Source organism: Ursus arctos, unplaced genomic scaffold, assembly GCF_023065955.2.
Source record: "Ursus arctos isolate Adak ecotype North America unplaced genomic scaffold, UrsArc2.0 scaffold_27, whole genome shotgun sequence".
Lineage (NCBI taxonomy): Eukaryota > Metazoa > Chordata > Mammalia > Carnivora > Ursidae > Ursus > Ursus arctos.
This window is the reverse complement of record NW_026622952.1, coordinates 28,551,567-28,623,655: the sequence shown is the minus strand read 5'-3', so window position 1 is coordinate 28,623,655 and position 72,089 is coordinate 28,551,567. Positions and strand designations below refer to the sequence as shown.

At 40.7% G+C, this 72,089-nt stretch overlaps 2 protein-coding genes across 4 annotated transcripts in view; both read left to right on the top strand.

Annotated features, from left to right (window-relative positions):
* Positions 1-12,234: 12,234 nt before the first annotated feature.
* On the top strand, positions 12,235-63,043 carry ASB5 (ankyrin repeat and SOCS box containing 5). 3 transcript variants are annotated; one of them, XM_026508549.4, is made up of 7 exons: positions 12,235-12,618; positions 52,979-53,058; positions 55,884-55,991; positions 56,708-56,858; positions 57,022-57,156; positions 59,368-59,559; positions 60,969-63,043. In XM_026508549.4, exons 1-7 carry the CDS (start codon positions 12,423-12,425, stop codon positions 61,094-61,096), a joined length of 990 nt encoding a protein of 329 aa, XP_026364334.2. In that variant the 5' UTR covers positions 12,235-12,422; the 3' UTR covers positions 61,097-63,043. The 3 variants fall into 3 exon arrangements, with proteins under 3 accessions (XP_026364334.2, XP_044243516.3, XP_044243517.2); XM_044387581.3 differs by lacking the exon at positions 12,235-12,618 and adding an exon at positions 41,571-41,854; XM_044387582.3 differs by lacking the exon at positions 12,235-12,618 and adding an exon at positions 48,410-48,554.
* A 5,778-nt stretch (positions 63,044-68,821) lies between these two features.
* The window catches only part of SPATA4 (spermatogenesis associated 4), a 15,849-nt gene continuing 12,581 nt past the window's right edge, over positions 68,822-72,089 (top strand). The window contains exons 1-4 of the mRNA XM_026508274.4: positions 68,822-69,039; positions 69,925-70,054; positions 70,425-70,543; positions 70,654-70,874. Of these exons, the coding sequence (XP_026364059.3) occupies positions 68,822-69,039; positions 69,925-70,054; positions 70,425-70,543; positions 70,654-70,874 (688 nt within the window). The remainder of the gene's footprint in view (positions 69,040-69,924; positions 70,055-70,424; positions 70,544-70,653; positions 70,875-72,089) is intronic.

Sequence of the window (72,089 nt, the reverse complement as noted above, 5' to 3'; positions counted from 1 at the left end):
TTACCTCTCACGCTTCGTCCTGATCCACACACCTGGATAAGGCAGATTGATCTGAATGTGGCTGTCTCCAGGACAGGAGCCCCCTCCCCCATCTGCTTCCCGGCTAATAATCAGAATAAAAGAGACACAGTTTGAGAGTTTGGGATTCTGCTCTGATCAGTCCCAGGCGTAATGCATCTTCCTTTCCCCCTAATAGCAACGAGCCTGGTTAGTACTCCTGTCTGGTGGCAGCCCAGCGAAAGGCAGGCGTTGGATATTCAAACAATCCTAGTTGAGCCACCTGGAGACATTTCATTTGTTGGGCTGGCATGATCCTAGATCATGAAGATAATAATGACCAGTTGGGGAATCTGCTTGCCACATCCCCACTACAGAGGCTAAACTTGGAGATGGAACAGGTCCCATGCCTTCTAGAAATTCCCTCATCCCTGTTGCATCTGACCCTTTTGGATAAAAAGTCTGAGGGTGAGTAGAGGAGCACTGAATACAAGGTGAAATTTCAGTTACTGGAGTGGAGCCAGACCATTGTGTGGCCCTGGAGGGGGATCCATAATCGGGGCACATGGACAGGGAACCCCTTAGACCCTGGGAGGTATGGGAAGGGAGGGACGATGATGATCTTTGCCCTCCAGATCTGCCTCCAGAGCGTTTCTCACAAATAAAAATGGCCTGTAGCTTTCCCAAACTGCTGAAGGCACTCTCAGCTTAATAGGTGGCTGGACGTGGTGCCTCCAGCCACATGGTTCTAAGCATAATTTGATCACCATCCCTGTAACCATACTGGGGAATCTACTGGAAACAGTAGGGGATGGCCTCAGCTCGTGGACCTCCCTGTCACACCTCCAATGCTTGCTGTACCTCCACTCCCGGAGCCATCACTCAGTTTTCCCTGGGGCAGTTGAAAGCTAGCAGTTGTGGTATGGACCAACTGGACAGGTTTCACTGACTATCCTTAGGCAGTCTCCTTAAAAAAAAGCGGGGGAGGGAACTAGATTTAATTAGCAAACTATACTGGAGCCCTAGGATTTGCCAGCCATTGGGAGGCCATGTTTTACGGCATCATCTACCTGTGTCCCCCTGTCCCCAAGTAGTACAGGGATCACTTGGAAAGTCCCAACAATTGTAAACAATGCTTTCTTTCTCAGGGCACCGTGAGCATCCTTGGGGTGGTACCTTTTGTGTAGAAGCCAGATATTAACTTACCTCCATCCTAAAACCAGAGTGGGTTGCACTTAAGGTGTGATTTAAAAAACACCACCAGTAGATTATGTAGTCCTCGGGTTGTAAGCAGAATAAGAAAAAGGAAGATGAGACATAGCTTTCACCACTGAAAAAAACTCATTTCAGGCCTTAGCTGCCTTGTGATGTATGCCTGACCAGCACTACTTGCCCAGAGCGAGCACATTTCTTGCAGAACTTCCTGGGATATGTTGAAATGCAGAGGAATAGACTTCAGTAGTCAATGATTTTAAGGGAACAAAAGAAAGTGAGAACAAACAGCCACATTAAGGCCAGGAGATACCTTAATCATACCAGAACAATGAATCAGTGGTAAAACTCCCACTGCTGTTTCAAAAGTAATGATTGACCTGATGCACATTCCATTGTTGAGTTTTCTTTTCAGGATTTAAACTAACCCTTTGAGCACTCAAACACCAGACCAACTGGAGCCAGAGAATCGATGATACCAACACTTGCTGATCCTCCTGACTTCGATCAACTAAGACCTGGACTCTGGCACCGTAAGATGATTTTTGCCCCAATTCCATGCTGAATCCCCATTATGCAAGCCCCTTCATGAATATGCATGCATTCTTAGCCTAAAATTTCCCTAGTTTCTTTGTTTAGGGAAACACTGCTTTGGGAAATATTCCTAGAGTATTCCTTTACTTATTGCAGGTAAAACCCTTCCTTTTCCTATTCTTTGGTGTGGTTGTATCTTTTGATCTGACACCCACCAAGAGGCAAACCCAGTTTTGGGTAACAAGATGACTGCAGAGATCTCTCCAAAATGGCGCTGCCCTTGATCACTTGGAGTTGCTCCTGAGAGAAATAGGCGACTCATTATTTATGCATATCCTGAGGGTAATTATCCCTACAATAAGAGCATTGCATTGAGAAAAGATGGTTCAAAATTTGTCCCTCATTTTAGCGATCGATAAAACTACCTTGGCACAAGAAGGCAGACACTAATGGCATATGGAACTTGGTCAGCTGGTTGGGCCCAGGAGTCTGGAGGGAATGGTTGACATCACTACTGCAAGATTTTCCTCATCCTGCTACTCGGAGTCTTGTAAATAGTAGTCTTATTTTCACATTGTATGAGACAAATTGGATGGATTTGGTCCCAGCCTCTGTCAAAGCTTCCGCTGAGTCTTCAGATTTGTCACAGTGGCTGACAGAGTGAGTTACTCATGGGAAAATCAGCCAAAGCTAAGATGGTACAGAAACGAAGGGTGAAGATGTTGGCACGCAATTCTCCAGGGGTCTCTTGAATCTGTGCTCTTCTAAGTAGAGGCACTTGCTGCTTTTTTCCCCTAGGCTATCCTCTCAAGGATGTTTGTAGAGTACATAGCCTTGGGAAATAGAGATCAATGTCTTTCTTTGGAGCAGAGAGCAGGTTTGTAAAATTTTAATGGTCTCCCTCCAGGGCAAAGTTCAGGCTGGCTTACTGTCCATTACAAAAGATTTGGACTCCTAAAGCTTGGAGTTCCTCAGCTGTGACACAAATACACTTCAAGTGGGGCATATTCCCGAGCCCCTCCATGTTGGCCCTGAAGGTCTTGGAGGCAAGAGGAATTGATGCAAACACTCGATTCTTGCTACTTTCTGTGTCATGAATGATAAAGTCCTCTGACCGGAAAGAAAATCTTTGACCCAGAGAGCTCATGTGTTCTGTCAGCAGCCAAGAAACTATGGCAGGCTAACCTACCACATTGCAAGTAGAATACTATCTTACATCCTTCCTAGTTCTTGATGGGGAGGATTGGTTGTTTTTTTTTTTTTTTAATTAGACTGCTTGAGAGTCAATGAGCTTCTCGATTTTGTGGATTGATATCTTTTATTAGTTTGGGGATATTCTCAGCTGTTATCTTTCAAATTTTACTTCTGACCATTCTCTCTTTCCTCTCTCACACCTTGATTAAATATATGTTAGATTTTCTATTTCTATTCCTCTTGTTCTTTCTTTTGCTTCTGTCATCCTGGATGGTTTGTTCTGATTTATCTTGAGATGTACAAACTTTCTCTTGGTTTTATCTAATCTCCTGGTACACCCATCCATTGAGTTATTAATTTCAGGTATTGCGTTGTTTTAGTTCCAAGACATCTATTTTTTTATATTTTGCTCTTAAATATGTGATATCCTTTTAAAAGATTCCAGTTTCTTGCTGAGAATTTGAAGTTTGGCTTCCGTCTCTTATCAGCTTAATATAATACTTGACACATAGTACGTTTCTGGAAAACTTCACTCTCCAAATACCTATGGGTCTGTCATTTGTTGTTTGTGCTGGTTTTCATTCATATTAATCCATCTTTTTGTGCTCCCTTATTTTTGAGTGAGTGCTAGATATGTGCGAAGAAAAATCTTACCTTGGTTTCGTGGACCTCAGTGTTAGCCATATTCATCTTTATCTTTGTAACATGTTTACAGAGCCCACTACCGCCTTTGGTGACATTACAGTCTAGGGCCAGGTGGGGGAGCTCACCAAAGCACACTAGATAGAGAGCTTCACCAGGCCAAGCTCTGGAGGCAGTTCCTATGGAAAAACGAAGCCCAAATGACTTGTTAGGAAAAAACTGAGGCTCGAGAATGGTGACAAAGACAAGGAAGGAATAAAAAACACTGAACGAGTGCTGAAGTTGGTGGTCAAATGAAGGCTTCTCCTGACTTTTTGATGATCTTACATTCTGGGCACCAGACAAAGAAAAGAGCAAAACAAGTTGCATAATCTCGAGAAAATCTATTGTTAAAAACCAGATAATTCATCTGTTCCAAGCCTGGACTGAGTCAGCTGATGCTGGGTTTAACATGTGAGAGCAAGGACCTCATCTCCCTTGTTCAGCATTGTTTTCCAGTGCCCAGCAGAGCCTGGATGCACCCAAGAGGTAGATGTTGAACGAAAGAGTCTTTTCTTGACTTGCAAAGCAGAGGCGGAAGTTTCAGACGTTAAGCAGTGGTGAGCTGCAGTTTACTTATTACTGGAGGGCGAGCTCGTTTTTACTATTTTAGAAAGGGCAGTGAAATCAGAGGCTCATAAGTTGAGGTGTTGCCTTTGAAGGGAAATGAAAATTCTCCTACACATGTACAAGTCCATGATAGACCTATTACCCTGTTTTACAGATAAGAGACAAGGCGCAGAGGGTTACGGAACTTGCCCAAATTTGACAGCTCATAACTAGAACAACTGGGTCTTCTAAAGAGCTCACCGAAGCACTCTTCACTGCCTTACCCAGTCTATCCTGGGATACACATAATGTCGCAGCTAGATGCTCGTCGGACTAAATGTCCAGGCTCTCCACTGGCCATACGGCTTCCTCTGTCTTCGTTCCCCTTCTTGTACAACTTCAGTTGGTTCATGGGCCAGTCTAGGGTCATAGTCATATATAACAAAATATATTTTGCCATTACCATTCTTACTATCATTGCCATCCATTACCTCTTCAGGGAAGATTTTTACATTTCCAGTACTTTAGTTTCTTAACCCAGGAACCATGGATCCCAATGTGAGATCAGCTTTATTTCTAAGCTTCGAAGTACCTGCTTTCCTCCTGTGTATCCAAAACTGCAGAGCACTTTTGTCATGGACCTGGGAAAATATATGAAGTATTACAAAATATTTGTGATGAATCAATTTCCTAGGAAGTTATAGCTGTCCTTCATATCTTGATACAAAACTGTATCATTTATTTTGTTTCTAACATTGTTTTTGAATACCGGTTGTAGAAATGGGCACATTTTCTAACACTGGTGGGAGTCTGATAGATTTCTTTTGTATGAGTACACATCTGTTGTTGGCAGAGAGTATAGTCCTACTAGACGTTGGACATTTAGTTAAACAAGCATACGACGAAATTTTAGTGCCTCTGATGCAATAAATTCTAATTTAAATAATTTAAATAAAATAATAGAAATCATTATAATACAGATAGTATCTGCTGAACTCTTCTCACGCAGCATGAAGTGCTATGCATTATCGCATTTAAACCCCACAACACGTGAGGCAGATGCTTTTATAATGGAATTCATAATTGCAGGCAAAAAACAGATTTGAAAAGAGATCCTATAAGGCAGTACCTATGTTGTCAAAGAAACTGTAATCTCAGGATCCTAAACAGATGATTCACAGACTCCAACTTTATTAGCCAATTGACCACATCCCAGGGAAATCGATATGTTTTATGTCTTTGAAGAAATGATAATTATTAATTTCCACAAGTGTATATATTAAAAAGCTGGTGAAATCGGCATGCTAGAAGTGCTTGAAACAACACTGGTACATCATTTCACCTGTAATGCGGTCCCACCCTTTGGACCTTCAGAACGATGCCACAGGGAAAGGCTTCTTTTTAACCGTCTTGAAAATAGCTGGTTAGAATGAGATGGTTAGAACAAAATCTTAATACCAAAGATGTGAGTGGGCCCCGTTAGCTTTAACTCCGTGAAATACACAAGTATTTAGCCAAAGACTATTTATACCAGCAACATGGCAGTAATGTGTGCTATACATCACAGGGTGGGATAGAGTGGGAGGTCAGTGAGACAACATGAATGTTTCAGCTCTAACCTGTGAACAATGACATGAGCAGAACTGTAGCAGGAACTGCTGTGGGAATCGCAACACCTGCACTTCAAGAGCTATCATCTCGTGCAAATTACCTAGCGTAAGTTTTGGGTCTTCATTTGCTGCACAAAAGGGATAATGATAACTACACCTCATTATTCTTAATTTTTTAAAAAAGATTTATTTATTTATTTATTTATTTATTTGAGAGAGAAAAAAGCAGACTCCCACTGAGCAGGAAGCCAGACTTGGGGCTCGATCCCACCACCCAGAGATCATGACCTGAGCCGAAACCAAGAGTCGGACGCTTAGCCCACTGAACCACCCAGGCACCCCTCTCATTATTCTTATAATGACTCCAGAAAATATAATTGTGTCAGGACTTTTTCTCTAAAAGTGAGAGAAACCTCAATGCATATTGGTTTAATTAACAACAACAAATTTATTATTCCGTAATACCGTCAGAGTCAGCGGCCTCTGGTGCAGCTGGATCCAGTATCTATTCAAATGAAGGTGCCGTAATACTACCTTTCTTTGCACTGGTTTAATTCCTACGTGGGCCGTTTCCTTCCCGACCAGGATAGCTCCTAGCATCTTCAGGCTTAGCGCTTGCTATCTTGACTTCTCCTGCTGAGTCAGAGCATCTCGCCCAAAATTCCAGCAGAAGTCCCAGGAATACCTTTTGTTGGCTGAGTTTGGTCAAGTGTTCTTTTCTAGAGCCAGGATATCAAGTGCATGGACTGATCCTCTAAAGAAATGCCGGGTTTACAAAAAAAAAAAAAAAGGAAAAGAAAAGAAAAGAAAAGAAAAGAAACAACAACAAACAAAAAACAACAACAACAAAAAACCTCCATTGGAATAGATAAAATATCTAGAACAGTGCTTGGCCCATAGTAGATATCAATAAGCGTATGTGAATTTAAAGATAACATTTCCTTTTCAAACCCTCAGATATGTAGAGAAACCAACTTTCGGGCCACACACACATCACAGAATCTCTTCCACCTCAGGCAGCCTCTAGGGAGAGGTGACCACCAGTGACAACATTGAACGTGACTCTTTTTAGGATAGAGGCTGTTCTGATTTTCCCCAAAGAGCCCAGTGAAATCTAAGTCAATGATAACTTGATGAATAACATGTGGGGTTTTTTTGTGGGTTACCATAACGTTAGCTAGAAGAAATTACTCTTGGGTTCCATTAGACTGGAAGTATGGCTAGAGGCCGAAAGCCAGCATTACTCCCACGTAGTACAATCAAACAGAATGTAATAGGTCTCAACCAAACTATTCCCAACTAACAGTATAAATAATCGTCATTACGATGATTATGATGTCTATGAGAACTTATCCTTCATCGATAATTGAAGATCTCCAGCAGGAACCGGAGGCATCAGTATCCATAGTGCTGCTGTGAATACAGTAATTGTCTGTGACAGAAACATGACATCACAACGTCTAGGTCTCCATAAGAAGTCATGCCAGTGTGCTTTGGTTCACCTTTGTGAGCTCTCTATTTCCCCGAGTACAGCTTTTGGGTGAGTGAAGAAAAACCAATGAAACCGAATCTACAGAATCTACCATATTGGAGATAAAGCTCAATTCAATTATCAATTCCCGTTAAGGATTTCAACGAAAAGTGTAAACCTTTACGTGTTTATTTCAAATTCTTATGTGTTCTGAACATGTAAGACTCCAGTGCACTCTCAACATCAAAGAGCTTCATTTGTCTTTATGTTTACTAGGAGGTATCACAAAATGAGAAAAGGTTATATTTTCAATGGTGTTTTAAGCACAGCAGTGAGCTATTACGTCACCAGTAACAACTTGCATACTTTTCCCCTTACGTGTTTATCAGCCATCACTGACCATCAGAGTTATGAACAGGGGACTTTTCTCAGTTTGCATTTACGGGGTACAAATCCTCTTCAAAAACCCTGTTCTGGGGATGGGAAGATACCTGCCATTACGCTGACCATTTACAAACTTGCTGTTTGAAATTATTCCTGTGGTTCTGTTTTTTGGAATCTTAGGAATAAAAAAGCCCATTTAAGCCTTGAGATTTCTACCAGAAAATAAGGGATCAGATTTCTTTTTTAAAGGAAATGATCATTTCAATGAGATGACTGTATTTCCTCTACAGAAAAATATTTATGCTAATCAACCGGAAAGCACTAGAAAGAGGCTTTTTCTTTTTATGTTCCATTGACATTTTCAATCTAATAACTTGCATCAGTACTGTAGCTAAGTCAAAAGAATTTACCCCATAATCTCTGGAAATGAGATTGTTCTATGAGAATTTAAAGGGTAATCTGGCCATGTGTGAAAGTCATTATCATATTCAACATCTGCACGACACGAAATCTAGTCTATGAAACAGGCCAAAAAAAAAAAACAAAAAACAAAAACAAAACCCAATTCATGTCATTCCCTAGGATGCTAAAGGCGGTGGAGCAGGAGACTGGACAGGAGACAGGTTAGGCGGCGGCCCAGGGGCTAGCCATGGAGAAGACTCTCCTTTGACACCCACATGGTGGAGAGGAGCAGAGCCTGTGCCTAGAAAGTTGACAACAAGAGAAAGTCAAGGAGCCTTGTTTCCTATGGAAGTTGCTTTAAGGATTATGCCTTAACACTGACGTCCCCATTCCCAGCCCATTACCTTATTAAAATACTGAGTTGAAAGTCACCCTGACCCGTTCTGGCTAGACTTAATTATCCTTTCTCCAAATCCTCATTCTTTTCGCTCCTACTCAGTTATCTGACCCTGTTTTGAACACTCACTGTTTCTGATGTACTCACTCTCCACTACCCTTCTCCTAAGCTCGTCTCTCTGTTGCTTCTCTGTTGTTTTTATGGGAGCTTGTCGCCAACTCTTTGCTGTGAATAATCCCCGAGTGTTAGCGCAGTCATGACACACTCCCACTTTCCTTTATTCCCATTTGTTGAGCTCACACAAGATTCTGTCTCGGTTAATCATCCGAGCACTTGTGCCCTGCCTCACCTGTTCAGCTACTAATTCAGGCTCCTGATAAAATAGTCTCAGACTGATCCCTTCACTGTGCGTGTGAATCTGTGTGACTTTGTCTCAGTGTCTGTATACAGAAATCACATTTGCTCATTCAGACTGGAAAGGCTTAAAAACAGAAAACATGAGCGGTGACTTGAGCATATATTTTGGAGTCGGGTCTATGTTCAAACAGTGCTAGTCCTCATAAGGAACGTGTGTAGGACACTAAAGCTCTCTGAAGCCAGTGTGCTTGATCTTTAAAATGTAAATAACAATAATAGTCATGCTGAGAGGGAATGAGAGAGTGAACGAGAAGATTTATATAAAATATGTAGCATATACCGGACTCTCAATAAATCATTTCTCCCTGTGTTTTTAATGTCTCTCGTATCATCCATTCTAGAAGCACAATCGCTGAGCTCAATTTTGGTTTGATTGATCGATTGATTGATTGAAACCAACAAGATTAAGACAGTTGGGATATACTGGCTAATCCCCCAAATGCCCCCACCGCATCATCTCAACGTGGTCAATAATGAAAATATTCATCTCAATAAATCACTTAAGTTACTCATCGATGTTTTATTTTTTAAGAAAACGCCAATGCCTGGAAAATAGGCTCACGATACTTTTCATGTGTCTTTTAAATATTAATGAAGTTATTCTTGGTGTTATTTACGAGGGTCTATAATGTGAAAAATACCACATTTAGTTTCTATTTGATGACTTCACTGACTGTGAGTTATTCTATTTAGCCTTAATTTTTATTGGTGATTAGAGATGGTAAAGGTCGCCAAAGGAGAGTATATACCAACACAGAAAATAGAGGTAGAGATCAAGGAACTCCTTAAAATGAAACCTGGCATCTTGACATCAAATCCTAAATATTGGGCAGGCATGATTTTTCTCCTAGTAGAACCACAGAACTTTAAACTCAGTTCCCCCATGATACCAGCCTTATTGAAATAAATGTATTCCTCAACCCGAAAGTATCCAGGCCCCTGCTTAGCTGATGTGGAGGTAATTATTTATAATAGCACTTACTGGTAGAGGAGGGAGTGAAACCTTAGACGTACACTTAGGCGAGTTTGACTTCTGATTGTAAAGCACTGAAGTGGAAGTCAGAGCAGTGACTCAGAGCATTGTGATGGCCCAGCTGTCTGCGGGCGGGCCTCGCCAGTGTGAGGTCACGCCTGAGTGCCCGTGCCAGAGGGAAGACTGACTGGAAGGGGATCGTCATGTCATTGCTTCACTGACACAGTCTCACTACTGGTGAGAGAGAGGAACGGCTCATTCCTTTCTCTTCGATACCACGAAGTTCATTGTCATTGATTCCCAAAGTGCATACATCTGATCCAAGTAATGGCCACTCACAGGTCTAGTTCTGTGCCTGTGAAAACCATGCCACTGGCCATTTTCATAGAGAGCTCGGGAATTTCTTTCTAATATAGTGAACTAGTTTATTTTTCTGGGAGCCACTCAGTCACTGGAGAAAGAAGCAGCCTGCTTCATTGGACACATTTATTTTTATAGCAATGTCTCCTTTGTCTTAGGAATGTTTCATGTAAATCACTCCAATCAGGTAAGAAAAACAGCATGAGAAGCGTATGCCAAGACAGATAAGCACGCGACACAAGTATGTCCAATCATCGATATGCTGCTTTATCACATTGAGCCACTTCTATTTTCTGAAGTCTTTGTTAATATTTATTATTTTGGAGCTTCTCGGAAGGATTGAGAAGCAATACACAATGTACAGACTCCAAACCTGGTCGCAAAACCATATGAATAAACTCCTTGTATAATATGCCATTTTTTAAATCTTGACATGTTATTTTTGACTTAAATGCCAAAATATTGTCATTATAAATTATTCTTCTTAACGATTTGCTTTATTTCTCTTTTAAAAATATAGTTTGCCTAAGCTGGTACAGCCACTCTGGAAAACAGTATGGAGGTTCCTCAAGAAGTTAAAACCAGAGCTATCCTACAACCCAGCAATTACACTACTAGGTATTTACCCCAAAGACACAAATGTAGGTAGCCGCACCCCATTGTCATAGCAGCAATGTCCTCAATAGCCAAACTGTGGAAAGAGCTGAGATGTCCATCAACAAATGAATGGATAAAGAAGATGAGGTATACACACACACACACACACACACACACACACACAATGGAATATTACTCAGCCATTAGAAAGGATGAAATCTTACCATTTACATCGATGTGGATGGAACTGGAGGGTATTATGCTTAATGAAATAAGTCAATCAGAGAAAGACAATTATCATATGGTTTCACTCATACGTGGAATTTAAGAAACAGCACAGAGGATCATAGGGTAAGGGAGGGAAAACTGAATGGGAAGTCATCAGAGAAGGAGAAAAATCGTGAGAGGCTCTTAACTATAGGAAACAAACTGAGGATTGCTGGAGGGGAGGTGGGTGGGGGATGGGGTAATTGGATGACAGACATTAAGGAAGACACACGATGTGATGAGTACTGGGTGTTATACGTGACTGATGAATTACTGAACACTACATCTGAAACTAAGGATGCACTATATGTTGGCTAATTGAATTTCAATAAAAAAATAAAAATATAGTTTGCCTAAATCTATATAAATAGACTGCTTGCTTAAGGATGCCCTTATAGACACTTGCCCTTATGGACATTCATTCACAAATTAAACCAAATTAGGGTTAAAGACTACAAGCCTAAAAAGGATATTGTTTTGCTTGGTTTTGGACAGACTATATAAAACACTCATGCTTATTTGATAGTTCTCTGAATATGCCACCTCCTCCTGGAAGTCTTTTCTGACTCTTCCCAATGAGGATTAGGCCCTTCCTCTTTGTGCTCCCATGGCATCCTGTCCTCACTTGTATTTATCTGCTGTTTCCTCCTCTAGACTATGGTTCTTTGTGGCGGGGACATTACATTCTTCTCTGTCTCGCCAGCATCCAGGAAAATATCTGACAGTCGGTGGGTGCCTAAAAAGTGTTCACAAGATGAATGAACAGTCTAAAATTATTATTCTGTGGCTTTCCAGTCTATCCATTTATAAGAAAAAAATTTTTTTTCTGACAACAGCAAAAGCAACATAATTGGCTAATTGATGAGTTAGTCATTAAGATCATCCAGTCATGGACTATTTGCTGTTTTAGCTCATGGTCTACAAATACGCCACTTTAAAGGCTTGAAGTGATGGACTGAATTTTACCCGATATTGTGGAAATCGTTGACATTAACAATTGGAACCCCATGCACAATCTTCAAAGCGTTCGTGATAATTAGATGCCGAGAAAGGAAATCATCCGTATATGAATCTCAATGTCTGGGTTTTGAAATTCGGAGCAGAGAGGCGGGGGATGTCATTTTATATTGAGAATGGAAAGTCAGGAGCCTTGGCGAGTCGAGCACGTGTTGCAATCGCTTCCCGGGAACATCGTCAGACCAATAGCCGTTTGCGGAGAGCTTTTATGGACGGTATAAATATTTTGAGCTCGGGGCATCATTACCAGCTGACATTTTCCTCCCTCAGGACCAGCTGTTCAGGAGCATCCCGAACAGGAGCCAGGCACATTTGAGACTTGGCTGGGAGCGGAGAGCCCCCGCACACGCTGGTGCAGCAATGTCGGTGTTAGAAGAAAGCCGGCCATTTGCTCAACAGTTATCCAATGTCTACTTCACGATCCTTTCACTCTTCTGTTTCAAGCTTTTTGTGAAAATCAGCCTTGCCATCCTCAGTCACTTCTACATCGTGAAAGGCAATCGCAAGGAAGCAGCAAGGATAGCAGCTGAATTTTATGGAGTAACCCAAGGACAAGGTATGTTTACGGTAATGTGCTCTGTGTTCACGTGGCGCTTAACTATTGCTCCAGCCACAATCCAAGAAAACGTCGCATGTTTTCTCTACGGGCTGCTTCCAAGCGAATAAGCGCCGAACGTCCCCTTAGGAAAACATACGTTAATTTCATGGCTTCATAAAAAAGAAAATCATCTTGCTGTGTAAAGGTCTGGGTTAATAAAATCAAGGTGTCGTTGCAAAATAGATGAGTGGAAACCTCCCATGGAGAAAAATGTATTTTTCTACTAAAAAACATTTTAAATCTTTAAACATTGCGTTGGCCCTCCTATAATTTTAGAGGCTTCCATTACTGATTGTACTTTAACTGTCCTTTAACACGTACCCGGACTTTTATGAATTTTAAATCGGTTCTTTAATCATAGGTAAAACAATTGTTATTAACAACAGATCTGAAGCTTTCATATGTTTTTTTGCAACTTTTGTTTGGCCAAGATTATAAAATAAAACACGGCATGTCAAATACTGAGATTTATGACATGTGTTCTCTTGGATGAAATTGTCAAGGCTTTGCTCAGCTTGTAAAAAGTTGGCTATAAGACGGTAGGAACATCAATTAACAAATTTTATGTGGGTAGCCAGGTGCATCTGTTGATATTTTTTAGACGAAATCGAAGTATGAGACCAAATGAGAAACCATCATTTTAACCATAGACTTTAAAGGTTATAAAACCATTCACATTCTATTGCACTAAGGCTCTGTACAATAAAAACAATTGTTATGGTGACCTTCAAGGTGACATTTAATTTCTTACAGCCTTTTGATTAATTGCTGGTTTGAACGTCAGCAGGCAACTCTGCACATTTTAGAGTCCAAATGCCTCTAAAGTAACTTAACATTTCAGACTCAAAATAGACTATCAGAGAACATGATTTTTTTTTTTTAAAGAGCATTTAGAATGGAGAACTTGCCTTCTTAAAATCGATTCTTCTACCTTCTTCGTTTGTGGAATAATTCATTTTAGAATCTAGGTTACTCTGTAGGTACATGGAAAGCTGAATGAAGGTAGATAATCTTTTATGGTACCTAAGGTGGATAGTAAGCCCACCCCCACCCCCAGGAAGAGTGTTCTTATGCAAAGTGAGGAATTTACGTACTCTTTCAAAGCAAGGAAAATCTAAATGCCAGTACGAAACTCTCAGAAGAAGAGGAGTGCTGCAGGAAAGAGGAAATATGTAATCCTTCAGCTGACAGCCCTTCCTCTGAAAGGGTATACATTTAAATGTGTCACTCACTATGTTCTTAAATGAATTATTTTGTTTCAAAAGCAGCAAACATAGGAAACTAGATTGTAAAACAAAAAAAATCCCCCCATATTTCTAGATCTCATTTGAAATCGAGCATATGATCATAAGATGATGAGATTTACTCTCATAGGCAGCCTATAGCTCATTACTTCATAGTCAAATTTCTTGTCTACCTATTATGAGAATTGCCATACATAAAAACATGAAATACTGGCTAAAAATCTACATGTTTTGTGGAGTGGCAAGTGTTTTACAGAAAGCTATGGAAGCTGATTTTGGTACATATTTATAAATAACAGGAAGCAATTGTCCTCTGTTTAACCTGATCTCATTGTTCTTACGCTGGAAGACACAGGAATATATGAAATGGCTCCTATGTTCCCGTTTAGTTTCAGGAGTTTGTGTGAAGATATATTAGAACTCTAGGATGTCCCAAAAAGGAAAGAAAGAAATCAACACTCACTAATGGAAAAACACTTTTCCTAGGAATATAAATTGGGAAATAAGGTTTTTAAAAATTATTTTGTGTTGTTTTAATATTATATCTATTTAACGAAATTCTTATTTCTCATATCTTGTATTAATCTATAGACTAAACAATAGAATACATTATTATAATTTTTATTCAGAGCAAGCATAATTAGTCTCCAATTTTATTGTAATATTCAGAGGACAATCAGGTACCTTACAAACTTTTTCTTTCTTTCTTTTTTTTTTTTTTTTTTACAAACTCTTTCTTGATCTCCTACCTTTAAGAGTTCATTTTTCTTTGCCTAGGAAATTATTAAATTCTTCATTTTGACATAGCTCTCTCTTTTATTTACTACAATTAAACTATTTTTATTTTGTTTATATTTTTATAATTAACCAATCAGGCTTAATTATCTTTGTTTAATCTAGCAATTTCCTCCTTCCTAGGAAAGATTATCACCTTCACTCCACTTTGAATTAGGCTTCTCATTCCTACTTTCAAGACTTAGCCAGATGGTTCCCCAACATTTTTGATGTGGAGTTGCCAAATCCCACGAAATAGGAGATGATGTGTGTATTTTCATGTCTCTCATAACCACAGAGGACCTTGTTGACAACATTCTGGATGTCCTCCCCGTGCCATAGTACTGTGGTATGAAGTAAAAGAAACTCTCTTACTAGATCCTAGCGCAAATCAACTTATTGTATTTGAGTAACGCAGGGAAGGGGTTTTTATTTTGTTTTTTTCTTCAAGTCCTTTCTAGTCAGGCTTGAGACCCAGGTATGATTACACAAGGATGCTGGAAGCTAAATGGCAACTAAAATAGTTTTAAGATTATTTCCTGCTTCATCTCCTTGAGATGCCAATAAAGCTTACAAATCTGCCTCTTCGTCTTTTAAACTGAAGACTTTTATCAACGCCACCATCACAACGAAGGGACCAATTTATTACAACGTTTCTCTGTACCCGCTTCCTTTTTCATTCTTGCTGTTAAATGTCCTGATTACAATCTCTAAAATATCAGCGCACTAGTCTATTTTTAAAGCGAGCACTATACTTGGAGACTAACAGTGAGGCTAGCAGGAGCTGAAAGGTGTTTACAGCTGTAGTATCAAACAGTACAGACAGCAAATGAAGACGTGGGGGGTACGTAGATTTTATGAAATCGCTCCAAGAGCCAAATAGAAGCCATTAACTACTAATGCCCCCAAGGACACTTCAAGAGGCAGCAACTCTCCTCTGTTCAGAGTAACAATTTTCACATTCTATCTTGGGCTCTGAAGAAAGTTCAGTAGTATTACCTACAAGTGGACAGGGCCAGTTCTAAGCACCTGTTTTTTGAGCACCCCTGGTATCTAGGCACTGAAAAAACAAGATATGAAAAGGCAAATGTATTTTTTCCACCTGAAGGTAGTTGATTTTAATTGAGAAGGCGAATCTTGAGTTGACCTCGGGAATGAGCAGAGACATGGGTTAGGAGTGCTCACAGAATATTAAGAAATGGTAGATTTGACTGGAGCGAAGTTTCATGCAGCACAAAAATGATAATAAATTGGGCACAGATATGAAAGAATTTGAATGGCAGGTTAAGCAATTCGAACACAACTTTGAAGGCAGCAGGACTCACTGAGAGATTTTAGTGTGAATGAAAGTGGGCAAATGGCAAAAGACATGTACAAAACCTTAAAGTATATGTGCGTATCGTAGTGATCTTGGGAGCGGGGCAGTGGGACAGGCTTGAAGTAGATAACGAAGTTAGGCTCCTGCGGCGGGGAGATGAGGAGCTAGATTTTCCTGGTGGTGGTGTGGATAGAAAAGAAAGAATGATATACAAATATATAAAAAGAAGAGAGGAGCCTGGCTGGTTAAGCATCCGCCCTTGGCTCAGCTCATGATCCTGGGGTCGAGCCTGCATGCGTGGGACTCCCTGCTCAGCGGGCAGTCTGTTTCTCCCCTGCCCCTCCCCCACTGCGCATGCTCTCTCCTTCTCTCTCTCAAATAAAATCTTTAAAAAAATGAAATGAAAAGAAGAAAGGAATGAATTTGATGATACCTTTAAATGGCATTAGCAGACAGCAGATGTTACTTCAGGGGGCTGCTTGTCTCCCTGGACACACCTAGAGGAAAAGCGTGTCAGTCAGCAGCGGGACCGATGAGCTGCGCAGGCGCAGGCGAGCCCACAGTGCCCACCCAGGACCGCCGCTGGGGCTGGACCCTTCGCTGCTGCTTGGTGTCTGCGGGGTCACCTGCCCCTAGTGTGAAACATCGGGGTAAATCAGGAAGCAATAAGACTAGAATCTGTATTCTAGCCTTACATCTGATTTATTTCCGTCTTCCTTTTGTTCCGCTTTTTCATCACCAAGTACCCTTCTGATTATGATTTTCTCTTCCTGTGGCTCTGTCCCCAGGAAGAGAATGAGCTGGCTTGCCCCCAGGAGTGTGTTAGTCCGTCTGACATTGACGCTTCTTGTTGTAAATTAATATATTTGCATCTTGATACCACTCTTTGGTAGTGTTTTCTGTTCTTCGAGTTGTAAGTCCACCTCTGACGTGTGAATTGGCTCCGGCTTTGCTGATAGATCAGGTTTCTGTGCCTGCAAGGCCACAGACCAGATTTTACGCTGTGGAAAGTTCATCAAAGTAACGTCTCTCTGGGAGGCTGTTTGGAAAACAGTCCTCGTGACATCCAGACTCTTCAGGCATTCCTGTCACAGTCAAGACTTTATACAGAATACAGAATGCATGTGTAATCATCTGGGAGAAGATCGGTTTTGGTGATTTCATAAATTTCGTTTTGGGAGTTACCTTTAAGCATGCACCTTTTTTTTTTGGACATGTGTACTGTCGACACTTGAAAATAGGCTAAACTTGCCACCACAAGTCAAATGGCAAAAGTGCCGGCCATTTTGGAGAATAGGGTAAGCTGGGTAGGAAAAGCAGCTAGAATTTTAAATACTGTAATATCTAGGTTTTCCACCACAAAAAGTCCCTCTTAGGTCTGAAAGCAGCTTCAGGAATTTAGCTTTCCAGCAGATGTCAACCACATCAGCAGCAGTAATAGTCATTTTGTCTGTACCCGAGGAACCACATGGTTCCTGGAGTTTCTGCTGCTGTGTGTTGATTGTGTTGGGGTTGGTTGTGTTAAGAATGTGTCTCAGAATCTCAGCAGTGAGAAATTGCAAGAGGCAAGTCTGTAGGATGACTTCTTTCACGGTATTCATTATATAAAGGTATAAAAATACCTTGAAGATGTGAGAGCTTTGGACACATTTTCCATGCTTAGGTGGCGCTCTCTGTAAGAAAAACTTGAGCCAATAGAACTGTTCTATGACAAAAGGCAGGTCATTATAATCGAAAGCCCTACAAAAAAATTTTTTAAGCTATTTTCATTTTGCCCAAGCTCTACTATTTTTTGGAAATGTCAGAGCACTTTTTTGGGAAGAGACCATTATAATACTGTGAACGAAAAACAGAATCTGGGAACAAAGTTCCAAGTTCACAGAAAACTGTCATATTTTTAATGTATTATTATCTTTCCTCTTCCTCTATATTTGCAGGAATGAATGGCTATTTGGCATTAAAGAACTTGGCATTCTGATAACAGCTTGCAAGGGGTCAGTTTTCCTGGGAATAGTCTTCCCGTGCCTTTTGTCTCTCTCCCTTCCTTATGTCATTCAATTATTTGCTTCTTTATTACTTATAGTGTTGACTTGTGTGTATTCTGTGTCACAGGCCCTGTACTAGGCATTAAGGATAAACTACACAAGCGAACCACAGTCCCTTTCCTAAAGGTGTGTATCATCTAGTGGGAGACAGATAGATAACCGAGCAGTTTAAAAACGTGGGAAGTGCCATTTTACAAAGCTAGAGAAGTTGCTGTGAGCATACCGGTGAGAGAATAGGGGTAAGAATAGTTCTGCCCAGGACATGTCAGTTAAATAGTAGTTGTACTAGGAACATACATATTCTTTCCTGTAATCGTGCATGTATCCTTGTTCATAACGCTCAAAACCTTCCCAGTTCCCCACTTTCACTCCCCCGTTCTCCTTTTCACCTTAATTATTATTAGTTATTTATTATTATTATTATTTCTGACTCACATTTCTCCTGCCTAAATTTTTATCTAAAAGCTCAGAGTTTTATAGTTAAAAGAATGTATTTTTAGGAAAGAATAAAATATGTTTATTATTTATCCACTAAGGTTTTTGAAAAACAGCAGGCATTGTGGAAAAAAATTTTAAAAAACAAATTTTTTATCTATTAATAGAAGGCATTGTTATAATCAGTTCTATAGTTTTTATATAATAAGGGCAGTTAAAGAGCGAAAACTAGGTCTGGACCTTCTGCTTTCCAATTTGCTATCTCTTTTAGAAGATGATAAATTATTAAAAATAAGATTTTTTCTCATTAGTTGACATAACCGATACAGTTTTGAATTTAATTCCGCTCAGTACTTGGACCCCTACTCTGTTCCAGGCTCAGTGTTATGTGCTACATGTAGATAGATGAATACATATGTCTGTATACATGTGGGTATACACATGGAGAGATTTGTATATTTATCACAGGTACCACATGACTCACCTTTTGAGCCAAAGGAAACTTGGTTAAGTGGAGCCAAACTCTGCACATATAAAACAGCCGAACAGCAAGCAAGCAGAAATTCATAAGGTGGTAAATAAAACATTAAGTTCTGTAATGACTGTTTTCTAAGGAAGTCCGTTGAGAGTATCAGGTGCTTCACCAAGAAGGTGGGGCTTAAGATAAAATTTCAGAGGCAGAACGTTACCTCGTTATGTACAAGGAGGGATGAAAAAAGGTAAATATAAATGCAAAGAGGAAGTTTAGAGTGTGGAACTAAACAAGCCTGGTTCATGGGGGCAAAGATTGATGTGTAAATATTAGATAAGGATGCATAGTTGGGTGGTTAATAATAAATACACATCTTCTCAATCACACATCCAAAAGTAAACAGTTCTTTTTTTTTTTTTTAAAGATTTTATTTATTTATTCGACAGAGATAGAGACAGCCAGCAAGAGAGGGAACACAAGCAGGGGGAGTGGGAGAGGAAGAAGCAGGCTCATAGCGGAGGAGCCTGATGTGGGGCTCGATCCCATAACGCCGGGATCACGCCCTGAGCCAAAGGCAGACGCTTAACCGCTGTGCCACCCAGGTGCCCCCCAAAAGTAAACAGTTCTATTAAGAGCTTTCTGCTGCCTTTACTAGATTCAGGCACCACAAAAAAGAGCCATTACCTAATGACGGAAATAATCACCACCAGAGGTATTTTATAGAATCTTTGGTGGGATGAGATAATATGTCATTACGTTTCACGAGCTCCATCTCAGAGAAGACCTCAGAGAGCACCTCTCAACGGGGACTCAGCAGTGCCCATCCTCAGACTGCCTCGATGGCAGTCCTGTGGATTCTGGTAATTTTCACACAGTCAGCTCAGTTTCCAGCCTAGGGAGAAGAGAGGAAAGTTTGTCCCCAGTGACAGATGAACCGTGTCATGGAAAGCAGGTGGAGTATTTGGAACGCCTCTTGCTTTGAAACCACCCTCAAATCCTTTTAAAAAAAGAAAGAAAGGAGAGTTTGCTCACGGACTCTGTAGACCTTTTGGCATTTCTTCTCTAACAGCTGCACGAAGAACAAATCATTCATTCTTTCCAGCCTTCTCTCAGCAGTGCTACAAAGGAGACCATTGGCTTTTTAGAAGGCAAATGCCCAAAGGGTATCAGATCAGGGAAGGAGAGTAGCATAAATTGTTAAATTGTTAGCACTTCCAGGTGGCCTGTGATTAAACAAGTCCACTCTGTGAAATTAATTGGGGGGAGAACATATATAAGAACGATTTTTTTCCTTATAATTTCTTTTCTTAATCTTATAATTCTCCATTGGTTACCATGGGACAGGTTTTTAAAAATCTGCCCTCTAAGTAGATTTAGGAGTTTTCTAGAAAAGCCCACGGGATTGAGAGGCTAGGGCGGCATGCAGGGACAAGATTTCTATGGGCCCCATCCCCTTTCTAAACAGATGGCTCTGCCGTTGTGAGGTTTCAGAAGTTGGACTTCCAGAGGAATTTTTCTTTAAAGAAAAGGATAAAATGATGTTTATTTCTTTTATTTTTTTTAATATTTTTTATTACATTATGTTAGTCACCATACAGTACACCCCTAGTTTTTGATGTAAAGTTCGATGATTCATTACTTGCGTATAACACAGCCAAGGAAACAGTCAAAAAAGCTAAGAGGCAGCCCACAGAATGGGAGAAGATATTTACAAATGACACTACAGATAAAAGACTAGTATCCAAGATCTACAAAGAACTTCTCAAACTCAATACACAAGAAACAAATAAACAAATCAAAAAAGGGGCAGAAGATATGAACAGAGACTTCTCCAATGAAGACGTACAAATGGCCAACAGACACAGGATAAATGATGTTTAAACACAAATGCTCTCAGTTTGTTGAAAATATGATGCAAGTTACATGCATCTTTACAGAACCCAACAACCTTATAAAATGAGTCACAACGGAATAGCCTTTCAACATTCTTTCCTAGGGATTAGAACAACAGTAAACATGTTGGGCCCGTCAGGAATGTGCACGACAACGCGAAATGGCGCGAGGCCATTCTGTCTCCATGAGGGCAGCTAAAATTTCCATGCCACCATTACCTACTGAGCAAAATAGAAACATTCAGAAATACACACAGTCTTTCCAGAGGGCTTAGAGCCTTAAGCTATGGACAGAGGACAAACTGAAACGTAATACCGAAATGCCATTCATGTTCTTAAATAGAAACAATGGCTCATCTCAGTCATCAAGTGTGAGGCTTGATTTAAATGGAAACGGACAGTGATACAATGAACGTTAAGGCCCGTCCGTTGAAATCTGCCCTTCACCCTCATAATGCTGCAAAGTTCTCGGGAACTGATGGAGCGGGGTAGCCTGTTGCCAGAGCGCTGGAGGAAGCTTTCTCCTAAGGAGGTCCCAACACAACACAGCGGAAGTCAATAATGAGCACAGAAGTTGTGACTCCGGGGGACGGAAGCCCTCCGTAACAACCGAACACATCTTTGATCAACCACCGAGGGATTTATGAGCTCCTTCTGTTTTCCAAACGACCTAATTCACTAGAGAAACGATGATTCCTATCACCCATCAAGAGCAAGTGGTAGGTACTGTTCAGCGCGAATCGATGCACCAAGTGAATTTCTGAATTTGGAAGCTTTGTGTCTTCTTTCTCTCTCTCGAGCCACGATCCAGAATGGGAAATAGGAAAAAGAAAAAGTGCTAGTTTCTTCAGAGCTCAAACACATAGAATCACAGATCTATTGAGTCTGGGCAGGAATGAATATTTCTTCATAGTGACTCTCCAAGAAGTAAAAGAAAGGAGACTAAACGAAAATGTGAACATTGTTCTCTCCATTCCCTGTGGTTATGACGAAATTGTTCATCTAGTAAAATCTCCTTTGGCAGCCAAGTTTCATGGCTACTTACCATTATTCAAACAAAGCACCAAAACAAGAGTGATTTGCGTTGGAGGGACTATCTCCTATGTAGCGAGTATTGAGTCCTGAAACAATACTTGTACCCCTCATTGGCATGACCTTCCAAGAATGTGGAAGGCGAATCTGTTTAAATAAGCTCAATCTTTAGGGCCCACTGGAGGTAGTACTATTTCTAAAAAGAATTTTATTTATGAAAGTGAGATTCAATGATATTTTTATAATCGTCGAAGGGTTAGTTTTAAGTAGCACACACAAATTACCACAAACCTGGTTCTACCACATTTTAAAAACTATTTTCATTATTTTTTTTTAAAAAAAGATGTTTGAAAGACAAAGGATTTAACTAGAACAGAAAAAAAAATATACGTTTGTAATTAACCTAAGGCTCAAGAGGCAAACACAATTCTTGCCAAATTCGTGGATACTGAATTGTAACAAGACTGCAGGGTAATTACAATTTACTAAGCAAAAAGTCACTGGGACTTTGCAGTAACTACCAATGGCATATAAGAAAAACAATGTCTCGGATATGGGAGGAACTCCGCAACTACTTATGGAATGAATAAAATACCGTAAACTAGGGGGAAATCGAGTTTAAGATCACTTTGCAGGTAACAGTGACTTAGCCATACACAAATTATTCTGTCATGTTTCTAGTGCCTTCCAGCTGTGAGATCTTAGGAAAATTGTGAAGTCCGAAGCTCTCAGTTTCTTCATTATTAAAATGGAGATACTGATATTTATTTCAGAGGGTTATTGTAAATTTTCTATGAGATAGACTTTTAATTACTTCAGCTATTTGTCACAGTGTCTTGGAATATAGTTACTCCATAGAAGTGAGCTCTTTATATTATACAATTTACAATTCTTCAAAAACAATGCAAGACTGCCTACAATTCAGTAGCTCAGAGAAGCATAGATGAAAAAGGGTGGTGGAATTATATATAATACATTGTGTTGGCTAAGCACCTGTTGTAAGCACGTGCTAATGCTAGGACATTTTTACTAAGCAACTAAGTGTTCTGCCCAGCATCACATGAGGGCTTCGGGCAGATGGTTTCAGACCTTAAGTGCTTGGCTTTTTTTATGTCTTTTTTTAAGAATAATTACCTGAAGTTCTGAAAGGTTAAGTCTTTCTGAGCCATCACTTAGGATTGGAGCAAAGCAAGGCTGAGGGTGGCTGGTGTGTGGCAAGGACCTAGATGGAAGGCTATGGTGGGAAGGCGAGTTCAGAGCTGGCTGTTTTTAAATTACTTGCAGACATTTCTTCTACCATCTTACTCTGTCAAAGGAACTCTTCTCGGCAGAAATCCTTTGGATGGGAATGTTTTCCTGGGTCAAATACCTGGTCAGGCTATACTGTAGGAACGCTTGGTCTTTTCTGGAAAGGCATTACCGTGAAAGCATAATGGCACGTTAGCATAGACTGTAGCAGCCTATCTCTGTTTACTGCTCTGCGGTGTCTTAGAAGGAGCTGAAGCTACTTAACCGCCAAAATACCAAAGCACCGGATATTAGCTTCCTCTGCCAAGACCTCTTGCCCTTTTATTTTCTTTCCTCTTAATCCCTGGCAGCTGAAAAGGGAAGACAAAAGCCAGAAATGACAACAGGAGCCGTGAAGAGCTGAGTCAGTTCAGACAGGGATTTGGCTTTTTTCCTTTATTTTCTCTGCTTCTCTCTGCCAGCTGGTCTCTCCAGGAAGCAAGCAAAACATAATTTTTCACTGGACCTATCTTACAAAAAGGTTTTTTTTCTTAGAAGACAGGAGAAAAATAACCCTAAAAAAAAAAAAAAAAGCAGATCTTATCTGGAAATAAAGATGCAGGATTATTTCATAGGATCATTGAATAACCTCAAAGCCTATCAATATTTTAAATGTTCTGGGGCTCTGTGCACAGGTTTGCAAAATATCGCTCCAGGAGCTTCCCGAAACACCTGCTTCTTTATGAGGCCACCGCAAAGGTTATCTGAAGGTGGCTATGCCTCTATTCAGAAAAGAATACATCACAGATAATGATCTCGTCTTCCCTCTTCAATAGGAGACCATTAAACTGTGTATGTTACAACCTGGGAACAAAGTGATGATCCAAACCACAGGAATATTCAGGCCCTTAGTTGCAAGGTCTGAGGCAGGAATACGATAATGGACAAAGCACTTTCTCAAAATGGCGACTTCACTAACTGGGGAGTAACACAGCGACCCCCACATTTTCCTGACATAGCTCAGTCTAGCCTCGTCTGCAGTAGGCCTTTGAGGAGCAATGAAGTTGGTCCAATACTGGCCATTTGTTTTATGAGATGAGAGGAATCTGTTCCACCTTGTAATATCAGAATTGTAATGTTCTAGCAGAAGCGCTGTTGTTCCCCATGGCTTCGTCCTCGGCGCTTTTAAAGCTATGTTTAAAACTTGGTAAAATACCCATCAAATACACATATACCAGAGTACATGCACAGCTGTGCTTAAAATTTGTGTACAAAACAGCTTTTAGTAAATTACTGGATTTTTGTCTTCCCATGTATTTGTCACTTAAAAGAGTTCCTTTGGAAATAATCTATTTATTTTGTAAATATAAAATTTTCATATACTACAGTTTCTTAAATTGAGGTGTTTTCCTAATAAATATTATGTGGTTAATATTGTAGGAGAAGATGAGAAAAGAAAAAAGTGAATCCCTTGTTTTCCAAATTCCCTGTAATTGGACTTAATAAGGGTGCTTAGCATGTCTCTTGACCTTTTCTAACCCCAGCTTTGATGCTACATGACGTACCTCACACTTTCTGATGGCAATATGTTATATTTTTTTGTAGTTCACAGTTTTCCATACATTCTATCCCTTTTCATCCTCATAAGTGTCCTCTACAAAGTCATGGTATTAATGCTTCTTTTTTTTTTTTTTTTTTAATTTGAGAGCGAGAGAGAGCATGAGCTGAGGGAGAGGCAGATGGAGAGGGAGAAACAGACTCCTCACTGAGCAGGGAGCCCGATGTGGGACATGATCCCAGGACCCTGGGTTCATGACCTGAGCCGAAGGCAGACGCTTAGCCGACTGAGCCACCCAGGGACCCTTTAATGCTTCTTTTACAAAAAAGGAGCAGTTTAAAATGCAGAGGAACTTGCTCAAGGTTATTGATCTTAGAGGAAAGTCAAAACAGGTATTTTGACATTGTTTCTGACATCACTCATCCTGCCCATTTGTGGGACTTTGTTTTTTAGTTTATATTATGAAGAGAGCAGTATTCTTTTTCCAGAGCCAGCTCTTTTTTGAGTTGCGGTCCATCTATCAGGGTCTTCATAATAATTCCAGCCAGACACAGAATCACTTAGCACTTTTTGGGCTGATGTCCCAGCCCCCCTGCACGTGATATCCTAAACACATTCAACATTGACTCTACCACAAGGTCGGATCCTTACGAGACTCTGAGCTTCATGAACACAGGGATTTGCATCCTCCTCAGAACTTAGCAAAGTGCCTAGCACATGGCAGGTACTTACCAAATAATCAAAGAAGGAAGGAATGAAGGAACAAGGGAAAAGGGAAGGGAAAAGGAAGGAGATTCAAACTGAAGTCCATGGATTTTATTACCACTTTCAACGCAGTGCTTTGCCTGTTCTCCTCATGCCTTGCCCAGTGGTGTAAATGTTCACACACTGAGTAAACGCTCATGGAGAGACTCAGGGAGTTAATTCTCAAAGACAATGAAGACATAAAATCAACACTGTCCAGAAGTTAAATCTATAATAATGCCCTCCACTCCTCCTTCTTAATCAGACTTTTTGTCCGTTTTCCCTGATTCCTTTTAACCTCATGGATTGGTATGAGCCCTCCACCTCAAATAAAACAAACCCATTACCTGTGTCTTTTTGACTGGAATCAGTTAATGGCTATTAATGTATTCAGGTATCTTACTGAGCTCATATAAACTCAAAGATTGCTTGCCTTTTGTGAAGGATGCTACTTGTTAACCCTTGGATTTCTCACTTTAAGTGAACGCATTTTTATTCTTAAAATGTTAGACTTTCTGGGCCAACCTTCAAATATTACTAAATGTTCATTCTTTGTTCACTTTAAGCTGAATGATCATTACGGCCCTTCAACGTGTATATAGCACACAGAAAACACCACAAACGCCATATATGAGAACTATAACTGAGAGGAGATTGCTCTCTTTTTTCCTCTAAAGCAAGTCAGGAAATGGTCAAGTGCTAGAAGATGTTAAAAGAAGGGGTTTGGCCAATAGAAAACTTAGAATCAATACCTGTTGTGAACAATACCTCTGGACTTCAGCTCTTCACTCTTCAAGCCTGTGCCCCCAATTCTTTAGTATCTGTTTTAGATAGCAAAGTGGTAGGAATGATAAAAATAATTTTTTTTTTTTTTAATCTTGCTTTTGCCAGGGTGCCTGGGTAGTTCCATCAGTTAGACGTCTGCCTTTGGCTCAGGTCATGATCTCACATCTTGGGATGGAGCCCTGCATCGGGCTCTCTGCTCAGGGGGGAGTCTGCTTCTCCCTCGCACTCTTCCTTTGTATGGTTCTCTCTCTCTCAAATAAATAAATAAAATCTTTAGGAAAAAGTCTTGCTTTTCCTGTGCACACAACTGGCTTCTTCATACATGGGCAGTGAAAGGATTACAGTGGGAGGACTGGTTTGTGTCCATGTCTGGAATCCTCTGTAGTTAAGGTAACACAAAGGCAAGAGAGAGCAGGAGCCCCCACAGCATAGGGTAGGACCTATTTGGGGACAGTTATGCAAGGACAGATTGACTTCAGGACCCTGGAGACGCCCGCCAAAGTGTATGTGATGCCACTGTGGCATGCCAAGCTGCGGTTGAGGCCAGCACACCTGGGACGCCTGACTTTCTCTGCTTTGTGCTTTAAGACCCTTTTTTTACAAGTACATTCAACGCAGCAGAGACAAATGTCAGTACACCTCTCTGTTCAGTATCAACAGAATACGCCGTATCTGTTGCCAGCACCTCAGCCTTCCACAAGCACATGGTTCGTGGTGATAAAACTATTTGTGGCTAGAACTATGGGGAGGAGAGAGCCATGTGTAAAATTGTTCTTATATTAAGTCCTTGTCCGGGGTGCGTATCAAATTTTCTTCCTGGCAGCTGTTGTGCTCAGACCAGAGAACACAGGTTGCTGATTTCATTCCTTGTATGGATTTGTGGACCTTGTTTAAATTTCAAGCTGGCAGCTGGTGGAGACAGAACATTGTAACCAAGTGGATAAAGAGAAGGAAGGAGGACAAAAGTGTCATTTTATGAGAATATGATAGCAAACACCAACCTGGTTCTTAGCTACGTGCCAGGGACTGTTCTAAATATGTATGATCATAAACTCATTTCATCCTTACAAAAAAGTTATGATGTAGGTGCTAGAGGTTGTTAGATCTGTTTTTTGCCTTCTTTATTTTTTTTTAAAGATTTTATTTATTTAGAGAGCACGCGTGAGAGGTGGGAGGGGAAGAGGGAGAGAGAGTCTCAAGCAGACTCTGCACTGAGCGTGGAGCCCCATGTGGGGCTTGACCTCATGACCCCAAGACCACGACCCGAGCCGAAATTAAGAGTTGGATGCCCAACTGACTGAACCACCTGGGTGCCCCTTGCCTTCCTTATTTTATGTTCACTGGTTTAGATTTGTCTGCCTGTGGTGTTAAGTAGCAATACGGTACGTTGGAAAGAGAACAGGTAGGGAGCAGACAATCTTGGCTCCAGTCTTGCTTTGCAGTGACACTCTGGGTGACTCTGGGGACACTGCCTACCCTCTCTCGACTTCCGTTTCTTTATCTGCAAAATGAAAAAGTTAGACAAGATCAGTGGGTTTTGAATTTTTTTTTTATGCTGTTGACTTTTTTTTTTTTAATGATCTGGAAGCTCAATTTGCGAGGCAGATAGAGTGGCAGCTGCGCTGTTTGAAGGCAGAGCCCCATGCTTTGCCAGCACGCGCCAGGGCAGCTCTGTTGAACTCCCAGGGCTTTGAAACCATTCGTAAATCACTGAAGTAGACGGCATCTAAGTCCACGCTCAGCTCTGAAGCACCATGATTCTTTCATGTTATTTTGACTATTGGTGGATCATTTTTGACCAGAGGAGCTTTTAGCACAGAGAACCTGAGTTCCTTTTTGTGAATTTATCACACCTGTGACCTCACCTGCCCTAGGCCGGAACATGGAAAATGTAACTCAACTGCACTGCTCAGAACTGGCGCGAGTCACCACATAACTGATAATGACAATGATTTTAGGACAGCCCCTGTGGTCCTGCAGATGCATTTTCACGTATTCACTTCAGGGGTCACCCAAGGTCACTGGAGGCACATGGTTGTCAACTTTCCTCCGCAAACATGCTAGAGTAGTGCTCTGTCGAATACTTTCTCTTCCTCTCCCCTGTGCTTCCCTTTCCATCCACAACATCCTCTCCCTTCTCCAGAGAGAGGGTGACTACTTTTACAGTAATCACTTTCTTGCCTTTATAGGTCTCACTGCCCCGACTATACCTCAAGCAGGTAAAGGTCTGGTTTAGCCTGCTTTTACATTTTATATCATTTGACTCATTCTCTCAATATTCTTGCATGATTTACTTTTTTCCCTGACCAACATGATAGAAAGATTTATCTACGTGTACCTGGAGTTCATTCTTTTTCGGTGCTGTAAATTCCAAATTTGGGGTAATTATGAATCACATCGATAGAAATATCTAGTACAAATAAGTTTGTCTAGCTGCAGGAGTGGAAATGCCAGGTAACACCGCATGCGTATCTTTGGTTTTTTAGTTGCTGTTACACTATTTTCCAACATGGTTTTATCTATAGTGAGATCCACAGTGTACAGGAATTCGTGGTGCTTCCCATTATTGCTAATATGTGGTATTGTCAGTATTCTTAATTTTTCCCAATCTGGTGGGCATGTAGGGCTATCTTATGGTTTAACTTTCATTTCCCTATTAATGCCGTTTGCATGTTTATTGGCCATCTGTACTTCCATATTTTGTGATATGCCTTCCAAATACTTTGCAATCTATTCTACTGGGTCTTCTGCCCTGTTTTTCATTGATTTTAGAAGTTATTTATATGGTCTAACAATGACGTGGAAAATGAAAAAAATCTTAAAAACACTACTTACAAATATGTTTGTAGCTTGGCTTTTCACTTTTCATGGTTTTTCTTTCGGTGAACAGATGCTCTTTATTTAAAAATAGTCAAATTTAGGGGTGCCTGTGGGTGCAGTTGGTTAAGCGCTGGACTCTTACTTCCGGCTGGGGTTGTGGCATTGAGCCTCGCATATGGCTCCACGCTCAGGGTGGAGTCTAATTGGGACTCTCTCTCCTTCTTCCTCTGTCCCTTCCCCCCCATGCATGTGCTTGCTCTCTCTCTCCCCAAATAAATAAATAAATCTTTATAAAAAATAGTCAGATTTATGAATTCTATTTTGGTTAATACTTTTTGTGTCATTTATTTTTAAAATTCTTGCTGTACTTCAAGATAATCAAAGTGTTTTTTTGTATTCTCTTCTTAACGCTTTCCTTTCAAATTATCCACCTGCAATTGAGTTTTTGAATGGTGTAAGCCCATTTTTTTCTAAGTGGGTAGCCAATTATATTCACCTCATTTAATGGAAATTCAGACATACTCTCTATAAACCATAGTAACTGCGGCACCCCCTCTGCATAAGTTTAGTGTCTGTTCATACAAAGGTCTGTTTATGGGCTTTCTTACTGGGTACATCTCTCCAGACCTAAACCACACTACGCTGGTTTCAACAGCATTCGAATATCTTGATACTTGGTAGAGCAAGCCCTCCCACTTTGTTCTATTTTCTCAGTGGCTTCGGCTGGGCTTGGTAATTTGAAATTCCAAAGTTTAGAGGCAACTTCTATCGTTCACAAAACGCCTGTTGGGTTTTTTGTTGTAATTCATTTAACCTATCAATCATTTATTAAAGGGATGATTCTCATCTTTGCAGTACTTGCCTTCCAATGAATAAAAATGATGTATTTCCCCATTTATATAGGTTTTCTTTAATGTTTCTCAGTAAGGTTTTAGTATTATCCCCTGCGGAGGTCTTACATATTTTTGTTGAATTCATTCCTAGGTATTAAATTGTTTTATGCTATTGTAAAAAGTATCTGGTTAAATTGTTTCATTTTCTATCTCTATGTTGTAGGCATAGAGGAAGACAATTTTCATATATTAATTTTATACCCAGCAAACTTGCCAAACTCTCATTAATTCTAATAAGAATCTGTAGGTACTATGGGTTTTTTTTAGGTAGAAAATCATATTATCTGTGAATAATGACAGTTTTGTTTCTTCCTTTCCAATTGTTATACCATTATTTATTTCTTCTTCCTCAGTTACTCTGTGGATTAAAACCTTCAGTACAATGTTCAATGGAGTGGTGATAATGAATGTCCATTTTTTATTTTTCAATTCGGAGGGAAAGCTTTCAAAATTTTGCCATTAAAGTATGTTTTCTGAAGGTTTTTGTTTCTCTGGTTTTGTAGATAACTTTTGTCATTTTTGAGGAAGTTCCTTATTATTCCTGTTATGTTAGCTGAGTTTTGTGTTATTTTTAATAACTCCAACACTTTCAACTGGGTGGACATCTGGAAATTCTATTAACTGAAGGAACACTTAACTTCTGCAAATGCATTTTTCTCTTTTTAGCATTCCTAATACTATCAATGGTGTAGTTGATATTTTAGCCTGATTATCTGGAAGACAGTGCACTCTTTCCACTCACGTCATCAGTGATACGCTATGGCATGGGGTGCCTGCACCTGCATTCTGTGGTTGTGTCTGGTGCTATGATACTGATTTAAACTCTCTGATCTCTCTGGAATGCACATTCATGGTAGATGGTCTGGAAAGTTCTTCTTTTTTACAGGTTTCTTTTTCAGCTTTTAAAAATCTTGTCTCAGAAAAATCTGACTTAACAATATCATTCTTCCTTTCTCCTGTTATATCCTAGCCCACCAATTGTCTTCAAAGTGTCTGTAAAAGGTTTAAATAACCATTATTAATTTTATGCCAAGGTCAACTTTGGGATTTTTCTGTGTTTTGTTATGTTTGCAAAGTTTCTGTATTATGCACTTCACTTCCTGGTAATGAACTGAGGAAGGATTTTTTTTTTTTGAACTGAGGAAAGATTAAGGTAATCTGGAAACTCTTGAAAAGCCAGATTCAGAGCACAAATTATAAAGAGAGTGGTGGCTGAAGTGAGGCATCGGTCATTTTAACTGAAGTGACTGTTCAGTTTGGCTATTTTCACGTGGTAGCAAGGTAAGATGGAGATGTGGCAGAACTGGCCATTTGTAGAGAATGATTTTTTTCTCTGCATCGGATGTGAGGTCTTTTGTCTCAAGAGATTCAAATCTATATAGTAATTTAGAGTCATAATTGGCAGGAAATAAGTAGCAATTTTTGTATTTTGTGCTATAGATGTAAGTAGCTGCGATGTCAATGTGGTTTACCTGTGAGGCCCCAGGTAACAATGAATTTGTGCTTCGGCATATGGGACACGTGCCACTCCAAACTTATACGTGAAAGATGTCACTTCTGCAGGCAAGATTTTGGGTATAATTTTATTCTAGCTCTCTTTAGTGTTTGAAAATTTTTTGTTTATTTATTTTTGTGAGAGAGAGAAAGTGCGCGAGCACTTGAGGAGGGGGAGGGGTAGCGGGAGAAGCAGACTCCCCACTGAGCAGGGAGACCAATGCGGGACTCGACTCCAGGACCCTGGGATCATGACCTAAGCCAAGGCAGACACTTAACCAACTGAGCCACCCAGGCGCCCTAGCTCTCTTTAGCATTTGAGTCTGAATAAAATATTAGGCACAGAGTTAAAAAGATACAGTACTTTCAGAGAGGAATAGGGGAAAATGGAATTATCAAATTAATCAAACCAAAAGACCTAAAGAAAGAGAACATAGAAACGGTGGGGAAAATACAAAGTACAAAACTAATATGGGAAAAATCAATCTAAATATCATACCAGTAGCTAAATATATCAGTAATTTAAATAACTTTAAATAAAATTTGAGTTCTCTAGGTTAAAGATAACAATTTTCAGATTTTTTGGGCAATACCCAGCAATGTTTTTTTTTTAAATGATCCATCTAAAACATAAGGATTCAGGGGCGCCTGGGTGGCACAGCGGTTAAGCGTCTGCCTTCGGCTCAGGGCGTGATCCCAGCGTTCTGGGATCCAGCCCCACATCAGGCTCCTCCGCTATGAGCCTGCTTCTTCCTCTCCCACTCCCCCTGCTTGTGTTCCCTCTCTCGCTGGCTGTCTCTATCTCTGTCGAATAAATAAATAAAATCTTTAAAAAAAAATAAAAATAAAAATAAAAAATAAATAAAACATAAGGATTCAGAAAAGTCAAAATCAAAGGATCAAGAAAGATAGGCACAATAGAAATACTCCCTGAAAATGTGTCACCATATTAATACGAGCTAAGACTTGAAGGCAAAAAAAACACGACTAGATGCTACTATATGATGATAAAAGATGAATTTACTTAGAAGCTATAACGATTCTGTGTATTCACCCAATAAAATTGCTTTAAAATGTAAACTTGAAATACTGACTTAACCAAAAAGAGAAAGAAAATTTTAACAGAATTCTCTTACTTATTGATAGATTAAGCAGACAAACATTGATGACTGTGCAAACACCCAGAAGAAACCGAAAATGTAGATCTAATCTGGATATGGAACTCTCTGTGCTCATTGCCTCACGTACATTTTGAACATTTGAGTTCAGCTGAGTTCAAAACTTGAGTGTACACAGGGTCATAAAACATGTCTCAGTAAAGTTCAAATGATTAGTATTATATAGGCCATAGGGTGGCACACTTTTTCTGTAAAGGGTCAGAGAACAAATATTCTAGTCTTCGTATGCCGTATGGTCTCAGCACTGCAGTTGTAGTGTAAAAGCAGATGATCTGTAAATGAACAGGTTTGGCTCTATTCCAATAAAACTTTATTTACCAAAACCGATGGTAGGCCAGATTGGGCCCACAGAACATCACTCACCGCCTCCGATATGGAACATATCCACGACCCTCAGTAAAATCAATGTAGAAATCATGAACAAAATGTAATTCGATGAAAACTCCTGTGTTTGGAAATTGAGAAAGTCTTTAAGGAACTCAGGGGTTTAGAGATCAAAGTTATAAAAAGAACAACCCAGTCAACTTTCACACAGAGAAGTAAGAAAATATTAGAGCCACGAGCAGAAATCAATAAAGTGACTTATTAGAAACAAATTATAAACAAACTAAAGGGTGATCTGTTGAGAGACTGACTAATGAGATTAGTACACCTGTGTCAAAACAAGGTGCAAGTAAACAATAGCTGGAATTCAAAAGAGGTCGTAAAGCAGATGTCATTGATATTTTTACAATAAGTGGTTTTATTTAACAACGTAATGTCAATGATTGGGAATATTTGGATGAAATAGGGAATTTCCTAAAAAACACAACTTGTCAAAGCTGTTTTTGAAGAAATGAAGAACTTAACTCATCCTAAAATCACTAATAGAGATATATCACAAGTTTAAAAACTTCCTCCAAAAAAAAAAAAAATCCAAGAGCCGATGATTTTACTGGGGCCTCTACCAAGCATTGTAAGGTAGAAATATTTCTAACAGGTGAACCGTGACAGCAGAGAAAGCAAGGGTCTCGTCCCCAACTCATTTCATGGACTTGGTAGCCGTTCCCTGTAGAGGCTTTGTACCGCGTCAACTCAGTTAATAGCAGAACCGCGTCCCAGAATTCCCTTCCCAGTGTTGTTCTGGGTTGGGACTGGCCGGCCAGAGGAGAACATTGTATAACATTCGGGTGGCAGATAAAGGAGCTACGGGGTTTTACGCTCTCAAGGTTGGGGTAGTCACTGCTGGTGGCTTGCACACGTCCCTGGTCACCTGGCGCGCCAAATCCACAGCACGTTCCGCTCCCTCCAGATTGCCTGCTTTGATGTCTCGGATCCCAGGCCAGGTGTGTGTGCAGTCTGTGGTCAAGGGCGCCAGCTTCTCCTCGGGTCACCCACATCGCTGAGGTTGGAGGTGACTGTTTCCGTTTTCCTCAGAGCTTCCAGAAGTCTTTGCTCTCCCTGACGTCGCACTCAGCTGTGTTGCCAACTGTCAGCCAGACAGCCTACGCCCAGCACGCCTATAAAGACAGCAGCCTCGCAGAGAGAGATTCCTTAACCTGCAATTGTAGGGGGTCTATTTGGTATGATAAATTCCTCATTGTATAACACTCACAGTGCTCAAAGTTTCACTGATACATTACCCAAACTCGAAAAAGTCATGACAAGACAGGCAAATTACAGGAAGCCAACCTCACTCATGAACACAGCTGCAGAAATCTTAAATAAAATAATAGCAAACCAAATCGAGCGTGAAGAATCAGGTTTCTGAGAAATCTCTTATGATAAGGTTTCCTACTTTAAATAACATCCTGGCCCATCAACTGAACGGAAAGATAACACTCTGTTATGAGATACAAGCTGGCTTTTGCAGAAGCACACAATCAAACCTGCAAGGGTTACCTTGGGATTATTTTGAGGCAAATCCCAGACGTGTCACTCAATCGATAGAGAATAGATTGGACGATGGCCAGAATGAATGTAGGGAGAACTGTTAGTATGTATTACAGTACAGGAATATACAGCAGCTTGGTCTAGACCTTTGATCAAGAATTGGAAATGAATGGGGGCGCCTGGGTGGCACAGCGGTTAAGCGTCTGCCTTTGGCTCAGGGCGTGATCCCAGCGTTATGGGATCGAGCCCCGCATCAGGCTCCTCCGCTATGAGCCTGCTTCTTCCTCTCCCACTCCCCCTGCTTGTGTTCCCTCTCTCGCTGGCTGCCTCTATCTGTGTTAAATAAATAAATAAAATCTTAAAAAAAAAAAAAGAATTGGAAATGAATGAATATGGTTACAATCAAAGGAAATTTGGGAAGAAAACTGGCGTGGTGAAGTAATGGATTGGCTTGTGCACACTTGCATGTCAACATTTGAGAGCCCTGGGGTAACGGCCATTAACTTTATGAAGGGATTTTCAGACTAGTACATTAAAGTGCATTATTGCACATTTAGGAATTGTTATCAGTTCTTTGCCGGTTAAGCTGACATTTACCTAGGAAAACACTGAAGTAAAATTCAACTCAACAAACCTATGCTTGGGGATTGTCCAAATCATCTGGCTTCATCACCACTAGCAAAAGCCTTCCAGAACCTAGGGACTGTTGATAAGGATATCTGAGAGACTGCTGTGCTTCCAGAATATTGCTGCTTCCCATTACTTCAAAATTTGGGCTTCTCCCCTTTCCTTTTTAAAATTTTCTCATTTCTAATATTTTAAGTTTTTTCTATTTGTTGTTGTTGTTGTTTTTACATGAAAATGGCTGGTCTGTTGTATATCAACCAGCATTTCTTTCTTTGCAACCAGTGGACTCACCTATGACATATTTTTGGGTCCATAGCTGTTCTAGTCTGTGTTTTTCATTGCCTAATTTTTGTGAGCTATTTTTGTTTGGTTGTTTGTTTTGTTTCATTTTGCTTACAAAGTAGCAAAGTTATATCTAGTAGACCCAGAACTATTTAAATAGGCCACAGTCACTGAGCAACTAATGAACGAGGAATATTTGTGGGGCTTACCAGTAACTGAAAGTTCTTAAGTGTTGTGTGTTTTTAATTTGCTTTTTAACTTTACTACTAAATAAAAAGACGAGATTTGAAGAAGAAAGCATGAATGATGTATTTATATCTACATTATACACCAGCAAGAATAATGTCATAAAAGCTAACATTAATTGAGGGCTGACTGTATACCAGGCATAGTTCTGATTTATCTATTAATTCATTTAATTTGTACAGAAATCTTGTGAGGTAGGATTGTTATCCCATTTTCCAGATAAGGAAGTTGAGGCACAAAGAAATGAAGTAACTTTCTCAAGGTAACAAATTTAGTATTTGCCTGGCCTGGGATATGGACCCAGCTTTGGTAGTTTGGGGGCAGTGTGAAGGCTCCTAAGTGTTGGAATGAATAGCTCTGTTGGAACGTGGATCACCAGGGGCACCTGGGTAGCTCAGCTGGTTAAGCGTCTTACTCTTGGTTTTGGCTCAGGTCATGATCACAGGGTCATTAGATCGAGCCCCGGGTCGGGCTCCAAGCTCAGTGTAGAGTCTGCTTAAAATTCTCTCTCTCCCTCTGCTGCTCCTCCCCCGCCCCGTCCATGCACTTGCTCACTCTCTCTAAAAAAATAAATAAATAAAAATTTAAAAAAAAGAAAGCACATGTCCTGAGATTTGTTAAATCAAGTGTAGGGACATCGCTGATGCCATGTAGTTACATCACTGAGAGTTTTAAATCTTTTCGTTCTATGTAGTGTGGCTAAAACATAACATTGGTATTTTTTTAAATGCAGTATATACTTTCTTCTAAAAATATGTTTAGCAGAAGCCTGGCGAAATGTTGAGTTCTGTTTTCAAAACCAGAATTGATATCTTTGGTTAGATTTTCCTTGTTTATTTTTTCCTTTCATAATGGCATTGTGATATCTCTCCATTCATTTCACAATTTGCACGCTAGCCAAATGCTTTACAAGATACCAGGTTAAGAATAGCAGCAACAGCAAAAAAAAAAAAAAAAAAAAAAAAAAAAAAAAAAGTTTTTGCCCACTTTTTCACAAAGCTGTTTTGGGCTTCATAAAAATCTTAGTAATGGAAATACACTGTCTAGATACCATCGTGTCTTCTTTATTGAGAATTGCTACTTACAGTTCATGAAACTTCAATGAAAATTATACATAAATCAGGTATTTTGTGGACACTTCTAGCAGTTAAGGAGCATCACTGCAACCTAGCTATGGGAATTTCCAAGTTTGTCATGACTCTAGAAGCTCTTGATTCCCAGACGTACAGACGTTTCTTAGACAGCAATGAAGGTTCACCCCAATTCTGAAATGCCGGTCTAGAGTGTAAGGTTCAAGTGGACAGCAACTGTCTTTTCATCTCTGTGTACCCAGGACATAGCACCCAATAGACAGTTGAGAAATAGTGAATGGGTGAATGAATGCATGAATAAATGACATTTCATCACCTTACTTGTTCATTACACAACTAGAAATTAACATACTTTAGTCGTAGCGTTTATGCTAGTCTCTCATGGTTTAAGAACTTAGGGATTTTGAATTTAAATTTTTTTTATTATTTTCTTTCTACATATGGGGGTTATTTATGTCTTTCTGAAAAAAAATCATTTACATCCTTCGGTGTAGTAAAGAAATATCCCAAATTCAGAGACATCTTTTATATTATAATGTTGACAAAGGTATTTCAAATATTTTGAGAAGACTTTAACTCTCAATATGAGTATGGTAGAAATCACCTTTCTGTGACAGCTAACAGAGACTTACTCTGCATTGTGAAGTGTCCTGGACATTGGGGACAGATACATTTTCTTCGACAGAACCCCTTATCATTCTGTTTCAAGATCTACCATAAAAAATACACTTTATGCAAGCATATAATTTTGTTACTTCAAACTACATTTAACTGGATTTTATATTAGGCTTCTACTTTTTAAAAAATCATCCCAAAACAAGTTGGTAACATTGGAACTGCCTCCTTACCTAACATTTATTCTCAAAGCCTTGCCCACACCGGCTCATAAATTGTCCTTCACTGTGGCTAGGCATTGCTGTGATACCTGTGGTTTTGTGAGGATCCTGACCATATATTCTCTCATTGTGATTTTTCAGACCCCTGTGGCCTCTCCTAACCACTCAGTTTCAACTAAGAGAGGAGCTGTCATGGACCACAAGATGTCACTGTAGGTTTCCCAGCAACCTTTAGAGGAGAAGTGAGTGACCCTTGGACAAAGGTTCCCTGTTAGATAACAATCACTCTGCTTTTCCCCAAGGTCAGACCTGCCCTCAGACCTCCCTCATCTGCCCTCATTTCCCATCCCCTAGGCCAACAGATTTAGGTACCCATGTCTACATAAAATAGAATAAAAAATAAAATGGAGCAAGAAGAGTGGGGCCCAGGGATGATGGTTACAAGCTCCATGTGTGCATGGCCTGGTAGAGACACCCACAGCAAGGCCGCCTCCCAGAACTGAACAATGGCCCATTCCAGATGCGACTGTGCAAGGGCGGAAATTTGGCACTAGCAGGTACAAGGGAATCTAGCATATCTTGCTCTGATTTAAGGTGACGTTTATATCTTGCACTTAGTCATTCGTACTTTAGAGAAAAGACACTTTTTTTTTTTAAGAATGGGAATCTTACATTAAAAAAAGATTTAGAAAATGGAGGGACCACAGACTTTTGCCCTAAGATAAAGAATCTAAACATGATCACTGTAGGTGTTATTCTAGAAGACAGTTTATGAACTGGGTTGCTCTTCAGAAAATGAAAATTATCAACGTGTGTTTGATGATATATGGAATTACTGGTCTTGTGTGATTATGATGCGATAGTTATGCTTGCAAAGAGTCCTCATCTTTTTAGAGGTAGATACAGAAATACATAGGGATCAGATGCTGTAATGAGGTTTGCTTCAAAATAATCCCAGGAGTTGGGTAGGGAGGGCTGTGGGTGAGCTGAAGGTGAAACAAGGCGAGCTGTGACTTGGTAGCTGTTGCCCTGGGTGGTGGATAGATAGTGTACGTGTTTAGAATAGTTCATTGTCATACGTGGGGGACACTGCCAACCCGGATCCGAGCTGCAATCTCTTCATCTCGATCTGTTTCTGAAGATTCAGGTGGTAGGTCAACGCTGCCTTTTGGAAGCAATGAGCTCCTGAAGTTTGTGATTGGTTGTGTAAACCAAAAAAAAAAAAAAAAGAGTGTACGTTTGTGTCCTACATGTCATTTTAAAACTGTCAGAAGTGGATCCAGCTGTCTAGTTTTTCAGAATTTCTTGAAAATGTGTACTCACCCCTTAACAGTGCGTTGCATGATTACATAGATTTCTTTCTATCATCATCCCTCTTCGATGTCAACTTTCCATTTTGAAATTCCTCAAGTATTAAGACTGCTCTCCAGTAGAAGTGCCTTTAGCTCTTTGATGGTTTCCAGTGTCCTTCTTTGAAATTTCTCCAGCCTTCACAGCACTTTCTCACTGAGGATTGGCAACCAGCCCACACTTAGGTCCCCGAGTTTTCAGACACATTAGTGTTGGTTAAAATGGGAATAGAATGGCCCCGTTTCATTTCCCATATCCTGCCTAAAAGGTGTAAAATCTTATTTTAGCCTTTGTGGGTAGTCACAGTATGTCATCTCTAATCTACCGTCTATTTCAGATGTTTTTTCTGAGACGTAATATTTCAGAGTCCATTATCCCCTATGTAATATCATTTTAATTATTTCCTGGAGTGTTTTACTAATACTGGTTTGCTTTAAGACTTCTGCCTCCTCACAGGGCCCAGTGATATTCTGCCGCTTATCCAATCCGCTTTTGCACTGACACAAGGAAAGATGCTAGATTCTTCTATATATCCAGAGATTTCATAGTGTGTTCATATTTATACAATCACAGATATCTAGCATTTAAATGATTCCGTCCCAAACACATTCACTTCACCATGCATTTTTTTAATGAAATCATACAGTTGAGCTACTCCGTAGATTTAACATTTCATTCCTTATTTTTTCCAGTAAATTAACTCTAATAACATTTTCCTTCAATATCCTGGTTTTTTAAAAATTACTTTTCTTTGGATGCACTTAAATTTTTTGAAAGAAGTAATTATTATTTCCTGTGCCCATTTGATTATGTGAATTTTTATATGTCTTCTGTTGGCCAGCACATATCTCACTTAACTAAGTATGTAGACTTAATGATGAAATTCAGTGGCTTTTTTTCTCCCCACTACACCGAAAGTTTATTACCCTCATGGACTACATAAAAAAACCCTCTTGAAGTACTGAAGTATTCTTTGGAATTCCATATTCAGATTACGTTTTAACTCATTTTTTTTTTTGAGTGGCCATTATTTCAGAAGGACACTGTGGAAGATCTGTGACATCACCAATGTACGAGCTCTGAGTACCCAGCCCAGTGGAGGGGCGAGTTATAGGAATAATTACGATATCTGGTGTCCAAACTTTTTTAAGAACACAAATTGTCCCAATTCTTACAATAGAGCATCCTATATTTATCTCACAACCATGAATGAAAAGTAGGAAGCCGAAAAGTCAAAAGCTTAAAATCGGAAATTTTTTGAAGACAAAAATTAGTCATTACTTTTACAGCGTGGCTTGTATAAATCAGCACACTCCCCGTATGGGAACCACCTGGGAACAAAGAGCCTGTGGCTACTGACAACTGGACGTGGAAATATAGTGGTCTGAGTAACCCCTCATTGACCACCCTTTAGCCTTTGCTAATGCCTAGGAATGAGCCCCCCATACAAGCTGCCTCCACTGAGCCGGCCCGGAGGTCCAGTTATCCTGGGAGGGTCTGGCCTCCTTTGTGGGCGTGGAACATGCGTACAGCTCACGTGCCACCTTGCCCTTTGTATGTGAGTCATAGAATTGGAATCAAAGAATGTTAGAGCCAGAAGACAGAAAGTTTACCAAAGTTCTTCATTTTACAGAAGAGGACACCTACGTATCCTTAAGCTGCTTGTCCCCAGGTCATATAGTTTGTAGGATTAAAGCTTAATTCAAGATAAGGAGAAGATAGTGGTGTCCATCGGTGATAACTTTGAAGTAAACGCTGGCAATGGAATATGGCCCGACTCTGAATAAGATAATGCACGGGAAATGATTTTACTCACGAAAGGTTTTTGTTCTTACCCGGCTTGTTATATGAAGGCAATACCCCAATAATTTTTTTTCTGTAAATACCAATGAGACATAGAGCCTAAAAGCAGTGATAAAAAGGTAAAGACAGAGACTGGAATCCGTGACCATTTTTCATCAAGACAGATCTGGGTATGTTAATACCGTGTAACACGACCCCCGGCTCAGTTAATCCTTGGAGACCTACCGTGGTCCGGTTAGTTCTCTCGACTCAGTCATGGCCAGTGTACCTCGTTCAACTTTACGTGCCAGCTGAAAATACCAGGCACATGTGTGGTTTTTCCTCTCTGCTTGCTCTGCCTTTTAGGGTGAACACTCTCTGTCATACTTAAATTGACCACTGATGCCTTTTAGGCCTAGAAATGACCTCCAGAAAAATCACAGTGGTGAGCTGTGCCTATGTAAATGACAGGACTGTGATTTTTGTATGGAAGCCAGTTCTAAGCTTAGATTCTTACCAAACGAACATGAGCTACCTACCAGCTGACCCTAATGCACACACAGTGTTTATTGCTGAGGATGAAGAAGAAAGGCTCGCTAGTCACTGATCACCGCTGAGCTCGCTGGCTGTCGCATTCTGTCTGTATCTATTTTCAAGGGGCAAGTTTACAAGGGATTGATTTGTACATAATCCAAATCGGCTTTCCTATTTTAAATACAGAATTCATGTCTATTTTGTTTCCGAGTAGGAAACGCAATTTTACACATTTTTTTCCCTTTCTGTACCATGCAAATAGTTAAATACTTCCGGCCGCGGCCAAGTGTCCACTTTAAAAATAGAAAATGCTACTGCTCTTCTGGCCCATCCCCCACCCGCTCCTTCCCAACCCCGCTCCAAGTGCTTCTGAATAGAGCTCAGTGTCCAGGCCCCTCTCCAGTTAGCACACAGGAATCTTTGTGAAAGTCCGAAGGGGAGGAAAACGTAGCTAGAAATCCAGTCGCTGGTATTTCTTCTGGCTGGAGCATTTGCACCATGACACCTGGTTGTCACAGACAGAAACGTCAGCCACACTATGCCCGCAGATGTTGCTGTTGAAAGGAACTGCATAAAGCAGGTCCTCAGGAAAAGAAGGATAGCGAGTGTAGAAGAATGTGCTTCTAAACGAAAAACTAGCTGGGGTATTCTGACCAGTCAAGGTTAGTAGAGCAGACATTGCAAATCTCTCGGTGTCCTGAAATACACTCGATTGACCTGTTGTTTTGCAAATACTAACTTTAAACTGGGGGTGCTTTCCAGAATGTGGGTTCTGAAATGTAAATGTCTGGTGTGGCAAAGGAGTACACTCGCTTCGCTGTTCAGTGTATGGAGAATGCATCCGTGGACTCCTTTTGGTGGCCGTATGTGAAACACCACGGTACAATCTTAGTCTCTAGGCTGATTACCTTGCCGCTTCTTGCTTAAAAAATGTGCATTTAGAAAACAGCTGGGAAGGATATACAACAAAACGTAATGGTTACATTTGGAAAATATTTTTTTTTGTGGTTTACGATGTATTTGTTGTCCTGTTTAATGTCCCACTCCTACAACTGGAAAAGAAAGTACAGCTGTTGTTGCTACTATTTCAATTATACATATTATTATATGAAAATGTAGACAACAGTTCCACAGTTCCACAGTTCTTTTCATTTTTAGAAAGCAACTCTTAGTTTGTTCAATTAGTTTATGTTTAAGTATTTATATTATGGAGCCCGTATGGATTAACAGCCCACTAAATACATTATGTGCTCTGGGGTTGAAGAGAGAATAGTATATGATAAAGTTCCACTGAACATTCAAAAAGATCGAGTTTGCTTCCTGGCTTTATCGGTTATTGATTTTCACTTGAGGCAAAGCATTTAATCTCTGTCTTAGTTTTCTTGGGCCGCCATAACAAAATACCAGAGACTGCGTGCCTTAAACAATAGAAATTAATTTTGTCACAGTTTTGGAGGCTTCAAGTCCAAGATCAAAGTTGCCACATAGTCAGACTTGGGTGAGAGCTCTCTTCCTGGCTTGTGGATGGCCACCTTCCCACTGTAGGCTCGCATGGCCTTTTCTTGGTGCATGGTTGTGGAGAAAGAGATCTCTCTCTCTTTCTCTTTTTATAAGTCCACCAACTCTATCAGATTGGGGCCCCATCCTCATGGCCTTGCGTAACCTTAAATACCTCCTGAGAGCCGTATCTCACATTGGGTGTTAAGGGTTCAACATAGGAATTTGGTGGCAGACAAAATAATCCCACCTTAGTCCATGTGTATTGCTATAACAAGATGCCACAGACTGGGCAGCTCATAAATACATTTATTTCTCACAGTTCTGGAGGCCGGAAGTCCAAGATCAAGGCGCCAGCAGGGTCACGTTCTCAATGAGGACCCTCTTCCTGGCTCATTGCTGGCACCTTCTCACAGTATCCTCACATGGTAGAGGGGCTGGGATCTCTCTGGAACCACTTTTATAAGGGCACCAATCCCATTCATGAGGGCTCCCCTCATGGCTTAAGCACCTCTCCAAGGCCCCACCTCTTAATATTGTCACATTAAGCACTAGGATTTCAACATACGAATTTTAGGGGGCACAATTCAGCCCATAGCACAGAATCTCAGTACAATGGAAATAACAGTCAGGGTTCTATTAAGGACATACTTTGGGTCAAACCCTTCTCACACAGGCCCATTGTAACAACTAGAAAATGTAGATATTGTTGCCCCCCATTTTATAGATAAGAAAACAGATTTAGCAATTGAAACTTACTGAGTTGCAATAGCAAAACTGAGAGTCAGATGTCCCATCCAAATACGCCTTCCTCCACAGCCCATTGTGAACCCCACTCCCCGGCTCCACACGACTTCTCAGACAGAGTTCTTATGAACATGGACCTATAGCCGAGGAAGCAGGAAGATTCCACTGTGGAGCGGTGGTGAGTGAGACTCTGATTTCAGAAAATCCAAGTTTGCAGCGTCGGTCCTGGCAACCCAGGAAGGCCACAGGGCTGACGCGCTCACTCATACGGAGCCGAGGAGAACACTTCTGATCTGAGTTCTGCAGTGAGGTCAGGGAAAAACCCATCTAGTTTGGTGAGAAAGAATCTGACTCTGAAAATTGTCGTGGTCGAAAGAGGACAGATTTCTTTAACTTCCGAATTAAATCGGGCCTCAAGCTCCCATCCCTCAGGCTGACTGGAAACTTTATCTTTTTAATAATGTCCCCTCCTATCTTCTTCTTCACCTTTGAGCGGAGGTGGGAGCTGAACGTGAGTGCAATAGGGAGGCCTTCAGTCCACAGGCTTCCTGCTGATGAAACTGCTGGCCAAGCCCATTTATCCCTTGAAACAAATTCAGCAAGTCTGTGGTCCCCATGTCAAACTTAAAGCATGCAACTTTGTCCTGAAGGTGAGGACACAGAGCCTAGAGCCCCCTTTCCCTCGGTCCTATGACGTTTCCGGGGCGTGGCCAAAGCAGGGACTTAGGTCCTTGCTGTGCCTTAGGATTGGCATTGAAAACCATCTCTATTGCTCTCTGCCTCTCCCTCCCTCCGTTCCTTTGCCCCTCTGCTCTCACACTTCCCTCCCACCTCACTGTCCTTTCTCTTCGCTGTCTTCTCCTCACCCTACCAACACACCTTCCCCCCGACCGGGGTCCAACTCTCCACATAAGATAGGGTGGCTATCTTCGAGCCACTTCTGCTGTCTGGACTTCTTAAGCCCCTGTGAGCAGAGCAGGTAACCCAGCAAAGCAGATCCACCCGATAAATGACTCTGCAACAAAAGGAAGAGAATTGTGGGGCTCCTGGATGACACAGTCAGTTGAGTGAGGGACTTGGTTTCTGCTCATGTCCTGATCTTGGGGTTTTGAGATCAAGCCCTGGCTGGGGCTCATGCTCAGTGAAAAAGAATTGAGCAGGGGGAAGATGATATGAAAAAAGAAAAAATTGGGGGAACAGGTACAACAGTCTAGCTTAATTTAAGCACGCGGCGTGTGAAAGCAGGTAATAGAACATAAAAACGGAAGGTCTGATCCACACTGCAGATAATCTTTTACTCTAGGATGAGAACGTTAGACTGTACTCCGTGGCGAGCCATTAAAGTTTTTGAGGTGGAGAGCACCAGGATTCCAGAGGTGTTTTCAGGGCGGTCTTGTGCGGTTGTGCAGGCGGAGCACGTGTGCCCAGCATGGGCCTTGGCTGCTATGGAAACGGGGGCCCTTTCTCGTTTTTCTAAAGGCACTGTATGGGGTGGCTGGGACTCTAGATACTCTTGGAGGTTTAACTCAGTGTGGCAGTAGGAAGAATGGTGGGAGAGAGATGGCAATCAGGAAGACCATTCAGGGAGGGGACAGTCCAAATTGAATTCAAAAGGAAGTAAACCATACTTCATCCATCTTTGTGTATCTCTGGCATCTAGAAGGGTGAAAATTGCCCTCGTAGATCACCAGAAGTGTTTAATAAATGAATACACAGTGGATGAATGTGAGGGCCAAGATTACCACTTTAAGGAACTACTCTTAGGACTCACTGATGGGGAAGGCCAGAGGCTTGGCACAGTGTGAGAACCCATGAATTTAGGCGCAGGGCTCCCGAGCTCAACAGCAGCTCCACAACTTATGAAATTTTGAACATACATTCATCAGGCAGTGAACGTTATTCATGTGCTAGGTCTTGGGGACACAGTAATGAACAAAATATACCAAGTCCAACTTTCTAAGACCTATATTACAGCAGCAATCAGTGCTCAGGAAAACAAAACAAAACAAAAAACCAAGACAACAACAGCAACAACAAAAAAACCAGGGTAAAGAGAACAAAGAACAGGACTAGAAGGACTTTTTCCTATGAGGTGGTCAAGGAAGGGCCTGTCCCATAAAGTGACATGCCAGGGCAGAACAGAAGTCAGACAGAAAGCCACGTGCATCTCTCAGAAAGAGGCAATGCAGGCAGAGTGAAAGAAAGTACATCTGGTGTGTTTGAGGAGAAGCAAGGAGGCCACTGTGGCTGGTGGAAGGGGTCCGACGTAAAACCTGTTATACATGTTCCCCCAAGTTTTTCTTTTTTCATATCATCTTCCCTGCTCAATCCTAGACTGTGATCGAAGAGGAGCCTGGAGACACTTGGAGGGCATGACAAGGACTTTGAATTTTCCTCTGGGTTAGAGGGAAGCCATTGGATCCTTTCGGACCCAAAAAGGATCATTTTGGCTCCTGTGGTTACAACAGACAATTGGAAGGCCTCGAGTGGAAATACACAGGCCAGTCCGCGGACTTTTACAAGAAGCCGGGTGAGGGGAGCGGGTGGCCCGCACTGGCGCAGCGGTCGTGGAGGTTAGGACACTGGAGTCAAAGGCCGGGTTATATTTGAATGGTAGAGGCAGGAGACTCACTGGAGTTTGCCTGTGGGGTGTGAGAAATGGAAATGAAGGATTGCATGGGGGTTTTGGCCTTGGAGCACCCGGATGGGTGGAGGTGCCAGGTACTGATAGGGAGGAGATCTAAGAGGAGCACAGCATGCGTTCCGTCTTCCCTGTGAGCTTGAATTGCCCATTTAATTATCCAAGTGGAGAAATTGAAGAGCCAGCTGGAAATTCAAGTCTAGAACTTAGAGGTGAGAGCTGGTCTGGAGGTATAAAGTCGGGCTAACCAACATGTGGATAATATTTCTATCAGTGGGACTAGAAGAAATCCCCCTAAGAGTGAGTATAGATAGGTGCTAGGACACCACTTGGGAAGATGAAGAGCCATTGAACAAGAAGTACCAAGGCAATAATAATGATCTCCTCGCAGAGAAGCACCTGGAACAGTCAACACATATGAGTTTCCTGGAAAATTATTGTGCTTAAATTTAAGACCATACTATTAGTGTCAGGTGACAGAGGGATTATTTAAAGCAAAAGAGAAGCAAAAAGAAATAACTGGTTTTGAGAGAAAGATGATGCGTTTGATTTTTGAAATGTATCGAGAGACCAGCAAAATATCTAGGTGTAAATTTTAAAATTGGCACTAAACTGTGGGAGAGGCCAGGGAAGAGCCATAGATTGGACAGCTATCCATATGGATGAGATCATTGTCCCTAAATTTTGACCATTCCCCATCTATTTATATCTCCTACAGAGCTATAGACAAGAGGAAGAAGGTGAGCTAAAGCCTCATAATCTCAAATAAGTTAAGTTGTTCTACCTCCTGTTTAGAAGAGGTAATCAAAAGCTCATGGGGCAGGAACATGGAAATAATTGTCGAAAATGGAATTTCGATTGTGTTGTCATGTTTCCGATGTGTTTGGTACTGTGCTAAGTACCTCACAGTCACCACAAGCCTGTGATGTACATAGACTTATCCTTCCCTACGTGGCTGAGAAAACTGATGTTCAAGAGGGTAAATCCCTACCGAGTTCACACAACTAGAATCAGTGCTGGGATTTGAACTCAGATCGATCTGAAGATGTCCAGTGTGCTCTGCCCACAGTCTCAGGGACCAGTGACAGCTGCTTGGGATGACTGAGTAGTCTCTTCCAAGAGCAGCACTGTTACCTGAAGAGGGTCTTAAAATCTCTTTCTCTCTTGATTTTGGATATTCGTGGATATCGTAGGGGAAGCCATTGTCTTCACTTTGTTGGAAATTTTGTCTTTTTTTTTTTTTTTTAAAGTCAACCCCAGCCCTTTTTTTACTCACCTGTTGTTTTTTTCTGTTTGGGGCCAGACACTATCTTCTAGGAGATAATGAAGGGATCCTAGACTGTGAACAAGAAATCAGTTAGAGTAAGTCACATATCCATGCAACGCACCACTTATACCTGAAGTTCCCAAGCACAGCTGGTGGTTTCAGATCGGGACTAGATTTTTCTGAGAAAACTTTCAGATAAGCAACAGGAATGGAAAGAAAGGACAGTCTCAAGCTTGGAAGGGACTGGTTTTAACAGCATGTTACTTCCCTCCTTGTCAAGCATGCCCTCGTGGGTCTATGTAGCTCTGTTAATGTGGTTAAACAGAAAAAATACACAGTCAAGGTCAGTAAGTGCCTGGTGGTTTTTAATTATTTTGCAAACCTGTGCATAGGGATGGGGCAGATGTTGAGCCCGAAGCTTATCTGCATTTAGGGATCTTCTTTAAGCAAAATAACATGAAATTACAGAGTCTTAGAAAGTGTCCGTGCGCTGTAGGGGTCTTGAACTTGAGTTTCATTGGTTTCATGGTAAATCCATCGCCATTAGGAAGAAGATTGTTGATTTAATGCTTTATAGCAAAGGGAGCCATAAAATGCATTAACATGTGGCACTGGTTCGTATGTGAAGATGCCATTGCTCCCCACCTCTTATCATTTCCTGTCTGAGATAAGTGTCCTGACTTTCCCATTTGGGGACCAACTGAGGAAAGTCAGTGTGACCAAACTCAGAGAGTCCTCTGAACCCCTGCGAGGTTAGCTCTGGAGTGAGTCTACATCCTACTTCTGTGCCTGGCCTACAAAGGAGAGCCAGGAAAAGACTTTCTAAAAAATAGATTGGTTTCATCATAGCAGATGATGTAGTTGTAATACAGCTGGGCAGAGCTGTAGTTGTAATACTTGATTTTATTGCAAGGCACTTAACTGTAAAGAAAAAAATATGTCAGGATAAGCAATTTGTCAAAGAGGAACAATCAATAAGGAAAGGCAATTTTGAAAATAAATCAGATTTTCACCAGCTGTGTTTGGTTTTGGAGGTGAAAGGTCATGTTACAAGGAGCTTAGAGCTCTTTAAGATGGCCGAATGGAACTAGCAAATGACAAGCAATTTTTTTTTTTTTTTTTTTTTGATGCTGATAAAAACAACAAGACATGAGCCGGATTTACCTCAACAGTGGCTGGCTTGAAGTGCCATGGGGAGATGGTGATTTAGGTATGGCATAGACCCTTACCAAACTGTAGATTATCTAAGAAAGTGACTGTTTTTACTCCAGCAATGTGATGTTTACAGAATGGGGCAGGCGCGCTCCCCGTAAATCATATGCCAGATGTCTGGGGACTGGTGTCGTTTCTAAATATAGTCAAGTCAGCTCTCATGTAGCCACAGAGAGACCTTCACAGTAGGCATTCGATTAGCGTGGGGAATGTTAACAGGTGTTTTGTAAAACAGTTGTCACACTGAATAACTAACTTATCCTTAAGAGTTTATTAAGTTGGACATTTAAAAAATCTGAGCTACCCCGTTAAAGTCTAACGAGATTGAAAAGTTACTGAACTGCTATCTATGAAGCTATGTATAATTTTGCTTGGTTTCAAGAAAGCTTATAAATCTTTCTAATATAAAGCATATCCATATTGAAAGGTAAGAGATTTTATATTGAACACATTTGAATAGAAATTTGTAGTTGCCGAATTTCAGATTTTGAAGGGAAGAAATAGGGCAGGGTGGAGACTTAGCTGGAAACAGGAGCTAGAATATGACCTAGTATCCTTTGATTCTCACCTGCTACTGAATTAATTTCAGAGATTCTTCTACGGCATTACGAGGAAGCTGGTGAGGTGGGGTTGCTTGGGAGTTAGGTGAGCAGAGCTCAGACAAACAAAAAGCTTTTTGCATCGAGTCCAGGCATGTACTATAGGTCACTCCTTCAACAGACAGCCCTCTCTTTATTCCCTAGAGCTTACCCGGGAAAGTAAAAAGGTAGTAGCAGATGTTGATTGTTGGCTTAAATGCATTTATAAATCATTCCGTCGCTTTATTTAGTTTAATTAAACTGATAGCACTGAAAATTCTTTTAGTCAATAGATGCTGCTATGTATAGCTGGAGTTTCTCTAGTTTTGGAGAAAAACGACTGTTCCCTAAGATTCATATAAAAATCCCCCCTATTTACCAGTTAGCAAAGAATACTAGGTGATGATTTTCTGTGCATTTACAGAGCAGGCACTTCACCAGCTTATTTCCAGTTCCCCCTCAATGCTGTCTAATTGTTGGTGATGCTTGTCCCATTTTTCGGGGAAGCTGCATCTGGGAAAACTTAGGTGACTTCATGGAAGCCACTGTCCTACACTGGGATGCAGATCCTGGCCTGCCTGGCCCCTAGGTCTTTCCTGTCCTGAGCTGCTGGGCTCCAGCCCCTTAAACTCTTCCCTTCAGTCTCTTGCTCCCACCCCCTCTCCCTCCCCCTGTTCTTGAAGGAATAACGACAGACAGCAGGGGTCCCAGGCACGTGTGCAGAGCTGAGTTCATCCCAGGAAACAACCGGGCAGTGTACTCTCCCACCCGTTGTCCCCGCCTGATGGGCCAAGGGATTCCTCATCCAACATGGCCGATTTCCAGTGGTTTTGTCACTGACACCCCCGCGTGCTTTCCTGCAGATTACTGTGACATTTAACTCCTTTGTCTTGCCGTTGGAGGTCATGTTAACAGAAATAATAACAAATACACATAGGCTTCAGCCTTTTTTCTTCCCACCATAATAGACCTATGCCTTGGCGATGAAGAAAATGACAGTGGGGCAGGAAACTGCGGGACAGTCTGAGGGGAAACGTGGCAGTTGCGGTATGGGACACTGCATTGAAATACTTAAGTTTATTTTGTTCCTTCTGTGGTCTGTTTTCTAAATGACCCTTTTCCTTTTTTTCTCCTTTCTTTTGTGAAGCACGCAATGCTGAAATTGTTCAGAAGTCTAATATAATAATTTTGATGGGCAAACATATTTGTATGCAAAAGAGGGATATCAAGTTTCCATTGGCTGCAAGTACTGTTAACTTTGCTGCCCCTTAAAGGTCTTCATAAATATACCAGATAGAAATAAGCCCAAAATGAATCCAAAAGGCCATTTCTCTAAACTTCTCCCAATCCCAACATCTGGTCAATTGCCCTTCAGCTAGTGACAATGAAAGAACAGGCAGCAATCATGATTCGGCATCATGTAATTCAACATCTAACTTTTAGAGATAAATTAAGGTAATGAAATTTATGAAGCCATTATTCAGGAGGGAAAACATGATCATTATTAATACTACAAATGATTATTTAAATCGTGTATATAAGCATTGATTACCTCATTAATTTACTACTGCTCTGCTGAGTACGCTGAACTTAGTGGTTTCGCAAATGTGATCTCTTTGGAAAGTTAATATTATAATTTTCTTATTTAAATATTCACAATAAAATGGATATTATGTTCGAAGTCCTCCAGAGTTTCGCTCTGCAATCAAGTTGTTTACTTTAATGATAAACAGATGTGTACGCTTTCTAAAGCATCAAATTTCATCTTAGAAGCTGAAACTCGAATCACAGTTGTTCCCCCAAATAATATTACTTATGACGGTGACTTTTGCACTTTATTCAGTAAGAAATCATGTTCCACTTTCTTAAGAATTATTGCTTTGTCGTCAAATTTGATCCTATCAACAGATGTTTACTGGTGTGCATTATTTCAATTCTCCTTTTACTCATACTGGAAAGAAAGAATACCGCAGAGCTAATAACAGCAACTCTTCTTTCAGTCCCCAGCTCAAAGAATTGGATGTCTGGCTTGCTCATCGTGGTGGATGGAAAGGGAAACAGTGCAGTGTCCTAAGTAGGAGGACCAACTCTAGTTAGATTATGGGACTCTCCTTAAATGATTTTGCTCCTTTTGGCTCTCATTCCTCAGCTTTAGAAGAGAACCAATAATTGTATACACTACAGCGCGGGTGAGAAGGAAATGAGGGAATGCGCAGCGCGCCTGCGCGGCTGTCGTGCACATATCATCGCCGTTCGGCCCCAGCTACTAGTACAAGAAGGACCCTCCGGTCCCTGCCCTTAGGATTTGTATCTTCTGTAACATCTCATAAGATCACTGGATATAAAAAAAAGACGGATGATTGGCAGTTGACTTCTCCCCCCTCCACCAGGTTCACTTGGGCATTTCGTTAATCCTGCGATACCCATGTAACCCACATTTTATTCAGTGGAGTCGCTTGGACCTCCCTTATGGTGTTTTGGCAAAGTTCTTCTTTGCCAAAGTCTATGTGTAGCCTTTTTCAAAGGTATGAAAACACAGGAGCAATGAAGTGGTTTCTAAAGCACGACTCTTTACTATGTTTCTCCTATTTTTCCTGACCTATTTAAGAAGATTTAGACACACTTTTCATAAAATTTATGCTTCTAACAGCTAAGTGACTTTATTGAAATTGCACTTGGACTGATTAGCAGCGTTTTAAAAAATTATGCTTATTTATTGCCTCTCATGGATAGGAGGAAGAAGTAGTAGATAAGAAGATTGATACTAGCAAACATAATCCCATTCCATCGGGAAGATTTTCTCCCTGGTCACCCTCGCTTCAGTTTATCAGCCACTGATACCCTTTAAATTAATGTTTTTCTGATCTGCATAGTCTGCATGCTTAATCACATTAAAACCTCCAACATGATCTCTCATGTCCGTTAAATAGAATCAACAGTGCTGATCCTGTTTAAGTTACAAGAAAATCACTGTGCACCAACCCAGTATCATATGAAATCTCCCAGGCAGACCACAGGGGGAGAGATGGGGGTGGCTGGATGCTAAGAGGCGCTGGGGCAGAGAAGGACAGGGGCGTTTCCACACGGGAGGGCATTGATTTTTCTAATGGGAGGGGTGCAAAAGGCATGTAAGGAGGGGGAGTTGGGGGAACATGGCAGGTCAATGCCTTTCTCATCAGGGCCTGGGGCTGAGGGGTCAGTACTGTCATCCACTGGCCACTGGTATATGGAGAATCAGTGAGCCCTGAGTGAGCCCTTGGTACTTTTCAAGGCCATTTCCAACACTGACAACAGTCTGCTCGTCCCAACCTGGGACACCCCTTTCTAGGGCCAGCCTGCTTGTTCCACAGCTCAGGACTTAGGCTACTCAATGTCCTTGGCAACCTGCTGCAGCCCCCTTGTGCCCTAGGGCAGACTGTAAGGCCAGGGCGGTCTGGGGGTGCAGACAGAAGAGGGGACAAGCAGGGCGGGGTATGGAATGTAGAGAGTGGGTGTTCCAGCTGCTATCCTTGCTAGAAGTGCCCTGAGAAAGTATTTTTTTGACACATGTATTTTTGTGGCATATCAAGCGACCTTAATCCTTCCCTTCTTTGGAGAATAGTTCAGAAGGTCCAGGAGTTCTGGGACAGGTCAGTTCCAGAACATGCATTACAGTCCTCTGTGTTTGGAAACTGCCAGTCTGGTTCCTTTAGACAAGAACCAGATTTGCTGGTCTGTGGTACAGGTATCCTGATCACCTTGTGGAACACGACCTCTGAAGAGTGTATATTTCACAGGACCTGATTGTATCCTTTAGGGTTAAAACAGATGACTCACAGATCTTGTTTTCTTCCTTTGCTGCCAGGTTCTTGGGCAGATCGGTCACCACTGCACGAAGCAGCAAGTCAAGGTCGTCTTCTCGCCCTGAGAACATTGTTATCACAGGTAAAATATTACTTATGGCTTGAAATACGCTTTCCCGCGAGCATAGCACATTAATTTTCAAAAGTAATCAACTTAAAAATAAGAAAGCTGCCTGGTCGATGTCATCAGTCTTTTTTGTTTTTTTTTTTTTTTTTAAGATTTTATTTATTTATTCGATAGAGATAGAGACAGCCAGCGAGAGAGGGAACACAAGCAGGGGGAGTGGGAGAGGAAGAAACAGGCTCATAGCAGAAGAGCCTGATGTGGGGCTCGATCCCATAACGCCGGGATCACGCCCTGAGCCGAAGGCAGACGCTTAACCGCTGTGGCACCCAGGTGCCCCCAGTCTTTTTTGTTTTAACCCCTGTAGCAGTCAGGTCCCTCGTTTCCATTTGTCTTTGAAATTTCTTTATAAATATTTCGGTATAATCTTATGTCTTAATAGTTCAAGTTTCTCATACAGTATACTTGTTCACGGGTAGATCTAGTTCAGCAAGAAGTAATTGGATGTACGTGTTATCCATTAAGCACTTCAAATATGCTTAACTCTATACAGTGTGGACAGCTAATTGCAAAGGAAGTTTTAGTCATTAAATATCCAGAAAGGGATCATCAGAGCAGATGCCTACACAATCTTTTTTACATTAATCGGTAACACGTGGTGGGGAATAGCCCACGGACGGGACAGAACAATCGCTTCTCCACCTGCCTGCTCCTCAGACGCATCAGTGGAAAAATGAAAAGCAGAGATGCCTTACTGACATGGAAAGGATTCTGGGTTGGCCTGTGCATTTTTAAAATTTTCCGACATGATTGAAATGTACACCCAGATCTGGAAGTCATTGTCCTAGTCCTTCCCAGTGTCAGGGAGAAAGGGATGTTGTCAGATGGCTGAGAGGGAAGGAAAGGTGGTGTTGCCCTGGGACTCAGGGCATCCAGGACTCCAGGCTGATACTTAAAGTGAATCACAACCTAGCTGACCTGCATTTTCTTTTCCTTTTTTTTTTAAGAATTTATTTATCTATTTGATAGAGAGAGAAAGAGAGAGCAAGCACAAGCAGGGGGAGTGGCAGGCAGAGGGTGAAGGAGAAGCAGGCTCCCCCGTGAACAGGGAGCCCAACATGGGGCTTGATCCCAGGACCCTGAGATCACGACCCAAGCCGAAGGCATTCACTTAGCCAACTGAGCCACCCAGGCGCCCCTGACCTTTATTTTCTTATCTAGAAAAGGAACATGTAGGCCCAGATGTTCCTTTAGGTTTCTCCAGTTCCATGGTAACCATGTGATCATTTTGTTTGCTCATCACTTGATGGGGGAAAAAAAAAAACACCCACAAAAAAGTCAATAATTTCTGGGGTGCCTGGGTGGCTTGGTCGTTAAGCATCTGCCTTTGGCTCAGAGCATGATCCCAGAGTCCTGGGATCGAGCCCCACATCAGGCTCCTCCGCTGGGAGCCTGCTTCTTCCTCTCCCACTCCCCCTGCTTGTGTTCCCTCTCTCGCTGTCTCCCTCTGTCAAATAAATAAAATAAAATCTTAAAAAAAGAAAAGTCTAATTTCTAAAGGTAACCCCTCTCTCCCCTCCCCCTACCAAAACGGTCCTGCAGTTCTCTGAGAAGAGAGCAGTCTTAGGATATTTTTCGACATGTATCCTCATATCCACTGACATGCCAGGCAGGAAGAGTCAGGGGCTGTCCCCAAAGCCAGACGTGAAAGGGAATCCGGACCTTCACAGTTGGTCTGCCACCTGGTCACCTGAGCGTGTGGCATTTGGGAATTAGCTCCCCACGTCTGACTGCTGGCTAGACACTTCGAAACCTTTGAAAAGGTAACTGAAGGGATCTAAAAAGTTGCCGCTTGCTAGTGACGAAGATTTGGGGTGGTGATTTTCTTGCCTTCATCTAAGATTCCTCCTGTCCGTGCTGGTATGACAGACCATGGTAATGCGTAATGTTATGGGGATTTGGCCACGAAAATCTTCCTGTTATAGTGCTGAGTATGCTTGTCAATAGACAGTGAGTTACCAAAAATAGCAAGAAAGCAAAGAATCTCATGTCCTAATAAGATTTCATTATTTTTTGTCTGATATCATTAGTTTAGCTGGAATAAGGCTGTTTAAAGCATTTATTTGGTTTTGATTGGATAATAAAATAAAAGTGGAACACTTTCCATCTGCTCGACACCGTAACAGTAATTGCTATACTTTCATCATGTCATTTAATCCTCATGATGACCCTCACATTTAAAGGTTATTGTACTCATCCACATTAAAATACTTACTGCATTATGGAACAGGGCTTCAAACCCAAGTGTAACTCGGTTTTCAGAGCTCTCAACCACTAGTATAGACCTTTGTCACTGCTATCTAGGGACAAAAATTCACGAAGCAGCTTACTACAATTAGAGTATTTTCCCCCAGTCTGGACTCATCTATAGTGTTACAGCCCCAGTCAAAACAAGTGATCCAGCCTATAAACAGTCTTTAGTTCTACAAAACAAAACAAAACAAAACAAAACAAAACAAAACAACAAAACAACAATAACAATCAAAATAACTCATAAAGACCAAAGAAAGTTAAGGAAGCAGAATTTAAAGAAAATATTCACAATCTCTTAAACAAAATACTTAAGGCACACTGGGGTTTAGATATGGTTGTGTTACGATAACGAGGAGTTTTGACAACTGATCGACTCTATGGCCTCTCCATTGGAATTGGTCTCTCCTGTTGAACTTAAACCTGATTTCCTGGGGGTCTTTGATCTTCTATATCCCTCTCTAATGACATTTGTAAAGATGATTTCATATAACTTTGTGCTCACCTTTCAAAATGACTCATGTCGTATTTAGGGTTATAATGTGAATGCGGTAACCATAGACCAGGTCACCCCCTTGCACGAAGCCTGCCTCGGAGACCATGTGGCGTGCGCCAGAACTCTGCTGGAAGCTGGAGCTAATGTAGGTACCTGTTAAAACCATTAATAACGTCACATCTCCTGACCAAGAGACTCGAGCAGAGTTCTCATTTTGCTGGTCTTTCCTTCATAGCAGTTTTCAAAAATAGCAGAATCAAAGTCCCATTGCTTCAGTCCTCTCAGTGCGCTCTAAGAAGGATTTCCAGTCATTGCAAAAATGGGTAGCCTGCTGCATGATAACAGAGAATGCTCTCTAAGTTCTCTCCTGCTTTCACGATTCTGAACAGCGATAGGTGGACCTCTTTATGCCTAAATGTTTGCCCGTCTTTTGGATGATTTTCTTTAGCTGACTTCTCAGAAAGAGAATTTCCAAGTTCGCTAATTCACACTGCCACCAGCAACAGGACCCACCTCATCACAGCTTTTGTCAACATTACATTTGTGGACTTGTTTTCCTAAGTGAAAGGCACCTAACCATTGAATTCATTTTTGTGTATTTGATTCTGGAGTATGCATTTATTTTCATGACATTTACTAGTTGCATGCCTACTTTTGCAAATTACCTACCACATCATATTTCTGTTTCTCTCTTGGCTCTTAAAAGCCTTGCTTGCTGATGTGTATGAACTAAATATACTTGGTCATATTTACTGCACACATTTTCCCAATGATTCCTGTTGGATCGTGTAACTGTTTTAAACGCCTCGCATTTAATCACGTAGGAGTCTGAATCTAGTCTTAAACTTTGGTTTGGTTTAGGTAAACGCAATCACCATAGATGGTGTGACTCCGTTATTCAATGCATGCTCGCAAGGCAGTGCCAGCTGCACGGAACTTCTTTTGGAATATGGTGCCAAACCCCAGCTGGAGTCGTGTCTTCCTTCTCCCACCCACGAGGCCGCCAGTAAAGGTAACTTAGTTATCAGATTCAGTGACAAGGGGAGGAAGTTTCTTTAGCAACATGCAGTGCTCCAGCTTTTTTCCAATGAGTCACTGCGGGGACCAGCATGAGGCGAGGTGCAAGGGGGTGGGCATTGAAGAACAGTAAACTCATCTCTACCTTATGTTGGCAGGTCACCATGAATGCCTAGAAATACTGATATCCTGGGGCATCGACGTTGACCAAGACATTCCTCATTTGGGAACGCCTCTGTATGTGGCTTGTACGTCACAGCAATTCCACTGCATCCGGAAGCTTCTTTATGCTGGTAATTTTCTTTAAAACATCTCCCAGTCTGTCCATATACACAAGCAATTATTCAGGTCCATATTTAATTCTCTAAATAATCTGTATAAAGATATCTCACTGCTAAAAGCATTCTTGGGGCACCTGGGTGACTCAGTTAATTAAGCGTCCGACTCTTGATCTCTTGACATCAGCTGAGGTTTTGATCTCAGGGTCGTGAGTTCAAGCCCTGCATTGAGCTCCATGCTGGGTGTGGAGGCTATTAAAAAAAGAAAAAAAAATGTTTTTATTCTAAGCATTGTTGCATGTAAGTATATAACCAATAATAGAAGAACTGTGTTCCTGATAACTCTGCTTCACCCCGCAAGTCCAAAAGCCCTACTTATAAAAGCCATAAAATTTAAAACCTCAGGGTTGAATATAATGTTGCAAAATATGTATCGATCCATGAATAAATCCATCAAGAGAAATTTTAGGGATAGTAATCACCTAGATACCTTATTTCCTACCAATCATAAGAACTCACGTGCTTTCCCAGACTTTGTCCTGTCCCCTTTCCCTAAAAAGACTGAACGGCCTTTTCCTCTTACTTGAAACAAACCAGTTCCTCCAGGTTCAGCTTTAGCCTCCTGAGCAACTTGTCCAAATCTTTTGAGACCATAGCGGCATCTCCCGCTATAAGAATGGGAGCTCTGCTGAGGATGTGGAGTAGGCCCTTTCTCCCATCATCTCCTTTCCCTACCACAGTGCCTCTCACGTGGTAGCGGCCTAAAATATATGTAAAATGAGTAAATGGATATCTACTCTATTACTGTTAATGCAATCATTTGGTCTCCGATATACACTGACAGAGTTTTAGTAACCCCTTCCTGTGTTGTTCACATTATCTTAGCTAAATTATAAGCTTCTTGTAGGCAGTTTCTGTTCTGCTAGTTCACTCCCATTACATCTAGTAAGAGTCTTAAATGTGACCTCTGCTACTCACCATTGGCACATCGTTATTTTCTGGCTGTGATCTCCCATGAATTTGTATAACTAGAAGAGTTTATTCTTTGTCACTTTTTTTTTACTTTGCTATGAATATTATCCTTTCCATGAAATATTTTATATTGGGTAAAAAACATACTGAGAAAGTGTTGTTAGTAATTGTGGATTGATTGTTATTATCAGGCTCTGTTCTCCCATAAAATTGACATAACCAACAGAGTTTATGTTTTCTCTATGGAGATTTTGTTATGGACTATCATTCTTTCACTAAACATTTTATATTTGTTAAAAAATATGAAAATGATTACATTTATTGAGATTTGACAGTAACAGGAAGGCCTAAAGGGACTCCTAAAATGTACTGCTTCTTGTAAACATCATTAGTTTTATTGATAGTATCAGAAAACAGAGTTGAAAAGGACTTATGCATTTTTACTGATATTTCTCCTGTCCTAACCACTTACATACTGGAAAATGAAGTTATCATTCTTTCCAGTATCACACAGTATTTATTTGTCGCATATGCACTGAATGATTACCACATGCCAGGACTCACACTAAGAAAAAATAACTATGCAATAATAAATAATTTAACAGGTAAGGTTTTTTTTTAAATATAAGATTTTTTTAAAAAATTACTTTGCGTGTAGAAATACAATGTGCCTTTCTACTTAAAGAGGCTCAATGCCTTTATATATTTACCGACTTACTCTATATGAGTGAGAAGTGACAGGAAAATCTATATTCACTTTACCTAAATAGCTCACACATCTAGATTCATGAGTTTTCCAGGAAACAAAAGAGCTCTATTGCCTCAAAATAAATGAAAAGAAGAGCATTAAGCTCTTAAACAATTCTAAGAAATATCAGTTATGATGAAAACAGATATGAGTGAACCTAATTGTTCATAATATCTGTGTATAATACTAGTTAATAGGATTACTTTGGGGACTTTAAAAAAATTTAAAAATATTGTGTATTATGGGATCTTTCAAGCATAGAGGAAAAAATATTAGAGAACATAAGCATGTGTACTCTCTACCCAGATGTACCAAGTTTTAAGATTTAATATCTCTATTTGTATATATGAAGTATATGTATATATATATAGAGAGAGAGAGAGAAATAACTCATCACAGACAGCGGTGAGGTCCTCTTGGTGTCACACCTTTCCACCTGTGCTGAGGTAACTGACTGGTCTAATGGTCCTTGTTTGTATTTATCATCATTCCTTATTTACATGTAGGCGCTGATGTACGAAAAGGCAAATATTGGGACACTCCATTACACGCGGCTGCGCAGCAGTCCAGCACGGAAATCGTAAGCTTACTGCTAGAATTCGGAGCAGATATCAATGCCAAGAACACAGAGCTTCTGCGACCTGTAGATGTAGCCACTTCTAGCAGTTTGGTGGAAAGGTTATTGCTTCAGCACGAAGGTAAGAGTACGTGCGCATTTAAAAACACAAAAATACACTTCCCTGGAATAGACAAAACTGAAAATCTTTTTGTTGGCATATAAACTGATAACGGCATAACATTTAAAATACCTTGTGTGGAAGCAGATAATTTTTTAACTTAGGTTCTATCTATAAAGAAGATAACCACCATGATCTTAATTTTCTTTTTTTCATCTTACCTAAGCTTTATACTCATTTGGTTCCGTTAAATAGGTTCGGTTTGTTTTGAGCATACACAATACGTATTTCTGTTTAATGTCCGCTCATAAATATTTGGAAACATGCCCCATTTTCTAAAGGCATGCAGCTTCTCTGATGTGTTGTAGAAATGGAATCAGGAAATATTTTCACACCTAAGATTTTGTTATTTCTAAAACAGAATCTCTCTCTCTTTTAAAGTTTTTCTTATTTAAGTAATCCCTATATCCAATGTGGATCTTGAACTCACAACCCTGAGATCAAGAGTCACACGCTCTTCCAACGAAGCCAGCCAGCCTCCCCTTAAAGCAGAATTTCTTTTTTTTTTTAAGATTTATTTATTTATTTATTTATTTATTTATTTGACAGAGAGAGACAGCCAGCGAGAGAGGGAACACAAGCAGGGGGAGTGGGAGAGGAAGAAGCAGGCTCCCAGCGGAGAAGCCTGACGGGCTCGATCCCATAACGCCGGGATGACGCCCTGAGCTGAAGGCAGACGTTTAACGACTGAGCCACCCAGGCGCCCCTAAAGCAGAATGTCTTAAGCCTGGTTCAGACACTACAATAAAAATTCATTTTGGCTTAACTAGTAAACCTAATTTGAGAAAAAAGATAAAAAGGTAACTTAAAAATTTCCCCCTTTAGTGCCTGACCCTTCTTGAGGTTTTCGATTTCTACCTTCTTTGAAAAGCAGAATGTATTATTATTATTTTATTTATTATTTTTATTTTATTATTTCTGAGGCTGTAAATACAACAGTTTCATTAGCGTGATGTTAATGTTTTAAAGACCCTGGGTGGCTCAGTTGGTTAAGCGTCTGACTTTTGTTCTCGGCTCAGGTCAAGATCTCGGGCTGTGACCTCAGGGTCAGGAGATCCAGCTGTGCAGAGGGCTCCACACTCCGCGGGGAGTCTGCTTGAGATTCTCACTCTCCCTCTCCCTCCGCCCCGCCCTCCCTTTCTCTCTCTCTCTCTCCAATAAATAAATAAATCTTTTTTTATTTTTAAAAGAACCCATATGGAATATACCACAATTACAATAAAAGCTCAGAAATAACAGCAATATAAATGCTTTTGCAAATGGCCCCGGGATAGTGGTCATACTAAGTTTTTTTATGGTTTCTTTCATGCATCTTTAAACGGATAAAAAAAAACAGTTTTAATTAACAAAGACTTTCCCGTCTTTTGTAGCTACTCCGAGCACTCTTTGCCAACTCTGCCGGCTCTGTATCAGAAACTACATCGGAAGACCAAGACTGCACCTTATCCCACAGCTCCAGCTGCCAACATTGTTGCAGAATTTCTTACAGTACCGATAAAGCAGTCAAATAATTCTGAATACTTTCAAACTCATTTCTATTTCAACTGCTTAGTGTACATTTTTTATTAAATTACGCTAATGATAGAGTGTAAGTGAATAGGGGGCCCCTATTCAGGAAGAGGTGAATTTAAATTTTAAGTGTACTAGTGAGTACTACTGTTTTATGCATTTTTACTGTTTTTTGGACTATAGCATATTTAACATCCCTATATGTTATTAGCCATTCCCATGTACCCTTTTGGATTTGGAGGAGAAAAGCAGGAAATCTCCATTTCATGTCTTTTTAAAATGAAAAAGAAAAATGTGAACTCTTACTAAAATTACATATTTTAAAATGCCTCCATCCTTCGAATAATGCATTAACTTTCAAGTGTTATCCACTGGAATTGATTACCTCTCTGTATTTTTCATATTCATGCAAAATATGCGTATGGTTTAGAAAATAGCAAGTAATATCCTTTTTGAAATAAAGATGGCTGTCATTCAGGAAACCCACTATGTTGAATGTGGACCTGTCGTTATAATGATCAATTCATGAATTCATCCCTCTAAATTCATGAATTCATGAATTCATCCCTCTAAAGATCTCACTAGTCACTTCACCGCCTTCAGTGTCCCCATTCCAGAAACTGGTGGGACTTCGGTGATGGCTCCTTCTGTCTCGTCCTGAGATGGTTGGAATATTACACCCCTGCTAAGGCTATTTTAAGACGTCCTCCTTCTCCAGGGTAGGCTCTGAGGGTCTCTCTTCAGTGCTTTTGTATATACACCCTAGCCTTCTTCCGCCTGAGAAACCGCCACTAGCTGGTGGGGTCTAGACCGAAGAAACTGAACTTCAAACCCAATTGATAAAGAGATGTCCGGTCACACTCCAAGATCAGGGCAGTCCAAGGCTGTGGAAACCAGAAGATCAAAATCTCCTTAAATTGTGGGGTTTTCAAAGAAAAGAAAGAGGGGATGCTACTTAGCAAACTTAGAGACCTTATAAAATTTACCCCATACATAGACCTTACTGGTGCCGTTTCCAGTCCTTCTTACGCAAAGCAGGGTTCAGCGTAGCCTGTATTAGCAAGGGGGTGTCGAGGTACGAAGTAGTGTCCTCTGCAAAGATTAATACTGTGTTTACTGTATTCTGCTTTGACTGTACTTCAATGCAGTAGAAAACATAATAAAACAAATTTTTGCCTCCTTTGTAATTTAGACTAGATTTGAGTCTATTGTGGACTAAGAAATAAGATAATCCGATACTCACAACTCTGTGAAGTAGAAAATATTTTGATGAGTTTTATGAATTTATCAAATTTTGATAAAATATTTTGACCACTACTATAATAACCCAGGGGCTTGTTTTTCTTTGTTCTTAGTTCTTGACTGACTTTTGGAGACCCATGGGAAATAAACTATTCTTGAATGTAACCCCAAAGTCACAAAGATTACATTTTTTAAAAATCATATTTAGATTTTCAAAAATAGAAGTAAGGCTGTAGCATGTTTCCTTAAAAATGTCTTCTATGTAGCTAGAGAGTTTTATATGAGTCTATTTTACTGAATATCCCAGCCTAACAAATTTGTAATGTCCTCATGAATAATGTGCATTTAATTTATTACAGAGTAACCTCATTACATATATTTAGGTATTCAAACTGCTTTTCTAGTAAAACAGGTTTCTACTAGTATTTTCCCTGAGCTAGAGGTAGTCTTAGAGTGTAAGATAATATAATTCATCCCTTATCGTTGGTTTTGTACGAATAAGAGAAGTAAATACCAAATATTAAAATTAAAATGCACATTTTAAAATTTTAGTATGCTGGTATCTTATATCTTTGCTTGAGTATGGTTGTCTTATCAAAGAAGTGTTCTAATTTAAATATATCATCTGTTTGTTAATGTATTAAAGTGTGACTATTATCCCTGGAATAAACACCTTTTCTTTTTTCTCTCCTAATTAGTATTTGATTTTCTAATTGAAGGTACTGGAGAATAAGATTTAATTGCTCTAATTTTTTCTCCCCCAGTTTTCAAATCACTGTATTATGGGCATTAGGAGTAGAGTCATACACATTGAAATAGATACCTCAAAGGTCTCCTAATCCAAATATTATTATGTGTGTGTACACACACACACACACACACACACACACAAAGATGCATGGACAAAATTCCACAAAGGCAAAGACCACGCCAAACCAAACTATTTGACTTGAGATTAAAGAAATGTAGTGAAATAATCATTGTAGCAAGGCACTGCTGAAACATTTATTTTATAGGAGAAAGTATTACATTTCAATTTTTTAACCACAGAGTATAGTTGATGTTTCCAAAGAAGTAAATAGAAACACTGTGAATGGATAGCCCCTTGGGAATAGAAGGTCCACATGTACTCACCATGTTCCTCACTCGGTGATGGTCCAGAACCCAACTGACTATGGTTATCTACTTACAAAGTAACCTTATAAATTATTCTCTCTCCCTTGGATTCTTCTCACTTTTTTTACTTTCTTTTTCTTTTTTTTTTTTTCTTAAGATTTTATTTATTTACTTGTCAGAGAGAGAGAGAGCGCACACAAGCAGGGGGGAGGGGTAGGCAGAAGGAGAAGCTGACCCCCCCTGAGCAAGGAGCTCAACATGGCACTCCATCCCGGGACCCTGAGATCATGGCCTCAGCTGAAGGCAGATGCTTAACCAACTGAGCCACCCAGTCACCCTCTACTTTCTTATTCTTTTTTTTTTTTAAAGATTTTATTTATTTATGTGACAGAGAGAGAGACAGCCAACGAGAGAGGGAACACAAGCAGGGGGAGTGGGAGAGGAAGAAGCAGGCTCATAGCAGAGGAGCCTGATGTGGGGCTTGATCCCATAACACTGGGATCACGCCCTGAGCCGGAGGCAGACGCTTAACCGCTGTGCCACCCAGGCGCCCGTCTACTTTCTTATTCTTATTATTTACAATTAGTTTATTTTAAGGCCTGCCCTCTTAGAAACCTAAATGCCCAGCCTCAAATTTTTTCAGCGTTAATGGCAAGAAATTTATTCAGAAACGTCAGGTGAATTATTACCTCTCCAACTGCTGTAGGACCTTCAACAAGTCACTTCAGCCCTGGAGGTCTCAGTTCTCTCATTTTTTAAATGATAAGTTTCTTCCCCTTTTGAATAGTGTGTTCAAATTCATGGAGTTGTTTAATAAGTAACTTTTGAAATTCGAATACATTTTTTAAAACATGTTTGGTGTGTAAGAGGCTTATGTTGTAGGTACAATTTTTTAAGCCACATATTCAAGTAGATAAAAGCCAACTGTATCATCCTAGAAGAATTTGTTTCTCTCAAGCTCCCCTTTCACCCACTGAAATCTGGCCACTTTGGGTTGACTTATTAAATTCAATGATTTTTTTGTCTCTTAGGTACACTTTTCAGATGAATTCAGTTATGGCAAGCCTCTTTCTTCCCACTCAATTTCTTTCTGGGGTATCATCTGACTTCCAAAAGATTCGGTGAAATCCACTATTTGGTGGGAGTGTGCATTGACCCGTGTCTGTCTTCTAGAAGACTCACATGCATCAGGAGAGGGAGTGTTAGATAGTGATCAGGGGACAGATCACAAAGGGCCTTTACAAGGAAGCTCACGATAGGAAAGTCAAAAAACAGACTTGATTCTCCCCGAACTCATCTTGCCCCTTTGTGTTTGCAAATGTTGTTCCCTCTGCCTCGAACACAACCTACTCCATCCACTACCTTGAATTGCTGCATTCCCACCATCCATTAGCTAAAAAATTACTCTTCGTTTTCAGTTGCAAGTCTCCCTGAGAACTGCGTTTCTCATTCAAAAAAAAATATTTATATCAAAGAAAGCTCTCTGAAGTCTCTCCTGATAGGTGATAAGTCAAAAACAACTACTGACTTTGATGGCTGTTTGGCTTGTGCGGAAGTTGGGTAGATCTTACATGGCGACTATGGATTATTGTAAACTTTATCAGGCAGTAACTCCAATTAAAGCTGCTTTTCCATTTGAAGTATCTTTACTGGAATAAATCACCTCAGTCCCTTGCAACTGTTATGCTGTTCTGGAACCCTGATCTGGAAAGTACTTTCCCTCTGCAACAATCTGCAAGAACTACCAAAAGTAGTTTGTTTTAATTTAGCAGGACCAATAGTGCACATTCGTGATCTTGCCTTAGGTCAAATCACTTCTCTTGCCCTCTGCCACAAGATCAGCAGAGGTGTTTGAGTGTCTTAACACGCCACGGAACATCACACTGGCCCACTCTGTTGATGATATCTTGCTGACTGGATCTGATGAACAGGAAGTAGCGAGTTCCTTCGATGCCTTAGTCAGATGCAGGTCAGCTAGATAGCTTCATAGGCAGGGTGTCATTCAGCATCCAGGCAGGAAGACAGAGGGAACTACACAAACAAGAATTTAAGATAAGGAAATGGTTAAACAGAGGCTGACGAACTGAAAAACTAAAATGGGACCATCATGATGTGGGAAACAAAGGCAGAAGAAAAATGATTAAATTTCCTGACTACCTGCAGTCCACTGGCAAGTCCTTGAAACAGGCAGAGTGACTTTCCTCTGGGGACTCAACTGCCTCGATGTTGACACTTTGCTAAGGGCAAAAGGCAGTCCTAGCCTGACCCCCAGGCCCTAGGATCCTATAAGCCTATTTAAACATATAAAAATTCCTTTAGAAATTTCCTTTATCTCTAAAGCCCCCAAGATATATATGTCGGCAATCATTTCCCAAGCATATAACCTACCGATATACATTTGAAGGGTCTCACGATTCAGGTTCTATGAGACAGTAATAAATGACCTTTCCCCAACAATAGCTAGCCCGCTCAAGGTCATGGAAACCTTTCTTCCAAAATTCCTTAGAGACTTATGCTAGCTATCCCTAACCGTCTCCAAACTTGAAAGTATATAATGGGCCACTTCTTATGACCCTATTGCAGTTCTTTCTGCCCACAGGTCCTGTCCCCACACTTTAATAAAACCATCTTTTTGCACCAAAGGCTTTGGCCGCGGCTTTGAAACCTAACGTCTTTTCTACATCAATCAAACTAACAGAAATAGATGATTCAGGAAGCAATTGCCCCTGCTAGAACAGATTTAAGAAGTTAGGGTTATAAGAGCCTAGAATTTGGACAGAAAGTTCCATAGAATGACTCTTGAAGGGGGATAGTAACTACAGGGCTGGTGCCAACTCTTCAGAGCTCAGAAGGGCGGTCCCAGGGTAAAATCCCGGACCCTTTAAGGAGGGTCACTTCTCAGTGCTTGCTAAACATCAGAGGGAGTATGATGAAATCTGCTCCAGGAGAGCTAAAAAAAAAAAGCTGGAGACTGGAAGCAGCTGTCACTGCCAGGTTAAGCTTTGTTGCTGTGGTGACACCCATGTGAAATGTAAGCAGAACAAGAAACAGCAAATCCCTCTTCCTTCTCTCCCCCTCCTTGCCTCTCTCTAGCTCCCCCTATTGTCACAATTTAATAAAACTCTTAGCAAAGGAGAAACCACATTGTGGAGTTCCAACAAGCTAAATATAGAAGGGTATGTTTGACACGGGGATGTATCTGCTTAACAACTGCCACATTTATTACAGGAAAGTTCTGACTTTTAGCAAGACTGTGCTCAATTAAGCCCTAATCTATCTCCTTAGCCGTTACTACCTAAATCTTGGGTTAGAACTCATGCTAAAGCCTAAACACTTTCTCTAACCCTAATGATTAGTTATTTCCCCAAACTCTTTAAAAAACTCTCAAATCACAGATTATATCATCTGTGCTTTTGCTCACAGTAGTCATTCGGTGTGGAACTGTCCCTGTCCCCCTCATCCCACAGCCTTCCGTGACTGCTCTAGAAACAATAATTTACACTTGACTCAACAATTACTATGTGCGGCACACTGTTCTAGGCTCTTTGCATAGTTAACTTGTTTACATAATCCCTAACAGAACCCTCTGAAGTCTACCCAATTATTTCCTCCTTACAAATAAAAATAATTATATAACTTGCCCAGAGCCACATAACTAATAAAAAGTAGCCCCGGTCCTCCAAAACCTGTCTTTTTTTTTTTTTTTTTTTTTAAGATTTTATTTATTTGACAGAGAGAGACCCAGCGAGAGAGGGAACACAAGCAGGGGGAGCGGGAGAGGGAGAAGCAGGCTTCCCGCTGAGCCAAGAGCCTGATGCTGGGCTCGATCCCAGGACCCTGGGATCAGGCCCTGAGCTGAAGGCAGACCCTTAACGACTGAGCCACCCAGGCGCCCCCAAAACCTCTGTCTTAAACAATTTAAAATACTGCCTTATAAGATCCAAATCAAAGGTCACCTCCTCTGAAAGGACTCCTAGGGTCCCTCAGGCCAAATTATTTGCTTCCTCCCTGACACTAATATATTTTTATCATGGCACAGCTTTTCAGCGTACATGATCTTTTCACTGATATTTATATCTGCGTGCCTTCTATAAATAATCCAGCGCACAGCTGTCTCCTAGGACCTCCTGCAATGACGGGTTTGTATCTGTGCTCTGACAACACGCGTAGCCGCAGGTAGGTGTTAAACAGCTGAAATGTAGCCAGTGTTACTCGTTTTATTTTATTTAAATTTATATCTGAATAGCCACAGGTGGCTAGTGGCTATAGCATCGGATAGTGAAGATCTAGTGGGTAACATAGCACAGAATAGGTTCCTCAAAAAAAATTCCCTGAATGAACGAATCCTTCATGAAAAACCTCATTGGGAAAAAAGAAAACACCTTCCTAGCTTCATTTTCTTTTCTTTCAAACCATATACAGATTCGCATTGGTTTACTTCATGAATAAATGTGTATATGAGTAAACATTCAACAAAATATTATATAGCTCCACTATCAAGATCTAGCCCATATTTTATCTTGCATAATAATATGTATCTATATGCCACATTAAGTGACTTTTTTTTTTGCAAAAGTTTTTAAAGGATTTTAATCAATTTGTCATGTAAATATTTAATTTATAACTGTTGATGCTGGCTCTGCAATCATTTTTTTTTCTCTGCATTGTTCACTGATAAATCCCAAATGACTAGTTCAGTGCCTGGCACAGACTAGGGACTCAAATAATTGTTGAAGGAATGAGTTATATATATGAGGGCATCTTTGTGAAATGTGAAAACGTACAAATTATTTTAGAATATTATGTAATTTTTATGAACACTTAATGTAATAACTAAGGAAACATGTTAAATCTGTAGGCATTAGACATTTATTAGTTTTAATTTTGAAAATTTTTTCTTTGGCTTTTTGGAGCAAATACCCCATCAGTTCCAATTTCTAAACAAAAACTGACCTCGTCTTCTGGAGGCTTCTCACATCCTCCTCAAAAATGCTTGACTGAAAATAGGCCTTTGGCTGGGCTGAAACTATTTAAAAAGTAAATTTATAAAGGCCAAGAGGTTTGGCGGGAAGCTCTAAACTGGTTAGAAGTGAGGCTAACTACAACTAAGATTTGAAAGCGTCCACCCAATGAGGGCAGGGATCGTGTGTCCCAACCCCAAGTCCCAGCTCCCCAAACTGGGGGATCTGGAGGCCCAGTGCCCTCTAACCCCCACTGAAGCCCCGCCCACCCACAGGCCCCGCCCGGCCGCGCCAAGGCTCCGCCCCGCCTACGAGGTCCCTACGGCCCCCCTGAGGCTCCGCCCCCACAGGCCCCGCCCCACCGCTGGTGCTGCCATAGAAACCCAGAAAGCGACATGGCTGCCGCCGGCCTGGGAGGAGGGTTTTTGAGACAGCCGGCGGCAGCCCTACCCACGTCACCGTCATTTTCGCCCCAGCCAGCAGCTCCCATCCGAGGGAAGCCTAAGAAGTGTCTGGTCTATCCGCATCCACCGAAGAGCTCCCGCCTGTCTCGGTCGGTTCTGCGCTGGCTTCAGGGCCTGGATCTCACCTTCTTCCCCAGGAACGTCAACAGGTGCAGGAGCGAGCAGCCGCCTAGACGGGCGCCTGGGCCTGAGCATCCTGGGGACCCGCGGACCACCCCGTTGCCCCTCCTGCCCCGCTATGGCGCAGGGGCCACCCCACTCAGCTACCCTACTCCGCCCAGTCTAGGTTTCAGAGCCAGACTCCCGCCCGCTCAGCACACACACAAACACACCTTCTCCTCTGAGGGAGCGGGCCTGCAAAATTCACGAGGAAGCATTCATACATTTATCCAATCAATCCATCATTATATTTTAGACTTAAGGTAATATAGAATGCCTTGGTGACTACAAACACATTAAAACAGTCAAGGCTCTTTGGAGACACTGGACATCAATTAATACTCCTGGGGATCAGTTTGCGCTCCGGATGGCATCTAGTTTTTAAGATTTCAATCCCAGGGATTGAAAAAAGCTGCTGCTGAACTGCAGCCACCCCGAACCTAACAGGCAGTTAATATCTGCTCTGGAAATGCCAACTAACTTCAATAAATATGAAGACGATGACATTTTTTGCAGTCAAGGACTCTGGTTTACTAATTTAAATATTTCTTAATAAACACGTGCCTGAAATTTTCAATGTACATAAGGAATCACCTAAGGATCTTGTTAAAATGCACATTCAATACAAACTAATAGTATGGGTTCATAAACACGCACACCCCCCCCCAAAGCCTTTGGTGTGTATCTAATCTTATCAAAATTCTATTCCATAGCAAATCTTCCTCAGAGCAATGATCCAACAAAACTAATTTTAAAAGTTATTTGCTGTCAATTACGGAATAGTCAATCGGTGTCAATTGATTCTAAAATATTACCAACTGTAAAAGTAACCACATTTTATTTCATTTCCTTAATGCTATCTATGTATGGATCAGGGATTTTTCAAATGGTTTCCTGATTGCAGAAATATTCACTATATATTACCCCTGGGACCTTAAATTGTCATCCTTTGAAAATGGAACTTCTTTGAAAGTCAAGTTGGATAACTGGGCACAGTTGGAGCAGGTAAATTAGCAGTCATTGCCACCTTGTTAAGAATTTTGTGTTTTTAAAGGTGTACTCCTGACCTCTTGGATATCTACACATATGTGTGTGTGTGGCTGTGCTTCTGAGTTGGCCGCTCATTTCCCTGTACTGAAAACAATGTTATTAAAGTTTGCCCCGAGTCACTTATGAAACTTGATCATACTCATTTCAAATTGGAGTGGGACAGAATAATTGGTTTTCTTGCTGAAGAATAATTTCTTTTAATAATTAATATGTTAAACACAAAAAAATAGTTGAGAGAGAAAAGGGAGATTAAAGTGAATACATAGTAGTTGGAGATTTGTATAGAATTTCTTACAGTGAAAATACTTTCTTTCTACTATTAAAGTTCCTGGCAAGAAAAAAATTTAAATTACCTAAAGAGCTAATCCATGGAACAATTCATTGCAAAGCTGGAGTACCTGAAATCCTGATCCAAGAGGTTTATACCTTGTTAACACATCGAGAGTAAGTCATTTGGAATTTTTCCAGCGATATAATTTAAGATGAAAATTTGATAATATCAGTCTCATTACTAAAATGTGGCTTGTCAATAGTATTTTATTTTTTATTTCCAGAATTAAAAGTATCCAGGACGACCTCGTGAATTTCACAGACTACAGTTACCAGATGCGTTTGCCCCTGGTTCCTCGGTCTACGGCTTCAAAGTCGATTAAAGATAACATCAGGTTATCAGAAATAATAAGCAATCCTAACATGCTCAGCAATGAACTTAAAGTAGAGTTCCTCTTACTTTTACAAATGTTGCAAAGAAAATTAAGCAGAAAATTGAATCCAAGTAAGTTTTCCTTGGAAATAGTCCATCGAGTTCTTCCCAACTTAATGAGGCTATACTTGAGTACAGATGACAGAAAAGCTGGCCATTGTCTGTCCCCTTTCTGCTTTTTCTGTCACTGGCTTAAAGGGAAAATAGTTCTCTTATGCTAGCAGTGGAATGATTTATTATCATTGGAGTGCTTTATGCAATAATTTTTCTAATGTAAGCATATCTTAACTTAGTGTATTAATACTTTTGAGATGATATGTGAACTTATTTCCCACAAAATTTTATGTGAACACATTCACTAATATTTTTCTGAAGTTACTAAAGAGGATGGGAATATTTAAGACTTCATCAGGATATGAGTACTTTAGGGAAAGCGTGGACTACCCTGATTCACTCTAGACGCTCTCTAGCGTATGGTCAGTGTTACCCTTTCTGTAGTAGCTTCCGTCTGTAGATTAGGTAAGGTAAGGCAGATTGGGCAACCCTTGGCAACCTTCCAGAAGTATCACTGAAATAATTCTGAAATCATCCAAAGCATTTGCCATCAGTGTCCCAACAGATGGCAAGTAAGTGAACTTTCTCTATTTGTTTTGTTTTGTTTTACTTTTCTAATACCGCTCCTGCCCTGGAATTTTATAGTCCTTGACTCCAGACACTTAGTGACTTCATCGTGACCATGGCATCCAAACCAATAAGGAATAAGGTAGTTATAGTCATTAGGATTTCTCTCTTTTGAACCCCAATGTTCTGAAGAGCCATTTTCTCTCTAGTCCCTGGAAGGAAAGGAGAGCAGTAACTGTCACTTCCCCCTAACTGTGAATTGGATAAATTGGATTTTATCGTCTGTTACTGTTCATTTCCCATTGCCTATCATTTTTTGTTTCTCTTCCTTGATTTGCTCTCATTTCTGGTTCCACTCATGAGTTTGGGAGGAGAGAAAGAATTGAGGTTATTACTCCTGTTGTGGAATTGTATATTCAAATTCTTTTGTATGCTTTTAAACATTAAAATTTTGCTGTGATTTTTGTCATACATGCATGCATATAACGTGTATGTGCAATTTAAAGAAGACAATGAATAAGCATTTCTGTATCTCTTATGGCCTATGAAGTGCCACATTACCAATACCATTACATTCTGCTGGTGTCTTTCTAATTGCATTCTCCATAGTTCCCTCTGAGAGTGACCACTGTCCTGCTGCCTTTGTTTATAATTTCCTTGATGTAA

Bases quoted from the DNA above. Each gene is read 5' to 3' on its own strand.
- ASB5 (XM_026508549.4), top strand. From the start codon at position 12,423: ATGTCGGTGTTAGAAGAAAGCCGGCCATTTGCTCAACAGTTATCCAAT. The intron at 12,619-52,978 runs GTATGTTTACGG...CTTTGCTGCCAG, and splicing joins TGGAGTAACCCAAGGACAAG to GTTCTTGGGCAGATCGGTCA. The intron at 59,560-60,968 runs GTAAGAGTACGT...CGTCTTTTGTAG, and splicing joins GTTATTGCTTCAGCACGAAG to CTACTCCGAGCACTCTTTGC.